Source organism: Gorilla gorilla, chromosome 8, assembly GCF_029281585.2.
Source record: "Gorilla gorilla gorilla isolate KB3781 chromosome 8, NHGRI_mGorGor1-v2.1_pri, whole genome shotgun sequence".
In the NCBI taxonomy this organism is placed as follows: Eukaryota; Metazoa; Chordata; class Mammalia; order Primates; family Hominidae; genus Gorilla; species Gorilla gorilla.
Genome location: NC_073232.2, coordinates 92,632,148 through 92,695,133, shown reverse-complemented (window position 1 = coordinate 92,695,133; position 62,986 = coordinate 92,632,148). Strand labels below are relative to the sequence as shown.

Below are 62,986 nucleotides of genomic sequence, written 5' to 3'. Positions count from 1 at the left end.
GATTTACACTGACTGGCTATGGCCATTTTGTTTTTATTTCAAAATGGAAGTTTTGTGTGTACACGTAGGTGTTTCGGGATGCTGACAGATGTCAAATATAAATTTAAGTACATTATAGCAGTGTTCTATGTAAAGAGCTTTTAGGATTGAGACAAGGTGATAGCTAATTCTCTGAAATGTAGAAACCATGTATATCATATTTAATACATTAATACATTGATGGTTATGAATTGATTCATGGATTTGGCTCAATATATTTTTTCTTTTTTTTTCTTATTTTTGAGATGGAGTCTCACTCTGTTGCCCATGCTGGAGTGCAGTAGCATGATCTTGGCTCACTGCAACCTCCGCCTGCCGGGTTCAAGCAGCCCAGAGTAGCTGGGACTACAGGAGCACACCACCATGCCGAGCTAAGTTTTGTATTTTTAATAGAGATGGGGTTTCACCATATTGGTCATGCTGGTCTCAAACTCCTGACCTCAGGTGATCCATCCACCTCGACCTCCCGAAGTGTTGGGATTACAGGTGTGAGCCACGGCGCCCAGCCTGTTTTCTGCTTTAAAAATATTAAAAGTTACTCTCCAGCAGAGCTATGATTGGCTGGGCAGAGAATTCTGGAGAGGCACGCATAATTCATAGACTCTATCTATCAACAATTATGCTTGTATAATCCTCTTTCTTCCCCTCTCCAAGGTTACCCTTGATTGGGAGATGAACTGGCCAATAACACTCTGCTCTTCTATTCCACCCATTCCTGCTTTTTCCTCTGAAATTACTGGCTAATTCTAAACACACCCATGCTGGTTCCATTTTTACTTCAGCTGGATATTTATCTTGGTGAGTGTGTTTGCTTATGTAAAATGAGGACTGTTTACTTAATGATACCAACAACCTTCAGAATATTGCTTTTTAATATAGAATCATATGTTCTTAAAATTCCTTGTAGCCGGGCGTGGTGGCTCACGCCTGTAATCCCAGCACCTTGGGAGGCTGAGGCGGGAGGATCACGAGGTCAGAAGATCGAGACCATCCTGGCTAACACAGTGAAACCCCGTCTCTACTAAAAATACAAAAAAATTAGCCAGGCGTGGTGGCAGGTGCCTGTAGTCCCAGCTACTCAGGAGGCTGAGACAGGAGAATGGCCTGAACCTGGGAGGCGGAGCTTGCAGTGAGCTGAGATCACGCCACTGCACTCCAGCCTGGGCAACAAAGTGAGACTCCATCTCCAAAAAAAAAAAAAAAAAAAATTCCCTGTAGAAGTTGCTCTATTTATCAGAGTTTGGGATTATTTTTATATTTTATATCTATAAAAGAATGTTTACTTGAATTTTTTTGTAGATTATTACCTGTTGAGCAAGTTGTTGCCTTGGAAGAAGGCTGGGGAAATGCACATAGAAGGGAATACCACTATTTGCATGTTAGGGACCTAGACTAGGTCACTGAGAGCACCCAAGTCCCTCTGGAGCATCAACATTTGCCTCTGGCAATGCCTGATGCATGCTGGGAACACACAGTGTTTGTGTTTATTGTCTTTGTTACTCTACTACTCATCCTGCATATTTACCCAGGTCAGAAGTCATTCCTGAATCCTCCCACTCCTTTGCTTCCTACATCCAGTGATGTATCCAATTCTACTCCTCCTACTTTCTGACTCTGCCATGTAATCAATCTCCCTGCCTCTGGGACAGCCCTGTCTAGTCCAGTCTCCACACAATAGCAGCTAGCAGAGTGGTTTCTGTACAAGTCCCTATCTGACTATATGCCCCATCCAGGCACATCTTTTGCTTGAAACTCTTTATTGGCTTTTCTTTGTCCTCAGGATAAAGTGTAAACTTGGAGGACCCACAGAACTGTTCATGATCTGCCCTCTGCCACCATCTCAGTATCCTCCCCTTCTGTTTGTCAGCCCACACTCTGTGCCCCAGCCTCACTGAACCACTTGAAATGTCATGAAGGTTTTATGCACTCTCTACCTCCTGAATCTTAGTCCATGTTGTTTCTGTTGCCTGCAATATTGTTTCCCAATCCACCTGGCACACATGTGGTTGGCCTACCCTAGTGTGGCATATAGTATGTGTTTAATTTGTATTCTGAGAATGAATGAGTGGAATGTAGAAATGGGAGGATGGGAAGGTGCATGGACCCCTTTGCAGCTGGAGTGGAGCCTGTCCTGGTACTGCTGCCCATCTACCTGTCCTGCCTGCACAACCACTATTCATGCAGCACTCCAGCAGGGCATGATGCTTCCTCTCCACATTTTGTCCCCCAGCACAGACCTGGCATGCAGAGAGTCAACAGCCAATCTGGCCCTCTGATATTGACTCTAACTCAGTAATTGTCCCTGTTAGGGTTGGGAGGCTGGGCTGCCTCCTAGAGATTTCATTATTTGGTTCAAGAACTGCCTTTTGCTCCTCTTTGAAAATCCTGCTCCTTGATTTTCAATTGTCAGATTGCGTGATATTCAACCCAGACCTTTAATGTCTTGAGTCTTTTATAATGAAGATTCAAGAAAATAATTTTTAATTTTGAAAATAGTGACTTATTCCTTCTATGACTTAACAATCACTTAGTGTTCTTTGTTTCTTTTCCACTGGACTTGAGCGCCTTGATAGCAGGAATCATGTTTGGTTTTATTTGCTGTTTGTATCTCTAGAGACTAGAGCAGTATCTGGGACATAGCAGCTGTTTAAGTAAATAATTAAAATCAATGAGTAAATGAATGCAAGGGTGAATGAGCCAAGATAAATATTTAATTTTAAAAATTCAGGACAATTTTAGATTTATAGAATTATTGCAAAGATAGTATAGAGAGTTGCTGTATAACCTAAACCCAATTTATCCTATTAACATTTTATATTAGTATGATACATTTGTCACAATTAATGAAGCACAATATTCATATATTATTATTGTCTAAAGTTAATACTTTATTCAGATTTCATCAGTTTTCCCCTAATGTCTTTTTTTCTGTTCCAGGATCCTACATTGAGAAGTTATGCCCCTTCAGGCTCCTCTTGGTTGTGACAATGTTTCAGATTTTTCTTGTTTTGATGAGTTTGATAGTTCTGGGAAGTATTAGTCAGGTATTTTAAAGAATGTTTTTCAGTTGGGATTTGCCTGATTATTTCATCATGATTAAAGTGAGGTGATGTGTTTTTGGGAGGAAGGACACAAAAGTAAACTGCTGTTTTCATCACATAATATCAACAGTACAAACTATCATCAGGATGACTTACCACTGTTGATGTTGGTCACCTTGGTCACTTGGCTGAGGTAGTGTTTTGTCAGTTTTCTGCTGTGTTAAGTTACTTTTTTTCCTCCTTTCCCATGCTGTGCTTTTTTGGAAGAAAGTTACTATGTGCAGCATAGACTTAAGGAGTGGGAGTTATATTCTACTTTTTTTTTTTTTTTGAGACTGAGTTTTGCTTTGTCACCCAGGCTGGAGTGCAATGGTGCAATCTGGGCTCAGTGCAACCTCCGCCTCCCAGGTTCAAGTGATTCTCCTGCCTCAGCCTCCCAAGTAGCTGGAATGAAACACAATATTCATACATTATTATTGTCTAAAGTTAATACTTTATTTAGATTTCATCAGTTTTCCCCTAATGTCTTTTTTTCTGTTCCACCACAAATCCTGACTAATTTTTGTATTTTTAGTAGAGACAGGGTTTCACCATATTGGCCAGGCTGGTCTTGAACTCCTGACCTTAGGTGATCCACCCACCTTGGCCTCCCAAAGTATTGGGATTACAGGCGTGAGCCACCGCACCCACCTATACTCTATTAAGGGTGAAATATCAAAATAAATAACTTGAAATTCTTCTGCATGGGAGATTGGTCTATTTGTCCAGATTTATTTATGTATTAAATAACTTCTTTATATCAGGATGGATATATGGAGTTTTATTTTATATTTCAGGTTATAAATTCTACTTTATTATTCAAATTATTTCAGCTTTGGTCACTGGGAGCTCTTTCAGCTGGTTCCTATATCCCTTTGATATACCCACATCTTTTTCTTTTTTTTTAGTTTTTCCTTGCTTTCTTATACTATGAAGATTCTACAGGTTCATCTTGTATATTTTCTACCCCAGTGCTAAGATCAGCTATTTTTCCAAGAATTTCTTCTTTAATTGGAGAATGATTATAGAAGCCAAGATCTGGTTGCTAGTTGCTACTGAGGTCTGCTGCTTTATTTAAGCCTTCTCAGCTGATATATGTGTCTATACTAACCCATGTGTATATAAATCTATAAATATTTCTCTATGAATCTGTATCTATTTAAGCTAAGCATGAATTCATACTGATGCCTCTCTGAACATTTAATTTTAAAAGTTATATTGAAAACAGCAGACATAAATCCAGCCATATCAATAATTGCATTAAATGTAAATGGGATAAAACACTTCAGCAGAGTTCATCAGACTGGATAAGAAACCAAAATGTAACTATACATTGTCTACAAGAGACATGGAAAAGTGATATCATGTAAATAAAGACAAAAATATTAAAATCAAAGAGTAACATAATAAAAGTCATCAGGAAGACATATAACAATTATAAACATGTATGTGCTTAACAGAGTCCTAAAATGCATAAAGCAAAAATGATCGAATTGAAAGGAGGAATATGCAATTCAACAATGGTTGGGAGACTCTAATACCTGACTGTTAGTAATTTACAGAACAACTAGACATAAACTCAGCAAGGATATAGAACTTGAACAACTCTGTCAACTCACTTGATCTAACTGACATTTATAGACTACTCCACCCAACAATAGTAGTACATATCAAATATTTTCAGGAAAGATCATTTATGCTAGGACATAAAACAAGTCTTAATAAATTAAAAAAATTTTAAATCAAACAAAACGTGTTCTCCAACTACAGTCGAATTGAATTAACTAACACAGAAATAAATGTGGGACCTGAGCAGTGAGCTCTCCTTTGGTTCACTTTATCAGTGGCTTTGGCATACTGTTTAGCATGAGTTCCATGCACGTACAACTTGATGGTGGTGCATTCCTGAGCAATTTCCTTTCTCATTTCTCAGATTCCCCTTTCTTGGTGGGTTTTAGTTCCCCCACTCCACTGTGCACTTTCCATGACTGTGCTGCATCTGAAGCCAAATGGTGGTGGACACACGGACAAAAAAAGCAACAGGGGTTTGCTCTACTTACTTGGGGCCACAGCTGCTCCAGTCATAAAGTTTCTCCTCAGAGTTTCAGGTTCCTGCAGGCCTCCACTAATCATTTTGTTTTTGTGGAACTATCCTGGGGCTGGGGCTTGGGAAAACAGAACAAAGAAAAGCAACTACAGGCAGTTTCCCCTTACTGTCTCAAAGAGAGGAATTCCCTTTCCTGCCTCTGAGTTAGAATTAGAGAACTTCTGGAGTTTTCTATATGTGGGCCCTCGTGGCCACTTCTGGGTTTTGTGTTTCTGTGAGTACAAACTGGAGATACAAGAGGGAGAAAAAATGGGAACCTTATTGCCATTTCAGTGGTACTTTGAATTCTAGTTTTCTTTCCCTATCTGCCTAATACTGTGTCCGGAATTGGTGGGTTCTTGGTCTCACTGACTTCAAGAATCAAGCCACGGACCCTCGCGGTGAGTGTTACAGTTCTTAAAGTCAGCGTGTCCGGAGTTTGTTCCTTCTGATGTTCGGATGTGTTCGGAGTTTCTTCTTTCTGGTGGGTTCATGGTCTCGCTGGCTCAGGAGTGAAGCTGCAAACCTTCGCGGTGAGTGTTACAGCTCATAAAAGCAGTGTGGACCCAAAGAGTGAGCAGCAGCAAGATTTATTGCAAAGAGCGAAAGAACAAACCTTCCACACCGTGGTAAGGGACCGGGATTGCCACTGCTTGCCCTGGCAGCCTGCTTTTATTTTCTTATCTGGCCCCACCCACATCCTGCTGATTGGTCCATTTTACAGAGAGCCCATTGGTCTGTTTTACAGAGAGCTGATTGATCTGTTTTGACAGGGCGCTGATTAGTGCGTTTACAATCCCTGAGCTAGACAAAAAAGTTCTCCATGTCCCCACTACATTAGCTAGATACAGAGTGCCGATTGGTGCATTCACAAACCCTGAGCTAGACACAGGGTGCTGATTGGTGTGTTCACAAACCTTGAGCTAGATACAGTGTTGATTGGTGTATTTACAATCCCTTAGCTAGACATAAAGATTCTTCAAGTCCCCACCAGACTCAGGAGCCCAGCTGGCTTCACCCAGTGGATCCCGCACTGGGGCCACAGGTGGAGATGCCTGCCAGTTCTGTGCCCTGGGACTGTACTCCTCAGCCCTTGGGCAGTTGATGGGACTGGGCGCCCTGGGGCAGGGAGCAGCCCTCGTTGGGGAGGCTCGGGCTGTGCAGGAGCCCACCTGGGGTGGAAGCCGGACGGAGGCAGTGGGAGGCTTAGGCATGGTGGGCTGCAGGTCCCAAGCCCTGCCCAGTGGGGAGGCAGCTAAGGCCCAGCGAGAAATCGAGCACAGCAGCTGCTGGCCTAGGTGCTAAGCCCCTCATTGCCCTGGGCTTGCCGGCCTGCCGCTCCAAGTGCGGGGCTGGCGAGCCTATGCCCACCTGGAACTCGCGCTGGCCCGCAAGCGCCTCCGGCCCCTGTTCCCGCCTGCGCCCCTCCCTCCACACCTCCCGGCAAGCTGAGGAAGCCGGCTCTGGCCTTGGCCAGCTCAGAAAGGGGCTCCCACAGTGCAGCGGTGGGCTGAAGATCTCCTCAAGCGCGGGCAGAGTGGGCGCCAAGGCCGAGGAGGTGCCCAGAGCGAGGAAGGCTGCGAGGGCTGCCAGCACGCTGTCACCTCTCAATACTATTTACTTACCAGAGTACTCCATGCAGTACTCTGGTAAGTACTGCTTACATGACAGTACAGGACAGACTGTTCCATGCAGTCTGTCCAGGTTTTACAGCTGCATTCAGTAGGAGAGACAGGGTGGAGTCTGCCTATGCCATCTTATCTGAAACTGTAACTCTCTATGTTTGTTATTGATTGATTGATTGAGATGGAGTCTCGCTCTGTTTCCCAGGTTGGAGTGTAGTGGCGCCATCTTGGCTCACTGCAACCTCTGCCTCCCAGGTTCCAGTAATTCTCCTGCCTCAGCCTCCCAAATAGCTGAGATTACAGGCGCCTGCCACCACACCAGCTATTTTTTTGTATTTTTAGTAGAGACAGGATTTCACCATGTTGGCCAGGCTGCTCGCAAACTCCTGACCTCAGGTAATCCGCCCGCCTCAGCCTTCCAAAGTGCTCAGATTACAGGCATGAGCCACTGCGCCTGGCTGTTTAAGTTTTAAATCTAAGTAATACATACAGGGGACTATACCTGTATAGATATGTGGATATGTTTCCTTCAAGAGGAAATAAACTAATATATTAATTATACTTATTTATGAGTTGAAAGATGATAGTGTTTTTCTTTTTTGTATTTTCTAAATTGTCTCACAGTTACCATACATTATACTAAAAACCCAATACATGTTATTTTTTTAAAAAAGAACTCTAATACAATGAAACAGTTTCAGTAATTGGAAGTCCACAGCACCATTTGGTACAAAAAGTATGAAACATTTGGTTTCTATTTCCATATGAGAACCAGACTTTAAAAGCCCAGAGGTGCTTGAGACGTCCTGTTGCTTTCTAGTTTTGGAAGATTACTTTTGACTCCGCAAACTGATTCACCTCTACTGGATAACGATCCTGAAGCGTGAACCCTTTCTTGTACCCTCTCCCTTTCTTTTTTCTGCTTCTCTTTCAGTGGATGAGGCCTCTAGGTAGCACTGTGGTTACAAAGTCAAATGCAGGCTGGGCCCGGTGGCTCACGCCTGTAATCCTAGCACTTTGGGAGGCCGAGGCAGGCGGATCACGAGGTCAGGAGATCGAGACCGTCCTTGCTAGCACAGTGAAACCCCATGGCCCGATCTTGGCTTACTGCAACCTCTGCCTCCCAGGTCCAAGCGATTCTCTTGCCTCAACCTCCCAAGCATCTGGGACTACAGGTGCTGCCACCACGGCCGGCTAATTTTTTGTATTTTTAGTAGAGATGGGGTTTCACTGTGTTAGCCAGGATGGTCTCAATCTCCTGACCTCATGATCCACCCTCCTTGGCCTCCCAAAGTGCTGGGATTACAGGTGTGAGCCACCACCCCTGCCCCCAGGTGATTTTAAATAGTTTTGATTTGGACCTTAATTACATTAAAATTGACTAATCATTGATATAATTTGGATCAAAAATCTCATGTTGAGAGGCAATACCTAGTGTTGGAGGTGGGGACTGGTGGGAAGTGTTTTGGTCAGGGGGGCAGAACCCTCATGGCTTGGCGTTGTTATCACCATAGTGAGTGAAGTCTCGCGAGATCTGGTGGTTTAAAAGCGTGTGTGGCACTTCCCCCACCTCTTGCTGCAGCTCTCACCACTTGCTGTCCCTACCCCCGCTGCCTGCTCTGGCTGTGCCTCTGCCATGAGTAAATAAATGCCCCCTGAAGCCTCCCCAGAAGCCAAGTAGGTGCCAGTACCAAGCTTCCTGTGCAGCCTGCAGAACTGTGAGTCAATCAAACCTCTTTTCTTTATAAATTACCCAGCCTCAGGTATTTTTTATAGCAATGCAAGGACGGCCTAACACAACCATAGTTCTTGTCTCATGATATGTGCTGTTGCTTAGTCCTTTCGTGACTCACTTTATTTTTCCATCTGGAAAAATCTATAATAACAATGTAATAAGCGCTAACTATGGAATAATGGTGATAGAATCTCATGTCCATTACCACCAACATAAATTGATTCTCGACAATAACCTGTATATAACCATAGCCTCCTTCCTAATCCACCCACCAATGTGCTTCCACCCATGCCATCATCATCCTCGGTCCTGTTTTCATCAGTCTTTTCCTTTCCTTTTTTTAAATTGAGGTAAAATTTACACAAAAACTTAACCATTTTAAAGTGTATGTTTCAGAGTCATTTGGCACATTCACCATGTTGTGCAACCATTCATTATCTCTATTTATTTATTTATTATTACTATTATTGAGACAGAGTCTCCCTCTGTCACCCAGGCTGGAGTGCAGTGGCGCAATTTTGGCTCACTGCAACCTCTACCTCACCAGTTTAAGCGATTCTCATGCCTCAGCCTCCCAAGTAGCTGGGATCACAGGTGCGCACCACCATGCTGGGTAATTTTTGTATTTTTAGTAGAGATGGGGTTTTGCCACATTGGCCAGGCTGGTCTCAAACTCCTGGCTTCAAGTTATCAGCCCACCTCAGCCTTCCAAAGTACTGGAATTACAGACATGAGGAGCCATGGCACCGGGCCCATTACCTCTATATAATTCCATGATATTTTCATCACTCTTCCCCACAAAGAACCCCATATCCATTAAGCAGTCACTCCCATGTCTCCTTCCCCCAGCACCTGGCAACCATTAATCTGATTTTTGTCTCTATGGATTTTCCTGCTCTAAATATTTCAAATAAATGGAATCATATAATGTATGACCTTTTGTGCCTGGTTACTTTTACTGTGCATAATGTTTTTGCGGTTCAAGTGTGCTGTAGCATTTATCAATGTTTACTTCTTTTTGTGATTGAGTAATATTCCATTGTATGCATATACCACATTTTAAAATTCATTCATTAGTTCATGGATATGTGTGTTGTTTCTACCTTTTGGTCCTTGAGAATAGTGCTGCTATGAACATTCATGTGCAAAGTTTTGTTTGAATACATGTTTTCATTTCTCTTAGGTGTATGCATAGGAGTAAAATTGCTGGGTCATATGGTAATTCTATGTTTATCTTATTGAGGGACTACTAAATTATTTTCCACAGTGCTTGCACCATTTTATATTTCTAGCAATGCATGAAGGTACCAATTTCTCCACATCCTTGCCAATCTTTTTATTTTTTAAAAAAATTATAGCCATCGTTGTGAGTGGGAAGTGATTCTCCTTGTGGTTTTGATTTGCATTTCCCTAATGACTGATGATGTTGAGAATCTTTTCATGTGCTTGTATCTTCCTTGGAGAAAGTCTTATTCAAGCCCTTTGCCCATTCTTGTGTGTGTGTGTTGGGGGGAGGGGGGCCCTGTGTCTGTGTGCTTGTTTGTTGTTGAAGTATAAGAGAGTTTTTAAAAATACAATCTGGGTACTACACCCTTATCAGATAAGTGATTTGAGAATATTTTTCTCCCATTCTGTAGGTTGTCTTTTCACTTTCTTGATCATGTCCTGTGATGCACAGACGTTTTAAATTTTGATGAAGTCTAATTTATCCTTTGGTCTAATTTTTTCTTTGATTTCTTATGATTTTGGTATTATATCTAAGAATTCATTGACAAATGCAAGGTCATAAATATTTACCCCATGTTTTCTTCTAAGAGTTTAATAGTTTTAGCTCCTATGTGGAGATCTTTGATTTGAGTTAATGTTTGTATATGCTGTGAGGTAGGGTTCCGGTTTCATTTGGATATCCAGTTGTCTCAGCATTGTTTGTGAAAGAGACTATGCTTTCCCTATTGAATGTTCTTGGCACCCTTGTCAAAAAATCACATCTGTATGAGTTTATTTCTGGAATCTCAATACTGTCTCATTGTGTGTCTGTACGTGTGTGTATCCTTATGGCAATGCCACACTATTTTGATTACGATAGCATTGTAGTACGTTTTTAAATTGGAAAGTGTGAGTTCTCCAACTTTTTCTTCTTCAAGACTTTCTTTGGTGATTTGGGGTCCCTTCAATTTCATGTGACTTTTAGGGATCAGCTTTTTCATTTCTGCAAAAGAAGCCACTGAGATGTTGCTAGAGATTGCATTGACTCTGTAGATTATTTTTAGAGTATTGACATGTTAACAGTATTAAGTCTACCAATCCATAAGCACTGATGTTCTTCCATTTACTTAGCTTTTCTTTAATTTTATTTAGCAATATTTTTGTAGTTTTCAGTGTGTTAAGTCTTGAACTTTTTGGTTAAATGTATTCCTAAATATTTTATCCTTTTCGATGCTATTATAAATGGCTTCTTAGAATTTTCTTCTCAGAAACACAACTTATTTTTTTTTGAGTGTTGATCTTGTGTACTGCAATTTGGCTGAATTAGTTTATTAGCTCTACTAAGTGTGTATGTGTGTATGTATATTCCTTGTAATTTTCTATATACAAGATCATGTTATCTGCTAATAAAGATAGGTTAACTTCTCCCTTTCATTTCTTTTATTCTTCATTTTCTTTTATTTCTAGGTGTCTTTTACTTCTTTTTCTTCTCTAATTGTTCTGGCTGGAACTTCTATTGAAATATTAAATGGAGTATGAAGGTAGATGTCTTTATCTTAGGGGGAAAGCTTTTGGTCTTTCACCATTGAATATAATGTAAGTGGTAGGTTTTTCACAAATGCCTTTCATTATGTTGAGGGGTTTCACTTCTGTGCTTAGTTTGTTGCATATTTTTATGATGAATGCTGAATATTAGCAAATATTTTTTCTTTGTCAAAATGAGACAATCATGTGTTTTTTCTTTCATTCTATTAATGTATGACATACTGCATTGATTTTTTTGTATGTTTAGCCATTGTTGCATTACTGCAAGGATAAGTCCCACTTGGTTATAATATATAATTTACTTTTTTATTATTATACTTTAAGTTCTAGGGTACAGGTGCACAATGTGCAGGTTTGTTACTTATGTATACATGTGCCGTGTTGGTTTGCTGCACCCATTAACTTGTCATTTACATTAGGTATTTCTCCTAATGCTATCCCTCCCCCATCCCCCCACCCCACAACAGGCCCCGGTGTGTGATGTTCCCCACCCTGTGTCCAAGTGTTTGCATTGTTCAATTCCCACCTATGAGTGAGGACATATGGTGTTTGTTTTTCTGTCCTTGTGATAGTTTGCTCAGAATGATGGTTTCCAGCTTCATCCATGTCCCTACAAAGGACATGAACTCATCCTTTTTTATGGCTGCATAGTATTCCATGGTGTATATGTGCCACATTTTCTTTTCCTTTGTTTTTTTTTTTTTTTTTTTTGAGACAGAGTCTCACTCTGTCACCCAGGCTGGAGTGCAGTGGCCAGATCTTGGCTCACTGCAAGCTCCACCTCACGAATTTACGCCATTCTCCTGCCTCAGCCTCCCGAGTAGCTGGGACTATAGGCGTCCACCACCACGCCCGGCTAATTTTTTGTATTTTTAGTAGAGATGGGGTTTCACCATGTTAGCCAGGATGGTCTCGATCTCTCCTGACCTCGTGATCTGCCCACCTCGGCCTCCCAAAGTGCTGGGATTACAGGCGTGAGCCACCGCGCCCACATTTTCTTAATCCAGTCTATCATTGATGGACATTTGGGTTGGTTCCAAGTCTTTGCTGTTGTGAATAGTGCTGCAATGAACATACGTGTGCATGTGTCTTTATAGTAGCATGATTTATAATCCTTTGGGTGTATACCCAGTAATGGGATCACTGGGTCAAATGGTATTTCTAGTTCTAGATCCTTGAGGAATTGCCACACTGTCTTCCACAATAGTTGAACTAGTTTACCCTCCTACCAACAGTGTAAAAGTGTTCCTATTTCTCCACATCCTCTCCAGCACCTGTTGTTTCATGACTTTTTAATAAGTGTCATTCTAACTGTGTGAGATGGTGTCTCATTGTGGTTTTGATTTGCATTTCTCTGATGACCAGTGATGATGAGCATTTTTTCATGTGTCTGTAGGCTGCGTAAATGTCTTCTTTTGAAAAGTGTCTGTTCATATCCTTTGCCCACTTTTTGTTGGGGTTGTTTGATTTCTTCTTGTAAATTTGTTTAAGTTATTTGTAGATTCTGGATATTAGCCTTTTGTCAGATGAGTAGATTGCAAAACTTTTGTCCCATTCTGTAGGATGCCTGTTCACTCTGATGATAGTTTCTTTTGCTGTGCAGAAGCTCTTTAGTTTAATTAGATCCCATTTGTCTATTTTGGCTTTTGTTGCCATTGCTTTTGATGTTTTAGTCATGAAGTCCTTGCCCATGTCTATGTCCTGAATGGTTTTGCCTAGGTTTTCTTCTAGGGCTTTTATGGTTTTAGGTCTAACATTTAAGTCTTTAATCCATCTTGAATTAATTTTTGTGTAAGGTGTAAGGAAGGGATCCAGTTTCAGCTTTCTACATATGGCTAGCCAGTTTTCCCAGCACCATTGATTAAATAGGGAATCCTTTCCCCATTTCTTGTTTTTGTCAGGTTTGTCAAAGATCAGAGGGTTGTAGATGTGTGGTGTTATTTCTGAGGCCTCTGTTCTGTTCCATTGGTCTATATCTCTGTTTTGGTACCAGTACCATACTGTTTGGGTTACTGTAGCCTTGTAGTATAGTTTGAAGTCAGGTAGCATGATGCCTCCAGCTTTGTTCTTTTGGCTTAGGATTGTCTTGGCAATGCGGGCTCTTTTTTGGCTCCATATGAACTTTAAAGTAGTTTTTTCCAATTCTGTGAAGAACGTCATTGGTAGTTTGATGGTGATGGCACTGAATCTATAAATTACCTTGGGCAGTATGGCCGTTTTCATGATATTGATTTTTCCTGTCCATGAGCATGGAATGTTCTTCCATTTGTTTGTGTCCTCTTTTATTTCATTGAACAGTGGTTTGTAGTTCTCCTTGAAGAGGTCCTTCACATCCTTTGTAAGTTGGATTCCTAGGTATTTTATTATCTTTGTAGCAATTGTGAGTGGGAGTTCACTCATGATTTGGCTCTCTGTTTGTCTGTTATTGGTGTCTAAGAATGCTTGTGATTTTTGTACATTGATTTTGTATGCTGAGACTTTGCTGAAGTTGCTTATCAGCTTAAGGAGATTTTGGGCTGAGACGACGGGGTTTTCTAAATACGCAATCATGTCATCTGCAAACAGGGACAATTTGACTTCCTCTTTTCCTAACTGAATACCCTTTATTTCTTTCTCCTGCCTGATTGCCCTGGCCAGAACTTCCAACGTTATGTTGAATAGGAGTGGTGAGAGAGGGCATCCCTGTCTTGTGCCAGTTTTCAAAGGGAATGCTTCCAGTTTTTTCCCATTCAGTATGATATTGGCTGTGGGTTTGTCATAAATAGCTCTTATTATTTTGAGATATGTCCCATCAATACCTAGTTTATTGAAAGTTTTTATGAAGGGCTGTTGAATTTTGTTGAAGGCCTTTTCTGCATCTATTGAGACAATCATGTGGTTTTTGTCTTTGGTTCTGTTTATGTGATGGATTACATTTATTGATTTGCATATGTTGAACCAGCCTTGCATCCCAGGGATGAAGCCAACTTGATCTTGGTGGATAAGCTTTTTGATATGCTGCTGGATTCAGTTTGCCAGTATTTTATTGAGGATTTTCATATCGATGTTCATCAGGGATATTGGTCTAAAATTCTCTTTTTTTGTTTGTGTCTCTGCCAGGGTTTGGTCTCAGGATGATGCTGGCCTCATAAAATGAGTTAGGGAGGATTCCTTCTTTTTCTATTGATTGGAATAATTTCAGAAGGAATGGTACCAGCTCCTCTTTGTACCTCTGGTAGAATTTGGCTGTGAATCTGTCTGGTTCTGGACTTTTTTTGGTTGGTAGGCTATTAATTATTGCCTCAATTTCAGAGCTTGTTATTGGTCTATTCAGTGATTCAACTTCTTCCTGGTTTAGTCTTGGGAGGGTGTATGTGTCTAGGAATTTATCCATTTCTTCTAGATTTTCTAGTTTATTTGCATAGAGGTGTTTATAGTATTCTCTGATGGTAGTTTGTATGTCTGTGGAATTGGTGATATCCCCTTTATCATTTTTTATTGAGTCTATTTGATTGTTGTCTCTTTCCTTCTTTATTTGTCTTGCTAGCAGTCTATCAATTTTGTTGATCTTTTCAAAAAACCAGCTCCTGGATTCATCGATTTTTTGAAGGGTTTTTTGTGTCTCTATCTCCTTCAGTTCTTCTCTGATCTTAGTTATTTCTTGCCTTCTGCTAGCTTTTGAATTTGTTTGCTCTTGCTTCTCTAGTTCTTTTAATTGTGATGTTAGGGTGTCGATTTTAGATCTTTCCTGCTTTCTCTTGTGGGCATTTAGTGCTATAAATTTCCGTCTACACACTGCTTTAAATGTGTCCCAGAGATTCTGGTACATTGTGTCTTTGTTCTCATTGGTTTCGAAGAACATCTTTATTTCTGCATTCATTTCATTATTTACCCAGTAGTCATTCAGGAACAGGTTGTTCAGTTTCCATGTAGATGTGCGGTTTTGAGTGAGTTTCTTAATCCTGAGTTCTAATTTGATTGCACTGTGGTCTGAGAGACAGTTTCTTGTGATTTCTGTTCTTTTACATTTGCTGAGGAGTGCTTTACTTCCAACTATGTGGTCAATTTTGGAATAAGTGAGATGTGGTGCTGAGAAGAATGTATATTCTGTTGATTTGGGGTGGAGAGTTCTGTAGATGTCTATTAGGTCTGCTTGGTGCAGAGTTGAGCTCAAATCCTGGATATCTTTGTTAACCTTCTGTCTCATTGATCTGTCTAATATTGACAGTGGGGTGTTAAAGTCTCCCATTATTATTGTGTGGGAGTCTAAGTCTCTTTGTAGGTCTCTAAGGACTTGCTTTATCTGGGTGCTCCTGTATTGGGTGCATATAAATTTAGGATAGTTAGCTCTTCTTGTTGAATTGATCCCTTTACCATTATGTAGTGGCCTTCTTTGTCTCTTTTGATCTTTGTTGGTCTGTTTTATCAGAGACGAGGATTGCAACCCCTGCATTTTTTTTGCTTTCCATTTGCTTTGTAGATCTTCCTTCATCCCTTTGTTTTGAGCCTATATGTGTCTCTGCACGTGAGATGGATCTCCTCAATACAGCACACTGATGGGTCTTGACTCTATCCAATTTGCCAGTCTGTGTCTTTTAATTGGAGAATTTAGCCCATTTACATTTAAGGTTAATATTGTTATGTGTGAATTTGATCCTGTCATTATGATGTTCGCTGGTTATTTTGCCCATTGTTTGATGCAGTTTCTTCCTAGCATTGATGGTCTTTAAATTTGGCATGTTTTTGCAGTGGCTGGTACTGGTTGTTCCTTTCCATGTTTAGTGCTTCCTTCAGGAGCTCTTGTAAGGCAGGCCTGGTGGTGACAAAATCTCTCAGCATTTGCTTGTGTGTAAAGTATTTTATTTCTCCTGCACTTATGAAGCTTAGTTTGGCTGGATGTGCAATTCTGGGTTGAAAATTCTTTTCTTTAAGAATGTTGAATACTGGCCCCCACTGTCTTCTGGCTTGTAGGGTTTCTGCTGAGAGATCTGGTGTTAGTCTGATGGGCTTCCCTTTGTGGGTAACCTGACCTTTCTCTCTGGCTGCCCTTAGCATTTTTTCCTTCATTTCAACCTTGGTGAATCTGACAATTATGTATCTTGGGGTTGCTTTTCTCGAGGAGTATCTTTGTGGTGTTCTCTGTATTCCTGAATTTGAATGTTGGCCTGCCTTGCTGGGTTGGGGAAGTTCTCCTGGATAATATCCTGAAGAGTGTTTTCCAGCTTGGTTCCATTCTCCCCGTCACTTTCAGGTACATCAATCAAACGTAGATTTGATCTTTTCACATAGTCCCATATTTCTTGAAGGCTTTGTTCATTTCTTTTTACTTTTTTTTCTTTAAACTTCTCTTCTCACTTCATTTCATTAGTTTGATCTTTAATCACTGATACCCCTTCTTCCACTTGATCAAATCAACTACTGAAGCTTGTGCATGTGTCACGTTGTTCTCGTGCCGTGGTTTTCAGCTACATCAGGTCATTTAAGGTCTTCTCTACACTGTTTATTTTAGTTAGCCATTCATTTAATCTTTTTTCAAAGTTTTTAGCTTCCTTGCGATGGGTTTGAACATCCTCCTTTAGCTCAAAGAAGTTTATTACCAACTCTCTGAAGCCTACTTCTGTCAACTCATCAAAATCATTCTCTGTCCTGCTTTGTTCCATTGCTGGCGAGGAGCTGCGATCCTTTGGAGAAGAAGGGGTGCTCTGTTTTTTAGAATTTTCAGCTTTTCTGCTCTGGTTTCTCCCCATCTTTGTGGTTTTATCTACCTTTGGTCTTTGATGATGGTGACCTACAAATGGGGTTTTGGTGTGGATGTCTTTTTTGTTGATGTTGATGCTATTCCTTTCTGTTTGTTAGTTTTCCTTCTAACAGTCAGGTCCCTCAGCTGCAGGTCTGTTGGAGTTTACTGGAGGTCCACTCCGGACCTTGTTTGCCTGGGTATCACCAGTGGAGGCTGCAGAACAGCAAATATTGCTGCCTGATCCTTCCTCTGGAAGCTTTGTCTCAGAGGGGCACTTGGCTGTATGAGGTGTCAGTCAGCCGCTACTGGGAGGTGTCTCCAAGTTAGGCTACACAGGGGTCAGGGACCCACTTGAGGAGGCAGTCTGTCCCTTTTCAGACCTCAAACACCATGCTGGGAGAACCACTGCTCTCTTCAGAGCTGTCAGACAGGGACATTTAAGTCTGCAGAAGTTTCTGCTGCCTTTTGTTCAGCTATGCCCTTCCCCCAGAGGTGGAGTCTACAGAGGCAGGTGGTCCTCGTTGAGCTGCGGTGGGCTCCACTCAATTCAAGCTTCCAGGCTGCTTTGTTTACCTACTCAAACCTCAACAATGGCAGACGCCCCTCCCCCAGGCAGGCTTGCCACCTTGCAGTTCCATCTTGGACTAGCAGTGAGCAAGGCTCTGTGGGCATGGGACCCACTGAGCCAGGAGTGGGATATAATCTCCTGGTGTACCATTTGCTAAGACCATTGGAAAAGCGCAGTGTTTAGAATCATAGTCTCCCGATTTTCCCGGTACAGTCTGTCACAGCTTCCATTGGCTAGGAAAGGGAAATCCCCCCACCCCTTGCACTTCCCAGGTGAGGCGATGCCCCATCCTGCTTTGGCTCGCCCTCCGTGGGCTGCACCCACTTTCCGACCAGTCCCAATGAGATGAACCAGTTACCTCAGTTGGAAATGCAGAAATCACCTGTCTTCTGTCTCGATCATGCTGGGAATTGCAGACCAGAGCTGTTCCTATTCGGCCATCTTGGAACGGACCTCCTACTTTTTTTTTTTTTTTTTTTGAGACAGGGTCTCACCCTGTCACCAAGGCTGGAGTGCAGTGGTGCAGTCATGCCTCACTGAGCCTCAATATCCTGGGCATAAGCGATCCTCTTGTATCAGTCCCCCAAGTAGCTGGGACCACATGTGTGTGCCACCATGCCTGGCTATTTTAAAAAATTTTTGTAGAGACCAGGTCTCGCCATGTTACCCAGGCTGGTCTGAAACTCCTGGGCCTAGGCAATCCTCCTGCCTTGGTCTCCCAAAGTACTAGGATTACATGTATGAGCTACCATGCCTGGCCTATAATTTTCTTAATATGCTTCTGGATTTGATTTGCTAGCATTTTACTGAGGATTTCTGTATTTTGTAATAGGTATATTGATCTATAATCTTTTCTTGTGATGTCTTTGTCTGGCTTTGGTATTAATGTAATGTTGGCCTCATAGAATGAGTTAGGCAGTGTTTTTGTCTCATCTTCTATTTTTTTTAGAAGAGTTTGGGAAAATTTGGTGTTAATTCTTTGAATGTTTGGTAGACTTCACCAATGAAGCCATCTGCAGGCTTTTCTTTGTTATATTTTAATCACTGTTTCAATCTCTTACATTGAAAATTTAATAATTTGTAATTGACTTTTAATGACTAATTCTAGTTCTCCTTGAGTCAATTTTGGTAGTTTATATCTTTCTAGGAATTTGACCATTTCATGTTGGTTATCTTATTGGCATGTAATTGTTCAGATTATTCTTTTTTTTGTTTTGAATAGAGTCTCACTGTATCACCCAGGCTGGAGTGCAGTGGTGCGATTTCAGCTCACTGCAACCTCTGCCTCCTGAGCTCAAGCAATTCTTGTGCCTCAGCCTCCTGGGTAGCTGGGATTACAGGTGCATGCCACCACGCCTGGCTAATTTTTGTATTTTTATTATAGATAACATTTTGCCGTGTTGGCCAGGCCGGTCTCAAACTTTCTGGCCTCAAGTGATCCACCTGCCTTAGCCTCCCAAAGTGCTGGAATTACAGGTGTGAGCCACCATACCCAACCCATAGTATTCTTTTGTGATTATTTTTATTTCTGCAAGATCTGTAGTAATGTCCCCAGTTTCATTTCTGATTTTGTTTGTTTGAACCTTCTTTCTTTTTTCAATCAGTTCAAAAAAATTTTTAGTTTTATTGATCTTTTTCAAAGAATCACTTTTGGCTTTATTAACTTTTCTATGTTTCATTTACCTCTACTCATTTTTTTAATTAAAAAATTTTTTTTTAAATTTCTGATCTCAGTCTTTGTCCAGGCCGGAATGCAGTGGCATGATCATGGCTCACTGCAACCTCCACCTCCCAGGCTCAAGCAATCTTCCCACCTCAGCCTCCCAAGTAGCTGGGATTACATATGTGCACCACCTCGCCCAGCTCATTTTTTGTGTTTTTGTAGAGATGGGGTTCTGCCATGTTGTCCAGGCTGGTCTCAAACTACTGGACTCAAGTTATCCACCCTCTTTGGCCTGCCAAAGTGCTAGTATTTAAGGCATGAGACACCTCCTTCAACCCATTTTCCTCCACTCTTAATCTTTATAATTTAATTCCTTGTGCTAACTTTGGATTTAGCTTGATCTTTTGCTAGCTTCCTAAAGTGTAAAGTTAAGTTATTGATTTGGATCTCTTTTCTTTATTTAATAGAAGCATTTATAGCTATACCTATCCATTTGAGTGCTGCTTTCTCTGCATCCCATAGGTTTTGCTATGTTCTTTTTCCATTTTTATTCATCTCTTAAGTATTTTAAAATTTCCCTTGTAATTTCTTCTTGACCCATTGATTGTTTATGAGTGTGTAGCTTAATTTCCATGTATTTGCTTATTTCACATATTTTGCAACAGTGTTCCTCCTGTTAGTGATTTCTAGCCTCATTCCATTGTGGTAAGAGAAGATACTTTGTATGATTTCAGTCCTTTACAATTTACTGAGACTTGTTTTGTAGCCTGTTGTATGGTATGTCCTGGAGAATGTTCCGTGTGTACTTGTGTATTTCTGCTGTTGGTGGGTAGAGTTTTCTATGTGTTGGTTAGGTTTAGTTTATGTCATCTAAGACCTTTATTTCGGTAATATTCTTCTGTGTAATTGTTCTATCCATTATTGAAAATGGGCTATTGAAAATTCCAACTATAATTGTAGAACTCTATATTTCTCCCTTTAATCTTGTCAGTGTTTGCCTGATATAGCTTGGTGCTCTGTCATTAAGTGCATGTATGTTTATAATTGTTATAGCTTTGTGATAGAGTTATCCTTTTATCAATATATAATGTCCTTCGTTGTCTCTTGTAAAAAAAATTTTTGACATAAATTCTATTGTCTGATATTAGTTTTCCCACCCCAACTGTCTTTAGTTACTATTTGTATGGGATACCTTTTTCTATCATTTCACTTTCAACCTATTTGTGTTTTTGAATCTAATGTCTCTTGTAGAAAGTATATAATTGGATTTTTCAACCCATTCTGCCTTATAATTAGACAGTTTAATCTATCTAAAGTAGTAACCGATGAGGAAGAACCTACTTCTGCCATTTTGCTATTTGCTTTCTGTATGTTGTATGTTTTTATTTCTCTGTTTCTCCATTACTGCCTTTTTGTGATTGAGTTGTCCTACTGTACCATTTTGCTTCCCTTCTTATTTCTTTTTCTGTATATTTTAAAGTTTTTTTCTTAGCGGTTATGCTTCAGATTATAATTAACATCTAAGTTCATAAAATCAAGTTTGAATTAATACTAATATAGTTTCAATAGTGTACAAAGATGATATTCCTTTATTTTTATTTTATTTTATTTTTTTAAGGTGGGGTCTTGCTCTGTCACTCAGGCTGGGGTGCAGTGGTGTGATCATAGCTTACTGTAACCTTGAATTCTTGGGCTCAAGCAATCCTCCCACCTCAGCCTTCTGAGTAGCTGGTACTACAGTCACAGACCATCACACCTGGCTAATTTTTTTCTTTTTAATTTTTAGTAGATATGAGGCCTTGCTCTTTTGCCCTTGCTGGTCTCAAACTCCTGGCTTCAAGTGATCCTCCTGCCTCAGCCTCCCAAAGTGGTGCAATTATAGGCATGAGGCACTGTCTGGCTAAAGATAATACTTCTTTAGAGCTTAATTTCCCTCTTTACTTTGTTATTGTTACAAATTACATCTTTGTACATTATATATTCATTAACATGGATTATCGTTTTATGCATTTGTCTTTTAAATAAAATGAGAAAGAGGGATTACAAATGAAAACTGCAGTGACAATATGTTTAAATTTACTTATGTATTTATATATGTACTGTGATCTTTTCTTCTTTTTTTTTTTTAATTGAGACAGAGTCTTGCTCTGTCACCCAGGCTGGAATGCAGTGGCGCAATCTCCGTTCACTGCAAGCTCCACCTCCCAGTTCCATGCCATTCTCCTGCCTTAGCCTCCTGAGTAGCTGGGACTACAGGCACCCGCCACCGAGCCCGGCTAATTTTTTTGGATTTTTAGTAGAGACGGGGCTTCATCGTGTTAGCCAGTATGGTCTTGATCTCCCGACCTCATGATCAGCCCGCCTCGGCCTCCCAAAGTGCCAGGATTACAGGTGTGAGCCACTGCACCCAGCTTCTTTTTTCAAAATTAAAAACCATTTTATTTTTATTTTTTTAAAAAACAAATTAAGTTTACACATAGCTGAATAGAGCATTTCAAAATCTACTGTTTTCTTGATGGATAAAATGCAGACTGTAGACATTCAAACATTCTTGTTATTCTGATACCATGATCTATGTGAAAAAATGTGCTACATTCATTTTTTAAACTGAGGCCAAGCATTTAGAGAGTTGAATTCACAATTAGTCTATGTCTTATCAGAGGGAAGTTGTTTACACTGTTCTGTGATATTTGTGAAGATTTGTTTATTGCTATTAATAGCAATATTTCTAAAACTGTCTCATACTGTGTTTCTGTCTCATACTTTAATGCGGAACAATGATATTCTGAACAGCGAACTCATACATGACTTAAAACACTGCTGTAAGTCAAACAAAAAGAACACCTTTATTTAGATTTAAGATTTAGATTTTAGATTTAGATTAAACATACATGCACTTTATCATATGTTGTACATGTCAATGCTCTTCATCTTTTGTGGGAGAGTTAATGTGTATAATGCCTACCTAATATAGAAGGGCCTCTCATAGGTTGGAGGTAGCAACAATTGACCACATGCTTTTACAAAAACAGTTGGAATAAAGAAATAAGAGTAATTTGAATTTAATTACATTAATATTTTTTCATGTAATCTCAAATACTGTCATTATAAAAAAGTGTACATTGATGGATAGGTATAATCATATTCAATGTCTTTACTTTTTTCAAACATACAATTACCTAATTATTTTGAGTTTGGATTATTCTCTGTAATAACCACTCTGATTTAGAGTAATGTCTCAAAGTGTTATTACTTTAGTTCTTTCTAGGGCGATTCTTCTGATTTTAATTTAGACTTTAATTTTTATTAAATACATTCCTACATTTATTGAGCCTGTAATTTCTTCCTAGCATAAACTCTGATGTTTTCTAGGGTATATATTTTGGATAAAGGTCTTTTCACATTTATTACATTTGTATGGGTTCTCTGCTATGGGAACTCTCTGTCAAGTAAGATTTATGCAACAGCTAAAGGCTTTGATAACTGCTTTATATGTGTAAAAATGTTTTTTAGCATAAATAATGTGGTGTTTTCTAAGGTATATATCTTGAGCAAATATTTTTTTCAAAATCATTACATGTATTAGATTTCTATCTAGAATTGATTTTCTAATGTTGAGTAAGGTGTGAGCACTAGTTTTGGGCATTGGCACATTCTTTATACTTGTGGGGTTTTTATCTGGGGTGAATTATCTGATACTAAGTAAGGTTTGAGTGCCTGTTAAAGGCCTTGCCACATTCTTTACATTTGAAAAGTTTCTCTCCAGTATGGAGTCTCTAATGTTGAGTAAGTTATGAGCCCCAGTTTAAAGCTTTTCCACATTCTTTACATTTAAAAAGTCTCTCTCCAGTGTGAATTCTCTGATGTTGTATAAAGTGTGCATATTGGTTAAAGGCTTTGTGCATTCTTTACATTTGAAGGGTTTCTCTCCAGTATGGATTTTCTGATGTTGTCTAAGATGTGAGTCCCAGGTAAAAGCTTTGCCACATTATTTACATCTGAATGATTTCTCTCCAGTGTTGATTAACTTATGTCTATTTAGATGTGATGACTGACTAAAGACTATTATACATTTATTACATCTTTGTGAGTTCTCTCCATTGTTAATTATTTGATGTTAAGAAAGTTTTAAGGACTGGCTAGAAGTTTTACCATATTCATTACAGTTGTCAGGCTTTTCTGGAATAGGATACTCTGATGAAAAATAAATTTTGAGGATCAATAAAATACTTTCCCATATTCATTACATTTATAATCATTTTCTAGAAAATGAGTACTCTGATGCTAATTTTTGAGTCATGGTTAAAGTTTTTCTGATTTTCATTACAATAGATGGACTTCAAAAATTGATGTTGATATTTACTTACAGAAACATATGCTTCTGTAGAAGTAGCCAACATAAACTGAGCCTTCTTCTGTAATATTCTGTTTTTGATCTCCTTTCACAGTTAAAATTTTGTTATGAGTAGTTGTCTAATATTGGCTATGTACATTATAACGTTCTTTTTGCCCTCTACCTTCACCCACACTTTCACAGTTTTTCCATAAGTGTACATTTTTAAGTCCACAGCTCCCATATCTTCCCAGTGTCACTTTTTAGAATGAATCGTCTATGCCTTGCTCAGGTGAAAGGCCTTGGTTGTAATAAGAATACATAGCCAGCCCGGTGCAGTGGCACACACCTGTAATCCCAGCACTTTGGGAGGCCGAGGCAGTGGATCACCTGAGGTCAGGAGTTCGTGACCAACCTGACTAACATGGTGAAGCCCTATCTCTACTAAATACGAAAAAATTAGCTGGGTGTGGTGGCACATGTCTGTAATCCAGGCTACTTGGGAGGCTGATACAGGAGAATCGCTTGTACCTGGGAGGTGAAGGTTGCAGTGAGCTGAGATTGTGCCATTGCGTCCCAGCCTGGGCAACAAGAGCGAAACTGCATCTCAAAAAAAAAAAAAAAAAAGAATACATAGCCAGGAAGGCCAGGTTTCTATAGTTGTCTAACATCATATCTCTATACAAATTCCACTGGGGAGGGGCCAGGCATTTGCACTCTTTGGAGAGAATTCTATGGCCACGTCTCTGAATATTGAGTCCCATGTCTCAGAGTCAGGGATGTCCTGGAGTCTTAGCTATAAATCTTCCAATAACAGCAGGTCACAGAATGATGGAGGCTGTGGCAGAATCACCTAGGCCTCCCGAAACAGAGGACACATGGCAGTGAAGACCTAACTCCAAGCTCTGGCTGGAGCAAGAGGTGTGATCTTTTAAAAAATATGGCTTAAGTTATGGTATAGTGTCCTTTCATCCTGATGGCCTCTCTATTAACATGCCTTGTAGTGCATGTCTACTGGTGAAAGACTTTCTCAGTTTTTATTTATCTGGGAATATCTTAATTTTTTCTTTATTTTGGGGGGATCGTTTTGCCAGATACAGAATTCATACCTGACCGTTTCCCGCCCCCCCGGACTTTAAATATTTTATCTTACTGCCTTCTAGCCTGCATGATTTCTGAAGAAAAATTGGCTGTTTATACTTTTGACTGTAATTGTCCTGTTCTTTGACTGTTACTACTGTTATATGTGATTAGATGCTTCTTTCTTTCTGCTTTCAAGATTTTCTCTTTTCTTTGGCTTTCAGCAATTTTACTATAGTGTGTCTTGATGTGTCTTAAAATTCATCCTTCTTAGATTTTGTTGTTATTCTTGTATGTAGAGATTCGTGTCTTTCATCAAATTTGGGAAGCTTTTGGCTATTATTTCTTCAAAAATTCTTTCTGCTTTCTCCCTCTCCTGTCCCTCTTGGAATCTCATTATGCATGTGTTGGTGTAGTTGGTATTGTCCTACTGGTCTCATAGGCTCTGCATATCTATCTTTTTCACTTTTTTTTGTTTTTACTCCTCAGATGAAATAATCTTAATTTGCCTGTCTTCAGATAATACTGATACTTTCTTCTGTCTGACCAAATCTGTTGATGAACACCTCTAATGAAATTGCCTTTCTATTATACTTTTTATCTCCAAAATTTCTATTCGTTCTTTTAAAAAATAATTTTTAATCACTTTATTAATATTTACTGTTTGATGAGACATTGTTCCCTGATTTTCATGAGTTCTTTTCCTATGGGTTCTTTTAGACTTTTAGCATATTTAAGATAGTTCATTTAAAGTGTTTTTTTTTTTTTTTTGAGACAGGCCCTCCTTCAGTCACCCTGGCTGGAATGCAGTGGCGCCATCTTGACTTATCGCAACTCTGCCTCCTGGGCTGAAGTGATTCTCCTGCCTCAGCCTCCTAAGTAGCTGGGACTACAGGTACAAGCCACCATGCCTGGCTAATTAGGTCTTTTTCTAATATATCCAATGCCTAGGCTTTCTCAGGGAGGCTTCTACTAGTTTATTTTTTCCCTGTGAATGGCCAAACTTTCTTCTTTTTTTTTGTTTTTGCATGTCTCATAACTTTTTGTTGTTAACTGGACATTTTTAACATTATAATGTAGTGACACTGGAAATCAGATTCCCCCTGCCCCAGTATTGCTGTAGCTTATTGTGGGTTATTGATATTTGTTTTGTTATTAGTTTTCTGAACTATTTTTATAAAGTCTGTATGTTATATGTGGTCAATAAAGTCTATGTTCCATTAGCTTAGTGGTCAGCTAGTGTTGGAGTTTCATTAAATGACTTAGGCCAATAAAAGAAAAAGATAGGAGCCACCATATCCTCCTAGTCTTTGCAGGTTGCCTCTGGGTTAGGTTACTCTTTGGTGCTTGACTGTAAGGCCACTTACAATTCTGCCTTAGCCTTGTGAAAGGAAAATAAATCTTGGGGCCCCCAAATCACTAAGCTAAAGGGGAAAGTCAAGCTGGGAACTGCTTAGGGCAAATCTGCCTCCCATTCTATTCAAAGTCACCCCTCTGCTCACTGAGATAAATGCATATTTGATTGCCTCATTTGGAGAAGCTAATCAGAAACTCAAAAGAATGCAACAATTTGTCCCTTATCTACCTATGACCTGGAAGCCCCCTCCCCACTTCGAGTTGTCCCACCTTTCCTGACTGAACCAATGTACATCCAACACATATTAATTGATGTCTCATGTCTCCCTAAAATGTGAAAAAAGAAACTGTGCCCCTACCATCTTGGACACATGTTGTCAAGACCTCCTGAGGCCGTATCATGGGCACACGTCCTCAACCTTGGCAAATTAAATTTCTAAATTAACTGAGACCTGTCTCAGATTTTTGGGGTTCACAGTCTTCACTTCCTATTTGCATAAAACCTGAAAATTCACCAGAGGTAAGTGCTTAAGGTCTTCTCAGGCCTTTTCAGAGCATGTGTCCAACCCTGGGCGTGTGCCTCATCTCCTTGATCCCCCAGCATAGATGGTAGCTTTTAAAATCCCTTATTCCCCTAGGCATCTCCTTTCCCAAGCCCTTCTTCCCTAGGTTTGGTCTGTTTATTGCTTGCCCTGAGTGTCATTCATTGCCCTAGTCTGCTGCAGCCAACACTTTTGCCTTCAAATGCTTTCAGCAAGCCACTACTTGGGAAGTTGCTCCAGTCCCAGGAATGCTCTGAGCTGGGCAAAACAAAGGCAAGCCCTTGCACCAATCCTTCAGGGAGCTACCAGACGGGCCGCTTGAAACCTACAACCACAGTTCTTTGAGAATAAGGTTCATGTTTCTCCTTGTGGCATTAGCAACCTGAACTCAGGGTATGGGTTGCCGTCTTCACAGTCATATTGCTCTGGAGAGTGGGATATGGTAGGCGGGCAATTTAAATACCATAGCACTCTTTTATGGCAATTTAGCAGCTTCTTTCTTTATTGAGCTTTTTGTAAGTTCTTGACTGGATTCCAGAGTTCTACAAAAGTTGATTTAGATAATTTTGCTTTATTCATGGATTTTGTGGAGAAATGGAGTCCTCGAATTCTCCACCATTTTCAGTAACATCACTCCTTTCTTTACCTTTTTATATCTCATTGCATCTTTATATATTCCTAAAATTTTAAAAATTGTTTTTATCTTTATGAATAGGCTATTACATTGCATATTATTATTTGTCCTTTTTCAAAAGCTGAATAATATATAGCCACAGTTTATCCCTGTCTTTGTATGTGATACTGTGCTTCATGTTTTTCCTGATAAAGGATATTCTGGAGTGGAAGTATTTCGGGGAGATTGATTTGGCCTTCACTATGTAAATATTGTTTGCATGCCTTAATTCAGGGTGAGTTAGCCTAAGTGATGCTCATCTTTCTTCTTTCTGTTTTTTTTTTTTTTTTTTTTGAGATGGAGTCTCACTCTGTTGCTCAGGCTGGAGTGCAGTGGTGTGATCTCGGATCACCGCAACCTCTGCCTCCCCAGTTCAAGTGATTCTCCTGCCTCAGCCTCCCGAGTAGCGGGGATTATAGGTACCCGCCACCATGCCTGGCTAATTTTTGTATTTTTAGTGGAGACGAGATTTTACCATGTTGGCCAGGCTAGTCTCGAACCCCTGACCTCAGGTAATCAACCCACCTTGGCCTCCCAAAGTGTTGGAATTATAGGTGTGAGCCACTGTGCCCAGCTGGGATGCTCATCTTTCTACGTATGAATCAGCAGGTAGTTTTAAAACTCCTGGTATGTGCAACATGGTGCCAACCCACAAAGGGTATGTTGGTGTGGGAAGTTGGCCCCAGCTGATGCCTGACTCAAATGTGAGATGATAAGGATGGGTGCAGAGGTGACTATCTGTGAACACAGAAATGGAGGGGAGAATTCCAAGGCACTTTTGAAAAAGAATTAACAGACTATGGAAACTTGGATATGATGATAGACAATCAGGAATTGAAACCGCCTCCCAGGATTTCAAGCCTCTAAAGTTGGGGGACGAAGTGATTCTACTAAGAAAAACAATACAGTTTTGAAAAATGACAATGCACAGCTGGATTTCATTATATTGCATGAACATCTTAGGGTCTGTTCTTCATTAGGTTATTCCTCAATCAAGGCAAGAGTCTTAACTCTTCTCTCTGATTTTGGAGTCTTCCTTCTCAAATCTAACTTGCACTCTACACTGTCAGAATGAAACCCATTTCACTGCTTTTCTAGAGGACTACTTACTGCTTAGAGTGCCTGGCTTCCCAGCCATTACCTCCCTGCCCAGTTATCTGCTCCCACCCTCCCCAGGTGGGGTTGGGGCAATGTTCTTCTGCACTAACTTCACCAGCTGTGGCTGGGGAAGTTTTCCCTTCCAGACCCTCTCTGTCTTCCTGCTGCCTTTCTAAGTTCTGTAATTCCTTTGGGCCCTAGCTTGAGTCCTGCTTTTTGCATTAAGTCTTTCAACATGTCTTTCTTCCTTTTCAGAATAGGAGTTGTATATGGGTGTGTAGGGGTGGAAAGGTGTTATGCTTTCCTTACCCATCATAAGGGTCACAGCTGATGCTCTTATAACAAAAGACGGATTAACAAGGGAAAAGCATAATACATTTATTTTATCAAAGTTCTGTTTGTTATTTTGATATCTAAATGCTTTCATGTATTTGCTTCACTTGTCTATGCAGATATATTTTGCACATAAGCAAAATTAAGATCTTTCTGTAAAATTTATTTTGTAACCTGTTTGTGTTTTCCTTTCTGTTGTTTTTTTCAACTTTTATTTTAGATTCAGTGGGTACATGTGGAGATGTATTACTAAGATATATTGCAGTGATGCTGAGGTATGGAGGTGTGAATGATCCCATCACCCAGGTTTAATCAAAGTTTCATGTGACACAGGAGCCTTCAGAAATGAAGATCCAAAGACCCAGGGAAAACTGTCTACTTTTATGCTTAGGTATGAAGAATGGATAGTCCTTGTAGGAATGTGATTGGACAATGGGTTTGACCTAATGGTAATAGACTTAGGTGAGGGGTTAGGACCCAGCAAGGCCTGCCTTTTCATATTCTTCTTGGCCTCTCTGTGCAGCATTCCTTCTTCCCAGGTATGAAGCAGGACCCTCTGGACTGAGGGTCTTCAAGGGAGAAGGGAAGAGTGGTCTTTCTACATCTTATGGCTTGCTCTCGGGGAGAGAAGTTTTAGTTTCTGTGACGTACCTTGGGGAGAAGAATTCTGGTTTCTATGACTTGCTTCAGGGAAGAAAGAGAGATGGGAGACAGGAAGAGGGGAGAGAAGGTCAGAGCGACCTTGCTTCTGAGGCCCCTTTAGTCCCCTTCAGTTCAAAGTCCTCAGCATGCCAAGGGGACAGACTTTGTGATATTGTTTTCTGAGCCCAATAAGTGCTTATTTGGAATTTTACCCATTGAAGGTCATATATTGTTGAAATTACCAAAATTTCAAAAATGTACAATCTGAATCAATTTCATCTTTCTTTCATAAGTAACTTATTCATGCACCAGAGTGGCATCTACAGGAAAAGTTTGTGCTTAAATTAATGAGGCAAAAGAAGTATATCCACTTGAAAATATTTCATTATTTAGCCGTTTAAGTCAGAGGAGCTTCTAGCCAAAGTTTAGAAATGTTTGCACTTAGACAACACCTACACCCCCCACCTCTGCACCTAGGGTCCTCCCTGTGGCCTCCCCATCAGGCATGGCAGTGCAGAGCCAGCAAAGTGTACCATCTGGCAGGGCCTCCCCACCACCCCTGCGGCCCCGTGGTGCTGCCTAGGGTCAGGTGCCCTCGAAGCTCCATCACTAAACTGCTCAGTGGGACTTACAGGCACTGCTTATTGGAAACAGTCTTCCACTGGATGTTTTATATTCAGAGATTCATCGGGGTAAATCTGACTGAAAGAGAGATTTATTTTGAAAGCCAAGTTTCTCCAGAGGCTTGTCAGTGAAGCCTCAGAGTTCAAGGCTGCTGCATGTCAGTGAGATCAACTGTGTGCCTTTGACACATTGGACTTAGGTAATCAGTCCAGTGTGGAGTTTGGGGCTTGGAGTGGCCATTGGGACAATTCAAGCATAAGAGAGATGGGAACAGGCTGTGCATAAGGGAGGACTTAATTTGTGTTTATGATGGTAAATTAGGGCCATGAAGTCCTTGTAGGTTCAACTCTCAAAGTAATTACATCTTTGCTAAGATCTGCCAATTCTTTCTGAAGGGGGTAGATTGAAACTACAATTTTAACTCTTGGTTGAATTGCTACTTCTTTTATTAGGTAAAATTCATTGCAAAAGTGAAATCTTTTGGCTAGTTCTGCACTGCCAGAGCCTTCCATTATTATCTTTTTCAGAAACATACTGATGAATAAGGACCTTCACTGCAGCATTATAGTGATGTGAAATAACTGAAGAAGTTGAAAATATTTAACCACTGAGGAATGAATGGTTTAATAATTTATGGTACATCCTTATTGTGGGATACTATTCAAGTATTAAAAAATAAGGCCTGCTGGGTGCAGTGGTTCACGCCTGTAATCCCAGCACTTTGGGAAGCTGAGGCAGGTGGATCACGAGGTCAGGAGTTCGAGACCAGCCTGGTCAACATGGTGAAACCCTGTCTCTACTAAAAATACAAAAATTAGCTGAGTGTGGTGGCATGCACCTGTAATCCCAGCTACTCAGGAGGCTGAGGCAGGAGAATCACTTGAACCCGGGAGGTGGAGGTTGCAGTGAGCTGAGATCACGCCGTTGCACTCCAGCCTGGGTGACAGAGTGAGACTTCATCCCCCCCCAACAAAAAAACATAAGGCCTATCTGTATTTAGAGATGTGAACAGAGGGCCATGATATATTGTGGGGGGAAAAAAGCGAGATGCAAAATTATATGTGTATATACACATATACATACATATGTATACATACCATAATCTATTTTTGTTCAGAGGAAAATCATATGTATGTAAATAGACTGCTTAATAATATTAGCTGATATTTATTAAATTTGTATTGTGTGCTAGCACTTTGTCCAATACTCATCATACCTAAATGACCTCATTTAGTTCTCAAAATAACACTAGGAGGTAGGTAATTATTTAACCCGCTTTACAGCAGAAGAAACAACAGTTTAGAAAGGTTAGGAAGCCTTCTCCATGCTGCATGGGAGGTTACAGGCAAAAGTTGGACCCTAGTCCAGAAGCCTGCACTTCCATCCACCATGCTCCGTGTACTGCTTCTTAACATTTACTTGCTAGAAGAATATAAGGCATCCTAGTATTTAGTTGGGGTCTTAAATGAAACTCATACTTGAGATGAGTTTTTAACGAGGTGCCTCTCAGATCCCTCCCTCGCACCCTGAATTGGCATCCAGGCTGCCAAAGCCCCCTGCACACATATCTGTGTACAGATCGTCTCCCCACCCTGACGCCTTCCACCCCATGGTGCTGTTACTTATGGAATTCAGAAGGCAGCTACTGCTTTGTTTTCTGTCTTCCTGATAACTCTAGGAACCTTGAAGAGTACCTGCTACTTACACATCATCTTGTTCTTAAATTAAATTTGGACCATAATTGTTATCATACAATTTTAACTGCTAAGGTCACCTAGTTCTACAGTTCAAATTAAACATTAGCTCATATTGCCTCTAGGTTTAAAACTAATGTACCCAGAAGAAATTTACTAAGGGCCAGCAATGTTGAAATAGCTTAAGTGCAAACAGAGGAGTCCTGTGTGCTGGCAATGACAAGGCGATGTTGTCTAAAGTCCCTATTTGATTCCTCGTTTGTCCATCCCTTCCCAGTGGCCTTTTCCTCTCTGAACTTTCAACAGTCTTGTGCCTAAGCACTTCAGTTTGCTCCTTGTTAAATGCCGTTGATTGGCTATGCATATATAACATCCCTTACTTTATTCCAGAAGAGGTCACCTTAATACTGCTTTAATTCCCTGAAGGGATGATGTTTGGTCATCAGTTAGCAAAACTCAAGCTTTGGAGCACCAGAATGTGTGCCAGAAAAAATTTTTCCAAATGCTTGTATAATAAACTCAGAGGGGGGTTTGGTCACCAGAATTGTTAGGTGAGGCTATTGCTTCCTAACTTTTGCTTCCCACAGTCCAAGCTTTGATGCACAAGGTTATGGTTGATTACTTTTTATTGCATTCTAGTGGGAACTGGTTTCTCCACCCATCCTCATTTTCTGTGGTCTCAATTTCCCATTGTTCCTTGGGTCTGAGGATGCAGCTGGATCTGAGAGTGTGAGACGCTGTCATTTAGTACATGAACTAAAGATATAATCCTGTTTACTACTTTTTTTGGTCAAAGCAAAAATAATGCAAGAGTTATGTGAACACGATGTTTATTACATGTATAGAACTGAATATGTAGGTGTTTATAATCCGGAAGCTTTGGGAAACTGGACTTTGATAATTTCCCTGTAATGAATCCATTTCTCAAAAGCATTTTTTTCTTAAAAAAACACACACACACACACACATTGTTCTCTGTAACCTCCCCAGATAGGTACTTTTTAAAGATCTTGCTTGTTAAAATGCCTGCCAGCCTTTTAGAGAAGTTGACAGGTTAGGTGGTTTCTGTTAGCAGAAACACGTGGACTCAAAGCTTTTCCTCTAAAATGAATCTGTTGTGTAACATCACAGCTGGCTCAGAATACAGGTGCGTGCTCCTGCTCTCCCTGAGAAGATAGAATGGGAAGAGACCAATCCAGATGAGACGCAGGGGAGGAGGGGACACCCAACAGCAAAGGCACCGTTGCAATCTTAGCCTAAACCATATCTCTGAGAAAGAGTTTCTTATTGCCTGCTTGTATCTCTGGGTGACCACAGACCCCTGCTCTCCAAGGTGGGTTGTGAACTCTGGAGCACTGCCAAGATTGGCTAAGAGCTGAAGGAGAGTCCCAAAGGAGCTTCAATTCTGCAGAACTATACAGCCTTCTTTACCTTACCTTGACCAGGTGCTTAGAGTTTGGAAAGTCAGGGATAAGAATTGAAATTCCTCCAGGTAAGAAGACCCCCCTCTTAGGAAATGGACTCCTCCAATTTTCTCACATGATTTTTCAGGCACTTTCGCTTTTCCATATATAGGAGTCGCTCAGGAGCAAGCTGTGGCAAGCTGGAGGGAGGGACACATCCCGTGTTCCATCCACTCCCTCCCTTCTCAGCAGTCCTCGCCTGTTCTCACGTGCTCACAGGCAGTTAGGCAGAAGTGATCCCCGTGGCTCTGCCAAAGACAAGCCTGTTGGGTTGAAAGAAGAAGAAGAAGAAGAAAAAAAAAAAACTCAGGCAAAGTCACAGCCTCAAAATTGTTCACTGAAAGAAGCGTGAGTGGAGAAGTGTGAGAAGATGAATGGACCGGTGGATGGCTTGTGTGACCACTCTCTAAGTGAAGGAGTCTTCATGTTCACATCGGAGTCTGTGGGAGAGGGACACCCGGGTAAGTAGGCTGTCTTGGACTGACTGGAAAACGATCATTCCAAGCCTATACTGAGGGAGTCACTTACAAATGGTTTTAATTGACACATAATAATTGTGCATATTTATGGGGTACCGTGTGTTGTTTTGATCCATGAATATAACATTTAATGATCAAATTAGGATAATGGGCATACCCATTGCCACGGACATTGACTACTTCTTTGTGGTGAAAACATTCAAAATTCCCTCTTCTAGCCCTTCAGTCACCCTACTGCGCAATGGAATGCCAGAGCTCATTCCTCCTATCTGACTGTAACTTCGTACCTGTAGGAGTCACTTTTACCAGAGCTCTTCAGAGCAATGTGTGTGAGTTACCAGAAGGGATCTCTAGAGAAACAGCATGGAGTAGTTTCATAAAACAGTCCCTCCTAATGAAGCCGTGCTGTGGCCCACCACCAGCACGCCAGCACAGTGGGTCCAAGACAGGGAGTAGCAGCTGGCTGGCTAAGAGTATGACACATGCAAAATATATGATCAGGTCTTAACTTTTTATATGTATTTTTTTTTTTTTAGGAAAGCTTTAATCTATTATCCATGGCCAATTTAAGTCAACAGGGAATGTTCCTGAAACAAGACCATGGGTGACTAAATTTTGCATGTGAAGCATGTGCAACTTAGGCATGAAAGCCTGCACCCTGGTCACTGCTGGGGTAGACCTCTAGGTGCTGGGGACTTAGTAACATTCTCTAAGAGCAGAATAGAAGACCTTCTAAACAGGAAGAAAATTTAGGCATTGATTTTGGTCCCTGAAAAGTAGGTAGACTGTGATGTGCGGAAGTGAGAGAAGCTTCCTTGATGACGGTGAGAACTAGGACCAGGACATTCAGAGCCTCAAGTGTAGGACAGTGGTTCTCAAACTTCAGGGAGCTTCAGAATCCCCCAGAGGGCTTGTCAAGACAACAGAGGGCTGGGCCCCACCCTCCAGAGTTTCTGATTCAGTAGGTCTTGGGAGAGGCTCGAGAATTTGCATTTTTGACAAGTTCCCAGGAGATGCTGATGCTCTGGGGTGAGAACCACTGCTCTTGGAGACCCCTGGGGGATAGATGTACAGACTTCTATAGTTAAGTCCCTCTTCAAAATTCATTCGAGTGTTTGCTAACTTATTGCCAAGTCTGCCTTTTTCCATCTTCCTTGCTCTTGTTCTTCCTCAAAGATATTTATCTTTCCTACCTTGTAACTTGGCTTTGGACACCTCAGTGCACTACTCCTTCCATATACTTTAGCCAGTGGTTTTTGACTGGTGGCAGTTTTGCCCCACAACCCCCAAGAGCATTTTGTACTGTCTGGAGACATTTGCAGTTATCACAACTATAGGAGGTGGGGGTAAGGTGCTACTGCCATGTAATTGAGTAGAGGTCAGGCACACTGCTAAGCATCCTACAGTGCACAGGACAGCCTCTCAAGAATTATCTGGCCCAAAATGTTAATAGTGCAGCTGTTGAAAAACCTTGAATTGAATTGAGTTTTTTATGTGACTTAGCTCAGTTCAATGTAAATAGCCTCTTTCATTGTGCATAACTGTATAAAGTATCTAGGTTTACTGTATTTTCAATCTCAGATACATTGCTGATTTCTGACACATTCTGATCAGCTCCATGGCTATGAGCCTCATGTATAGGTTAGGAGAAAGATTCACTCCACCCGGAGGAAGTGGGTTTTTTGGCATGCAGCGGCTAGTGGTCCCAAGAATGGTCCATTGTGCGCAGCAGCAATGTGCTCGGAGGACTGAGAATGAACGTGCCAGCCAATCAGTTGATTGTTTTGTATACTTAATGACAGCCAATCAATTTGTCTGATCGTCCCTTGTACTTGCCATTGTAATTGTCCAGGTAAGTCAGTTTCCATGGAGGCTAGGTGACTTTCTGCTTGTCATTCCATTGCTGAATTCCTCTCTGCTAGAAAGATAAAGGTTTTCTTCTCTGGTTTTCCAAAAAAACAACTATTGGCTATCTTAAGCCTACTAAGTGATATTGATAAAAATTTTGAAAGCCAAAACAAAAACAAAAACAATTCAGAAACAACCTCCTTGGGCATTGTCTTGTGTGTGGTGCTATCTGGAAGCTCCTGCTGGACTCCAGCTTTGTTCCTTCTCCTGTTGGATTTCCCTAGGCAGAGTGGGAGCCTGTAAGCTGTGTCTGCACAGGCAGAGACATTCACAATCAATGATCAGTCAGCAAGCTTCTAGGAACTCTGATGGGTAAGCCTAAGGTGGCCAGCGTGTATTTATTTTAGGATATTTTATCAGCGAGAGGCCTTCAGTGGTAGAAGTGTGTAGAGGCTAAGGGCTCAGACAAACCTAAAAGTACTACCAGGGTCTGCCACTGGCAGGAGGCTAGATTAAACAAACAAACAAACAAAACACAACCTCAAACATATGTTTAGCAGTAGTTTCTAAAGGAAAGATTAAGGAATTAATGAATATCTTTAATTACAGAATTTAACATCTGCTTTTGAGAGCCAAACTGCTTGATTCTGGATCTGGATTCTTAACAAAAACATATTACTCTATTAAGAGCAGACTGTGGGTATTTTTAACACTGAATGAGCTATAATATATGTAAATAGAGATCACTTTTATTTCTTAATTTGTAGGTATTGACAGTTTGCATAACCCCAAAGCAAGAGTGGATTTTCCTACAAGCACCATTTAGTGCTTTACTTTCTAGACCCTGCAGAGTCTTTAAGGCAAATAGTGGAAGAATAAAATCAAATTCCAGCTCATGTTGAACCCTTGTCAGTCCTACCGTAATTGAAGAGGTCAAGCCCAGCTCTAAGGACACCTGGCTTTCGGGAGGCTGAGTGACCATGTGGGAGGATCTGAGAGCTGCTTATGGAAGTATTCTGCAAAACAACAATGATGTATAGGGGTTATCTTGTAGAATTCTTATGGGTGGAGTCATGTACTTGGGTGTGGTGTTTTATATACGGTGCATTGCATCTTGTGGAACCTGCCATGCAATGCAGCTGTTTGAGCCGTCTGATTTTACCTCTTGGCAAAGAGGTAAAATTGACTTCTTAACTATTTTTAAGTTCATTTTCAGGACTTTTGTAGATGTTAGAATTAAAGGGAACATGATGAGGAATGAGATATTTTTTATTTAGAAGAATGCGTGTGTGTTTGTTTATGTGTGAGTTGCATTAGACTCCTAGAAGAGCTGATTTTGACCGGGCGCAGTGGCTAACACCTGTAATCCCAGCACTTTCAGAGGCTGAGGTGGGCGGATCACTTGAGGCCAGGAGTTCAAGACCAGCCTGGCCAATATGGTGAAATGCCATCTCTACTGAAAATACAAAACAAATTAGCCAGGCGTGGTAGCACAAGCCTGTAATCCTAGCTACTTGGGAGGCTGAGGTGGGAGGATTGCTTGAACCCGGGAGGTGGAGATTGCAGTGAACCGAGATCGCACCACTGCACTCCAGCCTGGGTGATAGACCGACACTCCATCTCAAAAAAAAAAAAAAAAAAAAAAAAGGTATTTCTTTTTTAGGGCATTCTATGACTTTATATAATACGTGTCATCCAAAATTAGGCAGGAATGGAAATAAATAAAAATTTCAAAGTATTTCTAATTTCTTATACTTAAAAAAAGTGTTTTCCCTCTGGTAGATAAGTTGATATGTAAACTGAAAAGTCGATATCTAATTATTTTAATATTTCAATTTGTTATCCCGAATATTTTTGTGATTCTGACCCATATTTGCTCTTGTCCAGATAAGATCTGTGACCAGATCAGTGACGCAGTGCTGGATGCCCATCTCAAGCAAGACCCCAATGCCAAGGTGGCCTGTGGTAAGAAACACCCGATCCCTCCCTGCTGGAGACCTAAGTGGGCTAGACTGAGAAATTAATCATGGGTATAAGACAAACGAGCCATACTCCTCAGTTCCAAAATCCATGTCCTCTGCTCTGCAGTAGATTTCTCAATTATGAGACCTCCCCTGTGTAGTAACAGGGAGGAAAAACATTTCTAACCATGAAACAAATAGATAATTATTTTTAGCAAGAATCTAACGTTAAATGTCATAGCAACCATAAATAGCAGAGGGTTGGACCAGCACATGGCCTTTCTGATGCTTGATCTCATTGGGAACAAGGAGGTCTTTCAAAGTTCTTAGGTGAATCTTCCAGACGGGATGAAAGAGCTTGAAACACAAGTAGCTGCCTAGATGGTTATAAGCTGCATCCTCATTGTAGGAGCCTTTGTTGGCTGCACAGATACCTGGCTTCTTCTCTTGTTTTCTTTCCTAGTTTGTGGTATGATTTAGGTTTTAAAATAATTGGTGTCCCCCATTTAATAGCAACAGGAAGGCAACATCTTCACCAATTGTTTTTCAATAAATCAATGGCTTTCCTAAGAGACATTAATGTTAAACTAAAGTACTGAAGCCCTGGCTCCCATCTGCATAATTTATTGTGTCTGAAGACTCATGTAGGCTGAAGATCTTCACCTTTATTTGTGGGATAAGTTGTTTGGCAGGAAAACCTTTGCCTGGCTTGAAGCCTGTGGCACAGTGGCAGAGTCATGGACTCTGGAGCCTGGAGGGCCCCCAGGGTGATCAGGTCCAGCCTGTTCATTTTAGAGACAGGATCACGGTACCCTCTGCATCAGGGCCTGGCCAAGGCCATGGGGTAGGGTGCCCCAGTGTGAAGACCAGAGCCCTGCTCTCCTTACTGTCATTGTCATGTCCTGTCCACTGCACAGACCCATCCTTCCCTCTCTGGTTGCATCCTCACCCCTGTATTGAATACTACAGGGACTCATGCCCCTCTGAAGGTAGATTCTACCCTTATATCTTTGTAAATATCCTGAGAGAAGGTTGGCCTGCTTTGATTTTTTTTGGTCCAGATCCCACTCCCTAAAGCCTGCAGTGGAGGTTTAGCAATGTGGGGGATGGGGGGTCACATGTGTGGACTACCTTCTTTATGACAGCTACATACAACCATCATCTCCCTTTAATCCACATAGCAGTCTTATAAATAGCTTTATTAAATAGATGAGGGAACAGAGACTTAGAGGGGTTAAATAAGTTGTCCAGGATCACAACTTATGACTGACTCTTTCCAAGACAGCATTGGAAGATGCTCAGTGCTTGGTGCTGGGATTTTTTCTTTTTATTGGCGTTTCTATTTTCCTTCTGGAATCCATTCCTTGTAAGGCCCCTCCTGTGTCTTTTCTGTCTGCACTGTGAGAGGTCTGGGAATGCGAGCTTCACTTTGCTGGCACTTGGCTGCTAACTCTCCTCGCTCCCCGCTCCCTTTCAGAGACGGTGTGCAAGACCGGCATGGTGCTGCTGTGTGGTGAGATCACCTCAATGGCCATGGTGGACTACCAGCGGGTGGTGAGGGACACCATCAAGCACATCGGCTACGATGACTCAGCCAAGGGTGAGGGCAGGCCTCCGGGTCTGAAATCCCTGTTGCTCTCTGCTGATAGAGACCCCGGTGCTGAGTCAAACCCGTGCCTTTCAGCCTGATGGGAGTATCAATACTACCAGAAGGAAAACACTCCTACACTTGTCTGTCAGGTTCCAGGGGTCAAAGACTCTGGCATAAGGATGGCCAACAGGCGACTATGCCCAGTGGGCCCAGCACATGCCCATCTGTTGTTGACTGGGCTTGTTTTAGGCCTTGCCTTCTTGGCGTTGCCAAAGGCTTTGAAAGAGAAAGACGCACTGAATAAAGGGGGCTGCCCTCCTTTGGGGACATGCTCCCTGCCAGGCACTGGTGATAGTCTCTTGTGTTGTCTTAATCATTTATGTACTTATGCAGACGAGGAAATGGAGGCCTAGAGGGGTAAACAGTCTGTGTGAGATCACAGGGTAAGCAGCCACTAGGCTGAGGACTCCTGTGCTTCCACTAAACCTACTTGCAATCATAGACATGGAGCAAGATGACTCAGTCCAGAACTGGTGCTGACAGCAGGCGAGGCTGGTCCAGGTTAGCACCAGTGCTACATAGTGTGGGGCCACCACCCAGGGAAGGAGCACAGGCCCTAGCAGAGCTTTGAAGCAGATTCCAACATCTGAGACTGAGTAGGCCAGGCAGCGGCACAGCCTGGAGGGCAGCAAAGGACCCAGAGAGCAGGCACCAGGTGCGGAGGGCCTGTATGCGATCACATTCTGCAGGAGCTTCAGGGGCCCTTTGTCCATGCTGGCTTCCTGGGCAGGGGTCTGGCCCCAATTCTTAGAGTCTCCACATTGGTCTCTGGCATTAGATGTTCAGGCAATTGTAATTTTTAAAGAAAAATTCATTTTGGGTCTCTGTTGGCTCTTTCCCTAATTCTCTGAAATCACTGTGAGAGATGTGATGACCTCACGCCATGGCAAAAAGACCCACTTCCAGGTCATCCTGCCTAGCTATACACCTGTAATCAAGATGCACAGAGAGAAGCATGACTTTAAAGGTGTTCATTTCTGCCTGTGTCACATAATGGTTGTTTAGGGTGATGTGTGGCATCCTGTGGGTCAGGGTATGCAGAGATGCTGGACCCCGGTTTGTAAGTGAGAGAGCCCACTCATGGTATGATGGTGCAGACTCACAGAGGTTCAGTCCAGCCATGGCCTGGTGCAGCCCAAAGCACTCATGAGCAGTTAATATTGGTTGAGTGCATGACAGTGATTTTGAGACTCAGTGGGAAGAGAAGCAGTAAGAACCAGTTAATTCTCCTGGTCGGGACGTGAGGGTATTCACAGAGGAAACACATTGTCCCAGAGCCGCAGCTTCCTGAGGCGTTACCACACGGAGCCTGTTCTACCAAAAAAAAGCCAATTTGTTTATGTACATTTAGACCTTATTCAAGTGCAAAACTTGTTCTGCATTAGGTAGGAGGGAAATTTTCCAGGAGGCAATGTTCCCTAGAAAGGGAGAAATGAGCGAGAGCCCAGCCGTGGCTGAGTTGAGCTCAGCTGGCTGAGGTTTCCTGTGCCCAAGCTTGTCCATTTACCTGTGCTCAGTGGACAGGAACAGCCTTAGCAGGGTCTCAGGCCAGTGGCTCCTCGTTGCTCCTGGCTGCGGTGTTGCTGGGCTCATTGTCCTTTCCAAGTCCTGTACCTCCCCTCTTGGTCCCCTAAGTTCTGTTTTTCCAAATTCCTTGGAGCCCTTGCTTGATTTTTGAGCCCTGGGGAGATTCATTATTTAGACAGACAGTGATTAGGTAAACTGAAATGTTCAGTGCAGAACAGGACAGCCTTTGGCAGTTCTTTAAAGACTGTTCATTGATTTGTGCATTCAAAAACATTCATTAGGAAACAGGAGGGTGTAAAGGGCAAAGGTGACCTGATACTCCCAGGGTATATGATGCAACATGAGGTGCCCAGGGGTAAGGTCCTGGCATTGTATGTAATGAACTGCAGGCAGGTCCAGGGACATGCACTGAGAGTGGACGTAGGGTTTGGGCATGTGGGGTGGGAGCTGGAGGTAGAACGTTCCGGGCAGGGACCTAGTGGAGATGGAAAAGTATATCATGCTGATGGCTAAACTTGAGTTCATGTTGGCTCAAGGAGTCCCAGGAGCAAGGGCTGTGTCAGACTGAAAAGCTTCAGTTTTATTCCTTGGCAGTAGATCCCCACCTGAAGCTTGTACAGAAACAGCAGCTTGGGTCTGTGTGTTTTCTCTGTAAGCCCTTGCAGGCTGTGTGGGTAGGAGAATAGATGGGAAAGAAGATGGCTGTGGGGGTTTGAAGAGTGAGTGTGTCACTATGCTTGACCTTGTGGTGGGGGCGTCCATGTATTCAGTCCCTTATTCTCACAGTCCCTGTGACTGAGCCCAGCACAGCTGTGAGGAGGTGCGCACGGTCTCGGTGCATAGCAGTTTCCTCATGGGACTCCCAGGGCTGAGCTACTGCTAGTCCAGACTTCCCCAAACCAGTGCCTTGCATGCTAGGGGTAGCAGGCCTGCACCCTGTGCCTCAGCTTTGTAGATGGGAAAGGGCAGGTGGCTTTTCCATTTGCCCCAGACTCTGTGTACCTCTCAGCGTCAGAGGACCCTGGCTTGGGGAGTCTGTCTGGATAGTTCATGTACACTGTATTTGTTCAGTATGTTTAATAGTTGTGTCAGGCACACAGCTGGGCTTCTGAGTGACAGTATCAAAAGGTGTCTTGATTTTCTCCTAGTGCAGTGATGCTCAAACTAGATTCTGGGAGGCACCTGTGGGAGAGCCTAAGGGACAGGGTATGAGTCAGCCACCGTCCTCAGCCAGAGGAGCCTTGGCATCACCTTGCTTTAATCTGCAGGTCTCTGTAGGATGTGTGTGTGTGTGTTAACCAAGGTCTAATTGAGCACAGTAAAATGCACCACGGAGAATTTTGGTTGGCCAAAGAGTTCTACATGATAGGGTGGGAAGGTGCAGGGCCTCTCCCATCCTGGGCCTCAGCTGTGGGCCTAGACAGACCCTGGCTAGTTAGGGAACCCCCACGCTGACACCAAATGGCATGTCAGGAACCGAGCCATCCATTGGGAAGTTCGTGGCCCCCTCCTTCTGACCTGTTCCCCACTTAGGCTCACTTTGCTTCCGCCTAGGCTTTGACTTCAAGACTTGCAACGTGCTGGTGGCTTTGGAGCAGCAATCCCCAGATATTGCCCAGTGCGTCCATCTGGACAGAAATGAGGAGGATGTGGGGGCAGGAGATCAGGTAGCTCGGCACTGCATGTGGGAGCTGTGTGTTGAGCTGGCTGGGAAAGTTCATGAACAGTGGGTTAATCACACTGAGGGGTGGACTCTCGTCCTAGCACGATAGCCAGGAGCGAGTTGGGAACCCCAGCTTCACGGCCGTGCTGTGGATGGCTGTGGTTGCTGACACTGGGTTTGGGCTTGTCTCCCCCTCCTAGAGTGTTGGGGGTCAGGGACGACGTCCTTCCCCTGCACGTGCCAGTGGAAAGCTCCATGGAGGAGGCACCCAATCAACGTGGACACACCAGGGAGATTTCAGGCTTGGAGAGAGCCGCGGTCCTCTTGGTCTAGGGTGGGCGCCGCTCAGCCTGCTCTCTCGCCACAGGGTTTGATGTTCGGCTATGCCACCGACGAGACAGAGGAGTGCATGCCCCTCACCATCATCCTTGCTCACAAGCTCAACGCCCGGATGGCGGACCTCAGGCGCTCCGGCCTCCTCCCCTGGCTGCGGCCTGACTCTAAGACTCAGGTGAGCAGCTGAATTACCCCAGGAGAGCCCTAGACAGAAGCTTTAATACCCCCAAATCCTCTTGATTCTTGATTGTGTCATTTTTAAGATCAAAATAGTCAATCTGGGCATTCAAAGAATGGTCAGTTTTGAAAAGAACTATTTATGTGAAAAATCTTCAGCTAGAGATGCTTCCCACCACATTTTACTATAAAAAATTTCAAAAATACAGAGAAATGAAAAGAATAGTTCTGTTTTTTTTTTTTTGTTTGCTCATTAGTAAACATTGACTAATGAGTCCCCAAATCCTGCCACAAACATACTTAACTGGCTTCCATATTTTCAGGCCTCTTTGTCCTGAACAGGCTGTCTGTGCTGTGTCTGTGCTGTGTCTGTGCTGTGTCTGTGTTGTCTGTCTGTGCTGTGTCTGTGCTGTCTGTGCTGTGTCTGTGTTGTCTGTCTGTGCTGTATCTGTGCTGTCTTTCTGTGCTGTGTCTGTGCTGTGTCTGTGCTGTCTGTCTGTGCTGTCTGTCTCATCATGGCCCTTTTTCTCATCTTTGTTTCTCATGAAAAGGCTTTACCTCTGTTGTTTCCAGCTCCAACCCCATGGGCCCTGACCTGTCTTCTCCCTGCAGTGTTGAAATCAACCTAAGGCCTATATTTGAAGGCTGAGGTGATTCAAGTGTTAGCGGAGACGCAGGCCTCCTGGCACCTCACTCCTGTATCCCCTCCCTGCTTAACCCCAATGAGCCGTCTCATGATTCCCAAGTTCCCAGCACTTCGTACTGCACAACTTCTCTCCCTGTGTCCATGCTCATGGACCCCATTGTCACCTTCACATACTCCCACCTGTGGGTTTCTCTGATCACCCTCCAAGCAGATGGGCCCTGAGAGCCTACCGTGTGCAGCACCCTGCCACCTCCCTCCTGCCCTTCCCCAGTCCTGTTCAGCGCCATCTCTCTCCACCTACCCATGTCCCCAGTTTACCCCATCAAGCACCCCTCTCGCTCCAGCTCAGCCTTCCCCAGGGCTGCCATCATCCCAGCCAGGCCAGGATCAGTGGCCTATCCTTCCAAAGGTTCTCCCTGCTTGGAAATTCCAGCTAATCCCCTTTAGGCCTCATTTTTAATTCCCTAACATCTATTCAGTGTTTTCTACAACTTTGGGCTTCCTACAAGGGGAAGGGGGAAATCCACTTATTATTCTGGCATTCAGAACCTTTTATGGTCTTCCAGCTTTACCTGCCTCTGCCTGCCCCACACCATCTTTGCTTAATCGACATCATTTCACTCATGGTCCCCTTGTTTCTTAGGGCTTTGCTTTACCTGAGCTCCCTCTCTGGTCTTCACCTCTCCTTCAGTGGCCGGCCCTGGCCACTAGCAGACAGCGCCAGCGCCTTCTCTTGTCCTGCACTTGGAATCTGGCACCCATGGTGTTATAGCTCAGTGTGCTGTGTGTGGCTCCATGTACAACTCCAGCTGTACAGAGATGGAGTTCCTTCTTGCGCAAGTGTCAGGCCATGCACAGGGCAGAGGTTGCATACTGGCTGTACTGGGGCAGGGAAGCGTGCTTATGCCCAAAGGGAACCCTTCCTTGGGACTTCCTGTGTTATCCACATGACCCAGGTGGGGATGGGAACCATCAGCATTCCTTGGGTGTTCTTGGAGGTTGTGGGTTAGGAGAGCTAAAACATGTAGATTGTGATGGCATGCAAAGAAAGGGGCCCATGATGTCGGCCTGCCTGTCCTGTCCTGGACTGGAATGGTGCTGCGATATAGAAGCAGGGTGAAGATTCACAGAAGGGGAAATCTTAGAACAGGGAGGGGAGGCAGCCAGCGGCTCTGACTGTTTTTTCTCTTCCTTGTGCAAGAGAAAGGAACAGAGGGACCACCTACTGGACCTGCTGAAACAGGTTCATTGTGCTTAGATATGAAATAGAAGGTTTCTAGGTTTAGGGGTCAGCAAGGAAGGGAGGATGGGATGGGCTCTTTTAGGGGTTCCCTTCCTTTGAAGGATTGTCTCGAAAATGCCAATACGGATACCAGAGTCAGCCTCACTTCCCTGCCACAGGCAGGACTGCGGGCCAGCTCTAGTCTCAGGGGGTGCGGGCTTGCTGTGGGGCTCCAGGAGGCCCCTCACCAGCTGGCCTGCGAACAGCCTGGCTTGCTCTACACAGTCCCTCCATGAGAGAGGCCCTGGGCCAGGCACAGCTTGTCTAGGTGCCCTGCTCCGCACCCTGTTTTTGAAGTAGTGTCTTCATGCAGCCGGACTGCTGGCTGTGAGCAGGATGGGTCTTTCCACCCGAACAAATCCCTGCTGCTGATAGTGAGGCCTGGGTGGCAGTGTGGATGGCTATTTTTGTACCTGGGCAGAGCTGTGTTTTCCATAGTGTGTTTTTCCCCACATCTTGCTGACATGATGAGATAAGCACCGTGTTCAGGGCCCTTTGCTCTGCTGCCCTATTCTGCAGTTCTGCAAGGCCACTGCGTGGAGTCTGCCAGGTGGGGGTGGAGTCACCCAGGGGAGCAGTGGAGACGGCCTGAGCACCCTCCCCAGCTGTGCACCTTCTCCTGAGGCTCCATGCAGACTAGACCCAGTCCTAGAGTCTGCCACAGACAGTGCCTCTTTTCCTGGGAGTCCCCTACCCCAGATTGCAGCCCCTTTCCCAGGGCCGTGTGTGTGCACAGCCTGGCATTTGAGGGCTTCTCTCAGCTCATGATGTCTGTGTGCATTGGGCCATCTCATGCAGATCTTACATGGCCAGGACTCTTTCTCCTGCTTCTTCTGGACCTTCCTTGTTGCTCCTTAGACCAGGCAGAACACAGAGTAGGAGTTTGATACAGATCCAGGGTTTGATGGATACCTGAGTAGCCTTGGGGAGGTAGAGAGTTTGCTGCAGGCATAGTCCCAGGGAGCCACTGTTTGCTGCCCCGTGGTTCTGTCCAGGCCCTGGGATGGGAGCAGTCCCATACTCACTGGCCAGTGTCCCTCCCGGGGCCATCTGGCAGAGCTGCACCCCTGCGGGCACCACATGTCCCTAAAATCCTCTGAGCCCTGCTCTTGTGGGTCCATGCTGCTTTCCGCAGTATTGGGCCTGTGGCCAGCACAGGATCTTGAGTGGCATCCAACCTTCTTCTCGGAAGAGCCCTGTCTACCAGCCCATGCAGCTCCAGGTCAGATCCCAGCTCTTCCGACTGTGTGATCTTGACCAAGACATTTACATTTTGGATCCTTGGCTTGCTTACCTGCATCATTGGCAGGAGGAGAGATACCTCCTGGGCTATAGAGGGTCAAGAAAGGGCTTTGGCCAGGGGGACATTTGCTGGCACCTGGAAGCCTCTGAGACAGAAGAGGAGACATGTAGTGGGTCATAAGTTGAGAGGAAACTCAAGTCTCCAAGCAGTGCTAATTGTGGCCCCATGTGGGAATAGCTGGGCCTTACACCCAGTCTTCCCACAGCACCAGGCAATTTTTTGAACGTAAGAATGTGTCAGATTAACTACCCCAACACCCTTTGAAGACAGGAGGCCCCACTTGGCTCCTGGGAGCCCTGCCCACCTCCTGGGTGCCTGTGTCTGGCCGCGATGTGCCTTTCGCTCAGCCTCAGCCTCACAGTATCTCCCCCACCCTTCTGATGGACAGGTGACAGTTCAGTACATGCAGGACAATGGCGCAGTCATCCCTGTGCGCATCCACACCATCGTCATCTCTGTGCAGCACAACGAAGACATCACGCTGGAGGAGATGCGCAGGGCCCTGAAGGAGCAAGTCATCAGGGCCGTGGTGCCGGCCAAGTACCTGGATGAAGACACCGTCTACCACCTGCAGCCCAGTGGGCGGTTTGTCATTGGAGGTCCCCAGGTGCATTCTTGTCTCTGAACAAAGCCCTGGTTTGTCTTTGTTACTGGGGTTGCTTGTGTCTCAGAGCAGGGAAACCTCAAGAGATAGCTTGGAGGGGGTCAGCTGGCTCTGGCCATGGACTAAATGTAAAGTCGGTGAATTTTGGCCTCTGTACATTTAGTGCACTCTCTGGGGAGGTCTGCTATGTGTCTGACAGTGTGCAAGAAATTGGGGATATGTCCCTAGGATTCCTCCACTTAGCGCCACTGGGCCCTCCCACTCCTGCCATCTCAAGTGACCATCGACCTTACCCACGGCTGCTGCGCCTCACCCTGCTCTGGTGCACATTCCCCACTGCAGCATTTGCACGTGGACAGCTGTTCCCGGGTGGCTGTTTCCAGATCTTCACCACAGGCTGCCTCTGGCTGTTGTGGGCACCAGGGTGGGGCAGGGTGTTTTAGACAGGGCACCACTGCCCCCTCTCTTGTACTGCAAGTGTGAGGAGGTGGAGGTTGAGGGCACTGCTGTGAGGCTGCTGCCCACTGCCTGGGCCCTCAGCCGTGTGTGCTTTGCCAGAGTTGAGCTCCATACCGGGTTCCAGTAGCAAGTAGAGTGTAGAAACACAGAGTAGGAGGAGGTAACACTTATTGTTTTTTCTTGCAGGACTTCTCAAAGCCTAGACATACTAGTATGAACTGTGGATCTCTAAAAGGGGGAGTAGAGTAGGCAGACTTCCCCAAATCATTTAACATAGAACTCCCACCCTTTTAAAGACATCACTATTGACTGGTGTTGCCCAGAGGACACTTGGGAAGTGGGCAGCATGGCATTTGCTAGGTGGCACCAGCCAGGGTTGTATTTTTGACAGTGCAGTTCCTGCCTGCAGTTGGATCTCTCCATTGTGACAGACTCAGTAACAAAGGCATTAGGGAGTGGCTGTGACCCCAGAGAACCCCTGGCCCACCTTCTGCACTTTCTAATGAAGCTTTGGCAGGTTACCTGATTTCAGTATGTCGTCAGTGACTGAGCTGGGAGTGGAGTCCAGAGTTCTGGGCTAAGGGGTCTTAGGAAAATGTCTGTGGGCAGCCCCAGGACATCCTTCCTGAGTTGCAGTTCAGCTGCCATCACGGTACTTCAGCCCCCTCCAGCATCTAGGGGCTGGCTCTGCTTCTTATCTTGATTTCTCTCCCTCTGCAGGGGGATGCGGGTGTCACTGGCCGTAAGATTATTGTGGACACCTATGGCGGCTGGGGAGCTCATGGTGGTGGGGCCTTCTCTGGGAAGGACTACACCAAGGTGGACCGCTCAGCCGCGTACGCTGCCCGCTGGGTGGCCAAGTCTCTGGTGAAAGCAGGGCTCTGCCGGAGAGTGCTTGTCCAGGTAAGCCCCCTCCACCCACCACCGTCCTGTTGCAGTGGAGGACCCCTGCCCAGTTCTGCCCCGAGTGAGGGGATGTTGGCCTGGTGGGAAAGCTGCACGCTTTGCCAAAGGTTGTGATTGTGTGATTGTGTTGGGCACTGTGGCCAGGGCTCTGAAAACCTAGGGGAGGGAAAACCAGAATCTTCAGGGAGAGAGGCGTGTAGAAGAACTGCCCTTGGTGAAGATAGCAGGAAAATTGCCGGGGAGCATGTGGGGCAAGAGACATGTGGTCCCCGCTGGCCCCTTCAGAAGGGCAAAGCTTCTGAAAGGGGCAGGGCCCACACAGAGGCTTCAGTCCCTGACGCTGCACCTTGCTGGAAGGTTTCCTATGCCATTGGTGTGGCCGAGCCGCTGTCCATTTCCATCTTCACCTACGGAACCTCTCAGAAGACAGAGCGAGAGCTGCTGGATGTGGTGCATAAGAACTTCGACCTCCGGCCGGGCGTCATTGTCAGGTAAAGTGCCATGTGCTGCTATTACACAGGACCTTGCTCCTTCCTTGCCCAGATGCTCACTTCACCTGAAAGGGAGGCAGAAAGGAGGATGTTTCTGCCTCTCAGAAGTGGGAGGGTCTGTGAGCTCTTGGTACAGCACAGTGCATCCCCAGTGCAGAAAGCCTCGTGGTCAGGTTAAAGGAGGCTGCCCCAGGTTCCCGCTGGCCCAGTCAACACCAACTCCAGTGGGGCCATCTCTGAGCAGCTGGGAGGCAGGCGGGGATCTTAGGAAAATAATTATTAATGTAAGGCCAAATAGCTCAAATGGCTGGGAATCGAGTCAGCAAGTCTATTCCGTTTCTAGAGCTTAGTGGTGTCAACATTGGCCTGGGCCAGGTAAGTGGAGTGGGAGGAGAAAGGCACCGGAAGGCTGGAGTTAGGTCCTGGTCCCTGAACCTCTAAGCATCCGTGGGGCTATAAAACGAGACCAGGGTATGGCACAGATAGGATGTGTGTGTGCAACTGCGGTGGGGAGGCGTAGTGCCATGCGAGGAGGGCTGTGTTACAGTTCGTTGCTCCCTCCTGTCCTTGAAATGGAGAAAGAAAACCTGCTCCTGTTCCATCTTCCAATGCCCTTCCTTTCTGCTGGACATGCAGGGATTTGGACTTGAAGAAGCCCATCTACCAGAAGACAGCATGCTACGGCCATTTCGGAAGAAGCGAGTTCCCATGGGAGGTTCCCAGGAAGCTTGTATTTTAGAGCCAGGGGGAGCTGGGCCTGGTCTCACCCTGGAGGCACCTGGTGGCCATGCTTCTCTTCCCCAGACGCCTGGCTGCTGATCGCCTTCCCCACCCACCAACCCTCGGGGCAAAGCCAGGTCCCTCTCATTTAGCCTGTCCTGTCATCATCATGGCCGGCTGGAGGCAGGGGCTTCCTGGTGCTGGAGGTTGGATCTTGATGTGAGGATGGGCATGGTGTTCTCCTGCTGCTCCCTCAGACTGGGGCAATGTTAATTTAGTGGAAAAGGCACCCCTGTCAAGAGTGAATTCCCTCACTCGTCTCCCCCAACAGCTGGACCCTGACCAGCTCCCCCTCCCTCCCCTTGCCTGTGCCAGGTGAGGTCAGCACATCTCAACAGGCCTCAGGGCTCCTTGTGGGCCTGGGCTCCTGGGCCCCCCTTTCACAGGCAGCCAGTGCCCTGAGCCAGGGTCTCCAGAAAGCCCCACCCAGGCCAGGCATGTGGCAGGGGTTAGAGCGGGACTGATGTCTCCTAAGCACCTGTAATGTGCGAGGGACCCAGCTAATAACTGATCTCGTTTTTTCTTCACTGCAACATGATGAGGTAGTACCTTTTATATCCCATTTATAGATGGGGGAAAGCAAAGCACAGAGAGTCTGGATGACTTCCACAGGGTCCCACAGCCACGTGTTTAGACCTAGATGTATAACTAGGAGCTTTGACTCAGGAGCCTGTGACATACCCCCTCCCCCACCGTTGTCTCATGCCAGTAACAGGCTCAAACAGTGACAAAGCAGATTCAGAAATGAGGCCATGGACTCTGTCCTGAAGGCCTGAGGTTACTGGAAATTAGGGGATTAACCCACTAGCTCTTGTTGAGCCGTGGGCAATTGTCTGAAAAGTGAAGACAGAACCACAGGGCTATTTTGTTTGCTTCATGTGTCCCAGAAGATGACTGAGGGTGAGTTGGCTTACCTGGCCCATCAGGGTAGGCTGGAGTTTGGGACTGACCAGCAGCTTTAGAATCCCAGCCCCCTGACCACTCAGAGACACGCAGAGATTGGGTTTTTGGACTTCTGGGGTAAGTGGTCTAAGTCCAGTCCAGTCCTATCTGGGCTTCCTGGAGCAGAAGCAGCAACTTGTCCTAGCACAGATGGCCAGCCCCTTAGACAGAGGCCCTCAAGTCTTTCTCTTTCCCTGGTCCCTTGTATCCCCTGCAGGCTGAGTGCATTTGGAGGGAGTGAGTGGCCCTTTCGGATCCAGGGAGGCTGGTCCTAAGGCCTCATGTTAAATAGGCGGGGCTTGCCTTCTGGTGTTGGACAAGCTGCTGAGATGTCATGAGGAGATTCTGCCTTTGCCAGGTGACCGTCTGGGGAGCAGGTCTGCTCCCAAGGGGCCTGAGCAGTCCTTGGCCTGCTAAGGTCTTGGAACTTGCCTGCCTTTCCATCCATGGCCAGCAGCACCTGCCCTACCTGCCCCACTTGTCCTTAGCCTGGACCTCTGACAGCAGCATCTCTACCTTCTCCCCAGCTCCCAGGGCCACAGGCTCAGGCAGGGGCCTCCATGGGCCCCAGGAGAACATTGGGGACTTGGCCTCTCTCTAGGGTACATGGTGCTGGTTCAGGCTGGGAGAGGCAGCCCAGGAAGTCTCATCTGGGGAGCAGGCAGCCAGCATCTGGGCCTTGGCCTGGAGCACAAAGACCCTGGCTTTCATTTTCTCTCAGATGAAAGGAAATTAAGGCAACAAAAGAAGCCCGGCTCCTGGTCACCTAGGAAGCCTCAAATTCCTTCCCTTGGAGGGAGGGAGTGGTTTGCAGGTGGCCGAGTTCCTCTAACTTGGCTCATACTCGACATGAAAATTCACAATTTTATACTTTCCCTACCTTCTAGAGAAATAAGATCTTTTTTGTCAGTTTGTTTGTATGAAACTAAAGCCTTTATTTGTTAATAGTTCCTGCTAAAACAGTGAATAAAAACTCAAGGAGCAACTACCCTATGCTTAGTTGTTCTCTGCAAAACCCCAGAGACATGACACCTGCTCTGTAGAGCATTCCCTGGTTGCCCACCCCCACCACCGGGGGAAGTTAGTATCCTCCCCTTGGGGTCACCCCATCCTGTCCACGTGGAGCAGATGTCTCATGGACTAGGTTTTTCTTGTTACTAGCAGCTATGTTAAGCCACACCACTGCCATGTTCATTCCTCACTACATCTCACCAAGGTGGATATTCTTAGGAAGCCCATTTTTACATGCGGGGCCCTGAGGCCCCAAAAAGGGTTAGGACCAAAGGCAGTGGCCACCTCTGGCTCCTCCCTGAGTTCTGTGTGCTCTCCTTACACATTGCTGCCCTTAGGCTGCCTATGCCTTATCCTGTGCCCTTCCTGCATGGTGTCTGCATGAGGCTGGCACGAGGGCATGCTCAGGCCATGTCTGGAGTATGGATAAGTGACTGAACTTGAACAAAGTGAAGGAGTGGAGGGGCTTGGTCTGTGGAGAGAGGAGCCAAACTTTTAAGTGGATGCACATTTCCCTTCACTCGTGTTCAGTTGTGAAGAGAATAAGTAAATGGTTCTTTTTCATTGAAGGTCATCCCTGCCATGGCCCCCGGTGATGTGGTTCTTGGGGTTTGATCAGAGCAGGAGGAAAATGGGTCCTGCATGGTTTCCGGCAAGCAGGCTGTGTGGACAGGACTCGGCTCTGGGGAATGTCCTGGTGCAGCCTGAGGCAAAGCCTGTGTGGCCCCCGTGTCTCACGGGTGGACAAAGCTGATCTGGGGTGCCAGGAAGACCCAGAATGTGGCGGGGAGGGGAGGGGAGGATGAGGCCAAAGGGCCCCACAGTCCTGTTTGAGACAGAACCTATACCCTGAGAAGACACTAGGTGGGCAATACAGTGAAACATGACACATTACAGAGAAAAGCACATTTCTCAAGAATGCATACAAATAGACACACTTAAGAAACACACTGGAATACTTGCCTGGGGTAGGGGGAGGACTCTAGGTATAACTTGCAAAATAATTAGTGAAAGCAAGATAGAGAACCACCTTCTGAGCCACAAAGCCAAGTGTCACAGTGTTAGGGAAATGTGGACGGAGCAAAGGAGGTTGGCAGGGAGCAGCCAGTGGAGTTTGAGGAAACTCAGGAGCACAGAGTCCCTGGAAGTCAGGTGAAGAATGTTTCTAGAGCAGGGGAGCCACCAACTATGCAAAATGGTTTTGATGGGTTACATGATGGGAGGCCCAGGACTGTCCAGTGAATTCAGCCACATGGAGGTTGATGATGTGGGAAATGGCAGAGTCACATTTAAACGTAAATATGACCCCAACCCTCACCTCAATCATCCTCCCCTGGGCCATCTCATGACATTCAGAGTGCGTGCTGGGCTGCACTGCCCTGCATGTCTGTGCAGTGCCTGCCCCCTACCCTCATTCTGGACTCTGCTCCCCACTCCCCACATTCCGGACTCCTTGGCTCTTTGGCTTCCCCCAGCAGGCCAAGCTCGTTCCTGCTCAGGATCTTTGCACCTGTTGTTCTGTCATGGGTGTGGGGTGCGCTGCAGGTTTCAGATGAAATTTCTGTATTTCCAAAAAACCCCTTCCTTGATAGCCTCTCTTTCTACTCCATTCCATTTCTAGTTTCTTTTTCAGTGTTTAACATGATGTTCCTTGGAGCCTTTCACTTGAATCCTTCCCTACCCATTCACTCTCCCTTCCTTCTTCACATGGGGGTCCTCCGAATCCCTGCAGTCTCAGCTGACAAGCCACCCTCCATGATGCTCCCAATCTCCCAGGAAGATGCTCCCAAGCACCTTCCATAAATCACACCAAATGCTGTCTCCATCTGGTACCAGGCTCTCAAAGGTTGTAGTTCTTTAAATGACTAAATATTTTCATTAATTATTAATAATAATGTTATGGCAATAATTCTATTGCTCACACTCTGAAGATGATGTATCAACCCAAATAAGAAAGCTTTTTCCCCCAGCTTCATTAAGGTATAATTGACAAATAAAAATTGTATGTATTCAAGGTATATAATGTGATTTGCTATATGTATATACTGTGTAATAATTTCCACAATCAAAATTATGAACACATCATCACACACAGTTACTCTCAAAGGTTGGAATTCTTTATGGATGTCAATGCTTGTTTATTTATACCTGTTGCCCCCATAGGACTTGGGGCTTTCCAAGGTCATCTGGCCTTGTCTGCTGTCTCATACTTGCCTTCGATGCAGGGCTTGGCACAGAGTAGTTGCTTGGTGTAGCACGGGTCATATCAGAGAATGAATTTGAGGTGTGTCCATCTGTTCTGCCTCCTGAGCTCCCCTTAGCAAAGATATTCTGCAAGATATAAGGATCCTGCTTGCCCTTTGGTAGGTCTTGCCAGGCTCAGCTGCTCAGAGATGTAAATGTCAATCATTCCACAGAGCTGTTTTTTTAAAGCACCTGTTAAGAGCATAGCACTGTGACTATAAGGATTTATACTGTTACGGGTCACAGAGGACTGGAGAGACCAGTATGGGTGAATATAGGAGGGTATTTATTTTAAGGTGTGCACTGGCTCAGTGGATTCACATCCAAAAAGCTGAGCCTTGAACAAAGACTGAGCAGGATTTTTATAGGCAATCTACAGAAGCAAAACAAAGGCAGTTAATCATATAATGACAGGTCACATAATCTATAGCATAACTGATGACTTGGCATAACTTGTGGCCTTGCATAGCTGGTGGCCTTCTAGCTGCATCAAAAGAAAAAACAAGAACTGGCTGAATACAGATATTTGTCCTTTTTTTTTCTTTTCCTTCACCCTTGCTCCTGAGGTGGGGTGTCTGGAGCCTATTCCTTTGGTTTCAACTTCTCGAACAGCGTTATCTTATAACTGTCCTTGAAGTGAGCTTGCTAGGCAGAGGAAAACTTGTTTGTCTTTTCTTTTTAACCCTCGCCTTGCCACATTCTGGACCTTGGCTTTTACTTTTCTTGGAGTGAATGAATGCAGTACTTATTATTATTTTTAAATTTCTGCCTCCATACAATTGATCACTCTGCACTTTAGTTGCTTCAACCCTAGAAGTAACCGTGGCATGCCAATGAGGAAGACATCTCATGTCAGAGATCCCAGAGAAACGTAATATCCAATGAGGGGCAGACACATAGGAGGTATGAATGGGGCTCAGGAGGTGGGAGCTTGGTCTGAAAAGTATAGGAGGTACTTTGGAGTTGGCAGTGGATGGAGGAATAGGGGATGAGAGGAGAGTCTGGGGAAAATAATTAGCTCAGCAGGGGTTAGCTGGGATGAAAGGCATGGGGTGGGAACTTTAACTTTATGCCTGTGGCAAATTCCCTAGAGTAAGTATGACTCAGGCACAGTGTAAGAGGCAATGTGACACACATCTGGTCCCTGGCCTATGAGGTCTTCTTCCTTCCTACCATAATGCCTCCATGAGGAACGTTTGGAGAAAGAAGGAACAAGGACTGTGTTCTGAGTTTGGTTCATGTCGGCTCAGATGCAGAACAATGTGGGTAGATGAATAATTCAATGGGGAGAAGAAATCAACCCAAGGGAACAAGAGAGTTTACAACCTCAACAGTGGAGTCCCTATAATATGGGAGGTTTGTCAGACCCTTTCATGTGACTCTTATGGGACAGGATGAAAATCAGAAGCCAAATAATCTGCTGTCTTAGTCTTTTCAGGCTGCTATAACAAAATAACAAACGGGGTGGCCTATAAATAACAGAAATTTGTTTCTCACAGTTCTCGTAGCTGGAATTTTGAGAGCTGGGTGCCAGCATGTTTGGTTCTGGAGAGGTCCCACTTCTGGGTACAAATGGCCAACTTCTCATTGCATCCTCACATGGCAGAAAGAGGGTGAGAGAGCTGGGGTGCGTGTGATAAGGGCACCAATCCCATTTATGAGGGCCCCGCCTCTGAAAGGTCCCACCTCCTGATATCACATTGGAGGTTAGGATTTCAACATCTGAATTTGGGGGGACACAAACATTGACTCCATAACACTTGCCAAATCTGATTTCTTAAAAATGAAATTCTTGTGCATTAGGAAAAAGCCACAAGTAAGGGTAAAAGATAAGTGACAGAGTAGAAAATATTTGAATGGAATGAACCGCAGCTCAATAAGAAAGCAATACAAGCCCCAGTAGGAAATGGAAAAAACTAGACGGATAGGAATAAGTAAATATAATCAAAGAAATGGAGAAAGTCAAGAGAAACAAAGGTTGCTCAATTGTACTTGTTTCAAAAAATAAATACTTTAAAAAATGCAACATTGTATTTCCGCAAACAGATGGCGAGAAAAAAAAAGAAAGGAAAGAAAAGAAATAAATAAAAAGATTTGAAGACAGTGTGGCGATTCCTCAGGGATCTAGAACTAGAAATACCATTTGACCCAGCCATCCCATTACTGGGAATATACCCAAAGGATTATAAATCATGCTGCTATAAAGACACATGCACACGTATGTTTATTGCAGCACTATTCACAATAGCAGACTTGGAACCAACCCAAATGTTCAACAACGATAGACTGGATTAAGAAAATGTGGCACATATACACCATGGAATACTATGCAGCCATAAAAAATGACGAGTTCATGTCCTCTGTAGGGACATGGATGAAGCTGGAAACCATCATTCTCAGCAAACTATCCCAAGGACAAAAAACCAAACACCTCATGTTCTCACTCATAGGTGGGAATTAAACAATGAGAACACTTGGACACAGGAAGGGGAACATCACACGCTGGGGCCTGTTGTGGGGTGGGCGGGGGATAGCATTAGGAGATATACCTAATGTAAATGACGAGTTAATGGGTGCAACACACCAACATGGCCCATGTATACATATGTAACAAACCTGCACGTTGTGCACATGTACCCTAGAACTTAAAGTATAATAAAAAAATTTAAAAAAAAAGAAAAAGAAAAAGGTTTTTAAAATCCAGGGCTGGCAAAGATATAAGGAAATAGACATCCCCAAACACAGTTGACCAGTATAACTTGGTACAAACTTTCTGGATGAAAATATGGTTCTTCTTGAAATGTAAATGTCATGTCTGCCTAGTTTGACCTTGCGGTCAGAGGTGGCATCAAGATAGAGACAATCGCTTTGCTCCCAGGCCTAGGGGACAGAACCCCAGGAGGGCAAGGTCAGCATGTGCTGAATGGACTGGGGGATGGGGTGGGTGGATCTTAGGGAAGCATCCGTTCTGGGCCACCAAAGCAGGACTTCTGTCCTGCCCCAGGGTTGAGGTGGCTGCCTCTGGGGTGTTTGCAGGAGTGCCCACAGAAAGGCCCTGGGACACAAGGCCTGGCTGGGAGGAGCCCCCTCCTTCACAGGCCAAGACTGCAACTGCGGAGCCAGTCACAACAGCCTGAGAGGACAGGAATTCCTTTCCTCGGAGGCTGTCAGAATCCCAAGTGACCAGGAGTAAACAGGCTCTGGCAGGGGAAGACACTTTGGAGGACCACCCACTCAGAGAGCAGATTGTGTCCGTGGGCAGGATGGGAGCTAAGAGTGGGAGCCGGCTGGATCTCCCTCCACTTCCTCGAGATCTGCCCAGGACACTGCCTGGTTCCCGCTGCTCTGCAGGGACTGTTCCCAGGCTGTGAAGTCCTGGGATCCCGCTGTTCCTTTAGTTCTGAACAGTGTATTCTCCAGCAGGAGGTGCAGCCCTGGACTCCCAGGCTCTGTGCAGGCTTCCCAGAAGCCTCTCTGGGAGGAGTGGGGGCCACTGCCTTTCCACTTCCCGTGGCAGCCCCTGGCCCTGGCCTCCTCCAGGCCTCTGCAACCCTCTTCATGGTACCCATGCCCTCCTCGGGAGAGTAAGTGGGGTGAGATGAGGTGGAGGCCTTGACCTGTATAGACAACCCAGGGCTGTTCCATCTTCACCCTTGGGCTAAAAGTAGCCCAGCAGCAGCTTCAGGGCCCCACCTCCCAACCCCCACCAGGCCGACCCCACTCCCACTTCCTGGGCTGCCCCGCCCCTCCCAGCAGGCATGGCCAGCTCTCTCCACCTCTAGCACTGAGCTCTACAAAGCAGCTCTGAACTTAGTTCTCTTCTATGTCTTTGGTTTTCTGTTTGCTCTCATCTTTAATTGTATATTTCTGCTCCTCTCTTAAAAGAAAGGAAAGAAGCCATTTTTTTTTGTTTTTGGATTTTTGCATCAAAGCCTTCACAGTTTCTAAGATATTTTAATTCGTTTTGATCTCATTTCTGTTTCTCTGCTTTCCTTGTGTTTCTTTTCCATTTTTAACTTTCTGAACTGCATGTTGGTTTTGGTGGCTTTTTGATCCAAAATGGCTTATGGGGGAGTCATAAAATTCCTATGTGGCTGTTTTTCCTCAATTTTTCACTCATTTCTAGTTTCATTGACACGTTATTAATGGAAAATAATCTCTATTATTTGTACTTTCCAAAAACATTTTTGAGATTTTCATTGTAGTCCAAAATGGTGAATTTTAGTGTTATATGATCACCTGATGTTATCGGTGTATAGATTTGCATTTATTTCAATTTGTTAAATATTTAAAATTATATAATATATACATGTATATTTTTAATTATATAATTCAGGTATTTTGTGGACAGGGATTTTAAGCTTTCCTTAGGGAAGCAACTGACAAGAGAGAACAAGAAAGTGTGAATTCTGAGGAAGGGCAAGGGATGGTTTTGGGCCTCATCACTCACTTACTCACTCACTCACCTGTTCCTTCCTTCCGCGGCATTCCTTCCCTCCTTCCACTGAGCACCAAGCCGCCCCAAGCCTGCCCCGGGCCCCTGGGGCCTGCGGTAAGGAGTGCAGTTATTTTGTGTGGACATATGTGCTCCACGCCAGCAGCCGGAGGAAGCCTTCCAGGCAGAGAGAACAGGGAGCGCTCAGGATGGGGAGGGTGCTCTGGGGCCACAGGAGTGGGTTCAGCAGAGGGCAGGGTGGAGGGTGTGATTCTATTGTTGCTGTGCCCCCACGCCTCTCCAATGATAGTCTGCCCTGTTGCCAGGCACGGGTGTGGTTCTGGGCGGACCGTGGTCAGTGGTCTCAGTGTTTCGGCCCAGCTGGCCATGGTGGCTGCAAGAGGCTCTGCAGCAGCCTGGGAAATGGGGGAGGACCTTCAGCCTCGCATGAGCTGCTTTATTGGTGAACCCAGCAGACTCCATAGAGCTTGTGGCAGAAGCAGGTGAGCACAAGTTTTGCTCGGCCTGGATCACCCTGGGAGGTGGTGAGGGTGTCATGGTAGGCGTGTGGTGAAAGTTATCTTGTTTTTGACAGACTTGTTTAACCAGGGGATGAAAGACATTCTGTGCAGAGATCAGGGACGTGCCACTGCAGTCCAGCAGTAGTTCAGTGGAATGTAAAACCCTCACCGAGCTTCACCTCGAGACAGAGGATGTCAAAGCCCAGGAGTGCCTGCTGCCCTGGATGGGTCCAGCTTGTGATCTGGAGTTACAGAAGGTGACTTGAGGCTCTTGAAGAAAAGCTGGAGGGAACTGTTTCTTATTCTCAAAGCCAGATTCTGTGTCTCGAATGGAAACTCATGATCATTGGTGGAGAGCATGGGAGGCTGAAAGAAACATCATCATCTCCAGACAAGAGGCACAGTCCTGAGGCAAGGAAAACGGACACAGTGATTCCCTGAGTTTTTGGACATGGATCCTCAAGCAGCTGATAACCCAGATGGAGCGTGATTGGGGGCATTTGCCCTCTGACCTCCAGGCGTGCACGCAGCCTCCTCTGTCACTCCCCTCCCTTTATACCCTACCTCAACTACCAGCCTTTCCTCTGCCCTCTTCCCCTCCATTCCCAGAGCCTATGTTTCCAGTGAACTCAAATGTGGAGTTCATGGGAAGGAGACATCCTCTTCTGTCCCCTTCTCCAGGAAGCCTGGGTGAACTCCTGAGCCAGCTTCCATGAAGGGCTGCTTTCCTCCTTATCCCCACTCAGGGGCTGGAGCCCCCACCCAGAAAATGGGAAAGAGTTGCTTTCTGGCTTCTCATTGAGCCACCACATGACCCTGCCAGTCCAAATGCCCAATTACCACCAGGCCGTACATAATTTCTCAAATTTTCCCAAATGTATTTTTGAATTATTTATGAAGGGGCTTCAAAAAGTTCATGGAAAATGTGTATTATGAAAAAACTGTGCATGGACTTCAAATTTTTTTTACACCAAAATAAACTCACACTAACTTGTTATAATATTTCTGAATAGGGTCTAGTTTGAGGCACTGAGAAGGATCAGAGATTGGCTTGATAAGAGCACCTACCAGAGCAACATGAATTCTGTGAAAATTGAAGTAAAAACAAACATTAAATTCATGGTGAAGCTTGGGTGGAAGAATGGTGAAGTCATGGATGCTTTACCAAAAGTTTATGGGGACAACATCCCCCCCCCAAAAAAATCAGCAGTTCACAAATGGAAAACACATTTTAAGAAAGGAAGAGATTTGAGACCAGCCTGGCCAACATGGTGAAACCTCATCTCTTCTAAAAATACAACAATTAGCTGGGTGTGGTGGCATGCACCTGTAATCCCAGCAACTTGGGAGGCTGAGGTAGGAGAATCACTTGAACCCGTGAAGCAGAGGTTGCAGTGAGCTGAGATCATGTCACTGCACTCCAGTCTGGGTGACAGAGCAAGACTCCATCTCAAAAAAAAAAAAAAAAACAAGATTATGTGGAAGATGAAGTCCACAGCGGTAGACCATCCATATCAATTTGTAAGGAAAAATATTCATCTTCTTCATGCCATAATTGAAGAGGACCAATCATGAACAGCAGAAAAAGACCCAACACCATGGACAGATCAACTGCAGACAGGAGGGGAGATTTGATGAAAATTTTAAACAAGTGGGATTAAGATCCTGAAGCATTTCTTCAAAGAATTGTAACAGGAGATGGAACTTGGCTTTCCCAGTACAATGCTGAAGACAAAGCACAATCAGAGCAATGGCTACCAAGAAGCAGAGGTGACCTAGTCACAGCAAAAGCAGACAGGTGAAGAGCAAAGGTCAGGGCAACAATTTTCAGTGATGCTCAAGGCATTTTGCTTGTTGTCTTTCTGGAAGGCCAAAGAACAGTGACATATGCTTATTACGAGTGTTTCGAGAGAATCACAGCTTTAGGAGAAAAATGCCCAAGAAAGCTCCACCAGAGAGTTCTCTATCATGACAGTGATCCTGCTCATTCCTCTCATCAAACAAGATCAATTTTGCGAGTTTCAATGGGAAATCACTAGGTATCCACCTTACAGTCCTGATTTGGCTCCTTATGACTTCTTTTTGTTTCCTAATCTTAAGAAATTATTTAAAGGAGACCAGCTTTTCTCCATTTAATAATGTAAAAAAGACTGCCTTGACATGGTTAAATTCCCAGGATCCTCAGTTCTTTGGAGATGGACAAAATGGACGATAACATCACTTACAAAAGTGTCTTGACCTTGATAGAACTTGAGAGAAATAAAGTTTATATTTTTTATTCTTGTCTTTTAATTTCATTTTCCCACAAACTTTTAAAAGTCCTTTGTATTTGTTTTTAATTTAAAAGCCTCTTTTATATGTGCTTTACTTTTCCTCAAATGATACATCAATAGTATTATACATATATGAATAAAATTTGGTAAATAATGGTTATTTAAATTATTCTCATTATAAGTTCTAGAAAACAGAAGGAGTTAATTTTAATTTTATGATGTAGTCCATTATTTCCAAAACTATGCTATTATCTGGGAGCATTTCGACCACCAGAAACATTTGAAATATCAGAACACTTCCTCTCTGCCAATGCTTCTGTGTTGCTCAGTGATAAGACAACAGTGGAGGCTAGTTGTCAGTCTCCATAAATGTAAAAGAATGGCTTGACTGTGCTGACATTCTAAAGGGTAGGTGGCTCCTGGTCTGGGCCCAGCAGGGCTGCTGCCCCCTGGCTGTAAGGGTCCTGGCCAGAGCTGGACTGAGCTTAGCTGTTCAAGGCAATGAGAGGTCGGTACAGGCTGGGATTCCTCCTCACCAGCGCATCTGGCTTACTGGGCCCTCAGATTCTTCATCTGGGGTAAAAAGACTGCCCCAGTGTCATCACCATCTGTACAATGCGTGTGCTAAAGGCCTCAGGGCAGCCTGGGCAAAGCGCTGGGGTGTCTGCAGCTTGAGGACTAGGGGTTGGGATGCCGTGCTGAGCCAGGATCAAGCATGCCCAGGGATAGATATGCACACCTTATAGGTAAAAACCAAGGCTGGAGCCTCAGGGTGATATAGTGAGCAGTCCTAGGACCTGAGGTTCAGACCAGGTCCACCTTGCAGTGTGAAAGGCCAAGTGAGCCTGACCAGGCTGGGCCTGGTCCGTAACTGTGGTCATTGTGGACCGAACACACTCTGGCATCTTCAGGGAAACCTGAACAGAGATTCTGGGGTCAGGGGGAACAAGGTTTGAAGCAGGCCCTAGAATCTTCAGGCCATGCGACCTCTGAAAAGCTGTGGAACCTCACTGAGCCCCAGTTTCCCTAGCTGTTACAAGGGAATGAAGATGGACTCTGCCTTGCAGTGAGCTTGGGAGGGATATGGTAGACAGAAAGGGTCTAGCTAGTGCCTAGGACCTAGCAAGTGCTCAGCAATGGATAGTGCTTCACATCAGCCTTCTCCAGGGGCACAGAACTGAGCTGGCCTCTGTGGACAAATGAGGATGAGACAGTTAGAACAGCCCTGAAGAAAGATGAAGACTGTTCCTGTCAGACCAGGCCACTGGGAAGCAGGGGAAGTACGGGAGAATTCATGCAGATACAGCCTTGGAGACACAGAGAATTAAAATTATGGCTCCCGTCCTATCTTGGCACCTGATACAAAGCAGCTCTCCGTGAATGAGGAATGAATGAACAGGGAGAGTGATGTGTGACATTTATTTGCCCATCCTTCAATTGGCTGCAGTTTTTAATTCAGCCAGTAGAGGGCAGAGGTGGCTCGCTCATTCCCTGTGGACAGAGAAGGGGGTTCCAGGGAGTTCTGTGTGTTCCCATGGGGGATAATAAGCCTCAGGGCTCAGGGACCCCCATCCCTCACCATGGCTCAGGGCTCAGGGACCCCCATCCCTCACCAGGAGGCCGTTCAGAGCCCCCGAGAGATCAAGACTCTCCCCAGCTTTCCATCTCTCTGAACAGGGCAGGCCAGTTGAGACAGACACTCCTCTGTCAGTCTGACCAGGTTTCCGGGGGCCTTGGTGTGCCTGCGCCCCATCTTGTCTCAGGGACTGCTTGCCTTTCTCCTTTGTTCGGGGCGGGGGGACCTTTTTTGTTTTTTTTTGAAACAGAGTTTCGCTCTGTTGCCCAGGCTGGAGTTCAGTGACGCAATCTCGGTTCACTGCAACCTCCACCTCCCGGGTTCAAGCAATTCTCCTGTCTCAGCCTCCAAGTAGCTGGGATTAAAGGCACCCCCCGCCACCTTGCCTGGCTAATTTTTGTATTTTTAGTGGAGATGGGGGTTTCGCCATGTTGTCCAGGCTGATTTCGAACTCCTGACTTCAGGTGATCCGCCCGCCTCGGCCTCCCAAAGTGCTGGGATTACAGGCATGAGCCACTGCGCCCAGCCTTTTGGGGAGTACTTTTCTTAGGGGGAAAGGATAATACACATGAGTGCTTATCCCATGCCGTTCCTGCAACCAGTGTCTGTCAGCTGGGAGCTAGCTGTTTATGCCTGTTTTACAGACGTAAGAACTGAGGCCCATTGCAGGGTCACCGTTATCAATAAGGAGCAGAGCCTAGTTAAGCATGGAGTGAAATTTGGTGTGAATATGCATTCTTTGTATTTCCCCTGCCCCTTGGCTTGGA

General features: G+C 44.4%; 1 protein-coding gene across 2 annotated transcripts; it reads left to right on the top strand.

The window, feature by feature from the left end:
* Positions 1–32,859: 32,859 nt before the first annotated feature.
* On the top strand, positions 32,860–51,147 carry MAT1A (methionine adenosyltransferase 1A). Of its 2 annotated transcripts, XM_004049676.5 has the most exons (10): positions 32,862–33,133; positions 33,217–33,565; positions 37,319–37,396; positions 38,870–38,992; positions 42,125–42,237; positions 42,601–42,744; positions 46,366–46,584; positions 47,761–47,943; positions 48,304–48,437; positions 49,074–51,147. In XM_004049676.5, the coding sequence occupies exons 2-10, from the start codon at positions 33,475–33,477 to the stop codon at positions 49,174–49,176; spliced, it is 1,188 nt and encodes a 395-aa protein (XP_004049724.1). In that variant the 5' UTR covers positions 32,862–33,133; positions 33,217–33,474; the 3' UTR covers positions 49,177–51,147. The 2 variants fall into 2 exon arrangements, with proteins under 2 accessions (XP_018890986.1, XP_004049724.1); XM_019035441.4 differs by lacking the exon at positions 38,870–38,992 and having other exon boundaries at positions 32,860–33,133.
* The last annotated feature ends 11,839 nt before the right edge of the window (positions 51,148–62,986 follow it).

Bases quoted from the DNA above. Each gene is read 5' to 3' on its own strand.
- MAT1A (XM_004049676.5), top strand. From the start codon at position 33,475: ATGAATGGACCGGTGGATGGCTTGTGTGACCACTCTCTAAGTGAAGGA. The intron at 42,238-42,600 runs GTAGCTCGGCAC...CTCTCGCCACAG, and splicing joins ATGTGGGGGCAGGAGATCAG to GGTTTGATGTTCGGCTATGC. The intron at 42,745-46,365 runs GTGAGCAGCTGA...TCTGATGGACAG, and splicing joins GGCCTGACTCTAAGACTCAG to GTGACAGTTCAGTACATGCA.